The following is a 72,089-nucleotide window of genomic DNA, read 5'->3' as shown; positions in this document are numbered from 1 at the left end:
GGGTTCAATCCTCAGCCCCACATAAAAATATATGAATAAAATAAGGGTATTGTGTCCAACAAAACCAAAAAATAAATGTAAAAAAAAAAAAGAATGCTGAATCATAATGGTGATGGAGGTGGGGGGAGGGAGCATGAGTGGAATGGAGGAACTTTAGATAGTACTAAGGGAAGGGAAGGAGGATGGTGGTAGGGATGACGGTGGAATGAGTTAGACATCATTACCCTAAGTACATGTATGAAGACACGAATGATGTGAAAATACTTAGTATTCAATCAGTGACTTGAAAAATTGTTTAATATGAAATGAATTGCATTCTGCCATCATGTATAACAAATTAGAATTAAATAATTTAATTAAAAAATTCCAAGAAATAAGAAAAATCAGCTTGAAGGCAATATAGTATGTGAAAATGATGTATGTTAATAATTTAATCCTGGTTTTTCTTTTTTTTTTTTTTTTTAATCCTTATTTCTTACATTAAAACATTTAAAGTGAAATCTGTGACCAGGCTTGCAGGTTTACAGAAACATATCTAGAAAGAGTCAGTAATAATTAAACTGACATAGAAACCAGGCATGATGGTGATTGCCTGTAATCCCAGCAACTCAGGAGGCTAAGGCAAGACGGTTGAAAGTTGAGGCCAGCCTCAACCATTGTCAAGACCCTCAGCAACTGAGCAAGACCCTGTCTCAAAACTTAAAAAAAAAAAAAAAAAACTAAAAACAAACAAAAAGTCTTGAGATATAGCTTAGCTAAGGTAGAGAGCCCCTGGGGTTTGATCCTCAGTAATATGTGACTTACAGTATACAACATCCAGAAACATCATTTACGTAATATAGACTGTATCAAACAATCATAAAATGACAGTGATAACTTACCTTTGTGGGAACTAGATTTAGGATTCACATTTTGAGGAAGTTCAAATTTATCAAACAGTGCTAGATGTGGTCGCACATGCCTGTAATCCCAGCCACTCCAGAGGCTAAAGTAGGAGGATACCAAATTTAAAGCCAGCATGGCAACTTAGTGTGACCCTGTCACAGAATAAAATAAAAGAGCTGGTGATGTAGCTCAATGGTAAAGCGCCCCTGGATTCAGTCCCTGAAAAACCAGCATCTACCTCAGAGCAAAGCCTGTCCAAGGAAGGGACATCACCTTTGTCCTTGGAAAGACCCACAGAGCACTCCTAGGCACATACCCACCCTGCTAACAGGAGAGATCTGCTGGCCAGGTGTCCCTGACTCAGTCAGGCTAGGTGGGGATCCATAGCAACTCCCTAGCAGCCACCAGCATGAGACAGGGAAATACCTGGGATGCCATATGACCCTCTCAGTAGATTATGGTGGTTGATAACATGTTGGGAAACCATGTAGTTCAGCATGTACAACCCTCTTGGCTTAAACCAATCAGTTCAAACGAATCCCCCTCTTGTAGTAACCAATCACCCCTACCCAACTTGTTCCCTCCAGTGAATGTGCTAATCATGTTTTAGAGTTGTTATTTGATTTTCCCCGAGGTGTGTGATGATCTGCGAAGAGATGCTATGATGTATGTGAAGTCCCTGCCTTCCCCAAAGAGTGTATAAAACTGCTGTAAACCCTGGGCTTGGGGCCTCTCAGTGTCACCAGTTGCTGTGTGCACACGGAGGACCGAGCTAGCTCACAATAAACACCTCTTTGCTGCTTACATCGATCTTGGTCTCTGGTGGTCTTTTGGGGGTCCTGAATTCAAGCATAACACCCCCAGTACCAAAACAAACAAAGACAAAAGAATGTTTATCAGCCAGTGTCACAGCACAACTTGCTGTCATCACGGAGAGATGTGATCACAGAGAGGAGAATGGCTACTTGCAGCCAGTAAAATACTTGGATTTCATCATTGGTGAGCCAAGTGCACAAATGATCAGAAAAGGAAACAAGCAATGTCCTTGCTGAATGTCAGAATTGGTGGAAGACAGCACAAGGCTTTCCAGAAAATTCTCTTAAGCAGGTCCTGGACTTGGCTAACAACCGCTGCAGCTGAAGGGGGCTAGGGAGCCACTGAGGCCCCTCTGAAAGTTTTTTGTTGTTGTTGTTTTGTTTTAATATTTTATTTACATTTTAGTATTTGGCAGACACAACATCTTTGTTTGTATGTGGTGCTGAGGATCGAACCCGGGCCGCACGCATGCCAGGCGAGCACGCTACCGCTTGAGCCACATCTCCAACCCCGTGAAAGGTATTTTTTACAGAGAAAAGGGTGTGGGGCCGGCCCTGCACGTCTAAGACAAAGATGGAAATGTACCATGAGTCCAGGCATCACCTCTGAGTCTCGGGAGCTCTGCATGCCCCCAACCGACAGGTAACTCAGAGCTGATACTCAGGACTGGGCTCCCTTTTTGTATGGGACATGACTCCATGTAAAGGTAGGGGGCCTTAGAGGGCAGCCACAGCCTCCAGGCCTACACACCCCCTGCAACATACCAAAAGGCCACCTAGTCTCTCAGCAAAGGTCACCCCGCGAGCTGCCAGCCCTGATGGTCTAGTTGTAGACTTCTTTGGCTTGTCCCCTACTCAGCAGGTTGAGCAAAGCAGGTCTTAGTCCCTTTGAGCTGTTAGACCTCCCTACTCCGCCGGCAAGGCTCCAGGTGTGATTCAAAAAGAAGGGGCTTCGAGAAAGGCCCTGCAGGGCCCCTGGCCTTCTCGGCACTCACCATTGGTGAGTCCTGCAAGACTCCAGCAAGCACCACCTAAGATCTCATCTCTTTGGTCTCCTCACCATCTCCAGCCTCTCAGTAATTTTTTTAAATTTTATTTTTTTTGGTCCTGGGTATGTAACCCACAGGAGCTTAACCATTAAGCCACATCCCTAGCCCTTTTAGTTTTGAGACTGAGCCTCTTCCAAGGTACTGTGATCTGTCTCCAGCTTTTACGAGTAGATAACATTGTCCAACATTTCTGTGAGGATGAAATGAACTAGTAATTTGGGGAGTTTTGTTTTATTGTATGTATTTTTTGAACCCTGAATTTTGGATTGAAAACTTGATGTCATGAATTTTATTTGTAGCAATTTTGGATTGTGTTGTATTCTTAGGAAGATTTTTTTTTAATTAAAAGCACAATTTTATTGTATTTTCTTGTGAAACAATTTTACTTGAGGCAACAACTGAAATATAATTTAATTCAACCGAAAATATCACACTGGGGGGCTGGGGATGTGGCTCAAGCGGTAGCGTGCTCGCCTGGCATGCGTGCGGCCCGGGTTCGATCCTCAGCACCACATACAGACAAAGATGTTGTGTCTGCCAAATACTAAAAAATAAATATTAAAATTCTCTCTCTCGCTCCCTCTTTCTCACTCTCTCTCACTCTTTCTTTAAAAAAAAAATATCACACTGGGAGGGGAAAACAGAGAAATAAAAAAAAAAAAAAAGAAAAAACCTTAAATTAAAGCCAAACATTCTTTCCAAGGCACAGCATTAACATTTTCAGATTGACAGCAGAGTGAGTTTGTTTCCATGAAACACAATCATGAGCCCAAAGTCTGCCTTTGAAACAGTTCCCACTTCATCTCCATTGCTTAGGCTCAGGGAATGATGCTTGTGGCCTAACTTAGAGCCAGGTAGCCAGTGATGACATCAGATGGCAGCCTCCTAATATAGGAAAATTCTTCAATGGTGCTGAACCTCAGCTTTCTCTGGGGGTCTGTGTAGTTGGCCCTTTTTGTCTTGGTTGACATGCAATGTTTATATCCTTTTAAAATCCTTTGGTTCAGTTCCATGTTCCCATCAGTCACAGTTATCCAGTATTTCTTGATTGCCTTTTATATACTAATTACTGAGGATGAAGATAATGGACTGTTCTTAGTTCCTGCATTCAGGAGCCTCCAATCTCTCTGAAGAATCTTCTTGAAGTAGTCTATGTTTTCTCCGTCACAGACTAAAGTATGTGTGAGGTAAATACCTGTGGATCACAGGCTTACTTAGGAAGAGGTGGTCTTCATTGTTTTCAGAGCACTGCAGGCCCTCTGTGACAGTCTGCTGAGTTCCTCTTTAGTTAAACAATCTCCTTCTTCAAGGTGCTCAGCAACTTCGGCTGGGTCTCCGCCTCTTGGTCACAAGCTGGACTGTGCTGGGCAGCAAGCAATGATGGCGGCAGGAGCTTTCCTCCCTTGCTCCCAAGGTTTGCGCAGCATTGGTTCCGCTTGGGTCCCCTGGTGGTCGGCGGCGGCGGCGGCGGCAGCGAGATTCCTGTGCTCTGAGGGCAGTGTCAGTGGCTCCTGCTCTCTGGCTGCAGCTCCTCCACTCTGGCTGCAGCAGCTACTCCTTATGGAGATTTTTTTCTTTTTTGTTCTAGTAGGCAACTAATGTCTTCCCAGCAGTGTTCAGCTGCTGACATCTCTGCTCTGACTATGGCTTTTAAACCTGAAAACTTGCCTGGCCAACAAGATGTTACTGGTCAGCTCAGGAATTTGAGCAGAGATTATACTCAGAGTATTTTTGCTTCTGCAGTCCTGGGGGAACTGAAGGGGGTCCTTCTGCATGCTGGGCAAATGCTCTACCATTGCAATCTGCAGGCTTGTGAGATTACTTTTTCTGTAGTTTATTTTTTCCTCCCTATTTTTTGGTCAGGATTTTCCATAAATTTCTTCTTCTCCACAAACCCCCACCCCCTTCGCACCCCATCCCCCCCCCTCACTTGGGATTGAACCTAGGCCCTCATGTATGCTAGGCAAGAGCTCTACCACTGAGCTACATTCCCAGCTCTTTTCATTTTTTGGGGGGGAAGGGTACCGGGGATTGAACTCAGGGTGACCCAACCACTGAGTCACATCTTCAGCCCTATTTTGCATTTTATTTAGAGACAGGGTCTCACTGAGTTACTTAGGGCCTCTCCATTGCTGAGGCTCACTTTGAACTCAAGATCCTCCTTCCTCAGCCTCCCAAGGTGCTGGGATTACAGGTGTGAGCCACCATGCCCAGCTGACAATTAGGTTTTCAAACATATCACTTTACAAAAACTGCTGCTCATATCAAGAGGACTATTAAATAACAACTACAAAAGAAAAAAACTGTAATGATCTTTGTATTGCTAAACCCAATGGCAAAGCCAAGCATGGTGGCACACACCTGTAATAAAACAGAAAGAAAGAAACAAAGGACTAGGGAGGAGTAGTTTGGTAGAAGAGCACTCCTGAGTTCAATCCTAGTACTGCAAAATTAATTAATTAATAAAATAAATATAATGGCAAATCTTTATCTTATTTGACTGTGTAATAAAAATAACTCTAAGTCACGTATTAAAATACAAATTCAATTAGCAGAAAAGATGCTTAATGTTTAACTCACTTGGACAAACATCATAATACATTTATAGATATCAATGTTATACTCTTCTTTGTTCTTCTAAGCGTTGTTATTCCTTTTGTTTTCAAGTGTACATTTGACCATTTTTCTAGTTTAGTTTATCAGTACCCTTTTTATATGTATATTACGTATACTATTCCAATAACCTTTTTGGTGTTTGCTAATTTATGATAAGGTCCACCTTTTCCTTACTTGCTAAGTACCAAATAAATGTCTAATCTCCCATATGGAATGCCCTCCTTCTCTATTCACCATGCGATAAATATTGGAATGGGTCTTTGTATGTTCATGTGTGTAAGGAAAAACATAATATGGGTGTTTGTGAGGTACTCAGAAAGAACTCAGGGCTGGTGCATGCTAGACAAATGCTGTACCACTGAGCTACATCTCCATTTTTATTTTTCACTTTGAGATAAGTTCTCAATAAGTTGCTGAGCATCTTGTTAAATTGCTGAGGCTGGCCTTGGAAATGAGATCTTCCTGCCTCAGCCACATGAGTTGTTGGGATTACAGGTGTGTACCACCATACCTGGCTGATCTGGTAGTTTTTGAAATTAGCATGGATGTGCTTGATTTGTTCTGTAGTCCCTGTCGTAAAAGATCTTATCCAAGGTTGGCACCGTGGTGCACGCCTGTGATACAATCAACTCAGCGCTAAAGCAGGAGGATCTAGAGTTCAAAGCCAGTCTCAGCAATTTAGCAAGGCCCTAAGCAACTCAGTGAAACCTTGTCTCCAAATAAAAAATAAAAAGGGCTGGAGATGTGGATCAATGATTAAATGCCCTGGGTTCAATCCCTATTACCAAAATAAATGAATGAATGAATGAATAAAGAAGTAAATAAATAAATAAATAGGACTGGGGATGTGGCTCAGCAGTAGAGTTTGGGTTCAATCCCTGTTATCATCTCCTCACCAACACAGAGTTGTTGTTGTTGTTGTTTTAATTTTTTAAAATATATATAGTTGTAATTGGGCATTTATTTATTTATTTTTATGTGGTGCTGAGGATTGAACCCAGTGGCTCGCACATGCTCTACTGCTGAGCCATAACCCCAGCTCCTCCACAGAGTTTTAACCCTTTCTAGCTTATACCATCGAGTTTTTTCCTTGATTGACTTCATACAATCTTTGATACACTTCTTGTAGGCTTCTTTTGTGGGCTGGTTTCGTACAAGTGATAGCGCAGGACAGTATCAACACCCGTGATCACTGTTCTTTCAGTCCCTTAGCCCTTGGGGCCTGCCAATGAGCATCAGTGTTACCCTCTGTCCTACTGACTATCTCCCCCTTCACCTCCAGGCACAGTCATCTGTGATCTCCCAGATTATGTAAAATGTCAGAGAACAGTTCATCAGGGCTTGGGAGATAATCATAATGGCAGCTGGAGGAAGACACATTGGCGCTGCTCCCATCCAGTGCAGTCTTAGCAGTGCTGGCCAGGAGGAGGAGGGGGTGGAAAAGCCTACTTTTTTTTTTCTTAGAAAGAGCACAGGCTGCCAAAACAACTCCTGATGTAAGCTTTACCTTGGGCATTTGGACTATTAAGAGGCATTCTGGAGAAAGGCTGCCTTTGGTGAAATAGACTGAGCCCTGTGACATCTTTTTATTCCATGTCTGTGCCGCCTACCTTTTGGATACAAGCATTTCATTGCAAGCCTGCTCCATACTACAAATCAAGAGCTGAAGAATGACACACAGCTTACCTAGCAAAATGGCTCCCCCCAATGAAAGGAGTCTGACTCTTCTACAAATAGACACCACTTAAGGTGGAGAAAGTTTAAAAGAGAACTCGAGGTTTTTGCCAACCTATGAAAACTTTGTCCTAAAAGGGAAAATAGGGTCATCCTGTGTATGCACAGCAGACTGAGCAAAACATACAACAAAACCTCCAGGCACTGCACAGGGAACCAGAACAAGAAACCTCAGGACTGTTAGCATGCCATGGGAACTACAGGGCTAACACTGACTCTAGGATTGTCAGAATGTTGACCTTGTTCACAGTTTTCTCCATCTCCCAGGAAGGTTTTCATCCATCCCTGCTTTTCTCCTCGTCCCAATCTTTCAGCAATAAAGGACAATGGTAAAATTTGGAAAGGCAGATTTATAGCTAAATAGATGTAAAGTGTGGATTTCTATATGCTAAGAGCCACAGCCAAGTAATATGATGTTGTGGCTCTTAGCATCTATATACACAGGTAGGGAATGTAAGAAGGAAATCAGATCCTCCATAATTTAAAAAAAACTAAAACAAAAACAAAATCTGACCTGATTTCAGCTTGAAAACTTAATTAAAGAAAAAGAGCCTTAATTTGTTGTTGTTATTGCTTTTATTTTGTGGATCTAGGAATCAGATTGAGGGTTTCTTGCATGCTAGGCAAATGCTATACCACTGGGCTATATCCCCAACCCCAGTAAACTCCCCCATGCTAGGGATGAGAACATTAATATCTTGACATCATGACCTTTTTTTTTTTTTTTTTTGTATTGGGAATTGAACCCTGTGCACTTAACCACTGAGCCACATCCTGAGTTCTTTTTATTTTTTGAGATAGGGTCTTGCTGAGCTTCTTAAGGTCTCACTAAATTGCTGAGGTTGGCTTTGTGCTTGAGATCCTCCTGCCTCAGGCTTCTGAGCTGCTGTGATCATAGGCATATGCCACCAATTCCTACCTTAGGTATTTTTAGTATCCAGAATGTGTGTGTGTGGTACTAGGAATTGAACCCAGTGTGTTTTACCAGTGCACAACATCCCCACCCCTTTTTATTTTTTATTTTGAGATAAAAATCTCACTCAGTTGCTTAGGGCCTTATTTGCTAAAGCTAACCTGGAATTTGGCAATTCTCCTGCCTCAACCTGTTCTTTCAGAGTTGCTGGGATTACAGGCATGCACCACTCTGCCCTAATATGTATTTAAGGTTTATTTTGTCTTTATTTTAAAATTTATGAATTTTGGTACTTAGTATGGTTTCAGTGGCGGTCTATACCCCTGGGCCACATGCCCAGCCCTTTTTATTTTTTGAGATAGGGGTTCTCGAAATTGCAGAGGCTAGCTTCGAACTTGTGATCTTCCTTCTTCAGCCTCCCAAATTGCTAGGATTATGCCGCAGTCCGGCTGCAGCAAAATAACTGGGGGGTGACGAGCAACTTGTGTACATTGATACAGCAGGAGTTGGAGCCGTTTATTGTAGGACAGGAGGGATATATATACATTACACACAGCTAATCTTAATTAACATAAACTAGATACAGCAGTCAACCAATAAGGAATCTCCACACTTAATGGCTCGCTGGCGTTACTTCACAAACCACTCCCTCTGGCAAAATGCCAGGCGCCATCTTGACTTGTTTACAGACCCTAACAGGATTACAGGTGAGAGTACCTCACCTGGCTATTATTTATCTGTTGATGAACAATTATGTTGATTTCATTTCTTGGCTATCATAAGTAGTGCTGCAACAAATATGGGAGTGAAGATCTCCTCGACAGACACAAAGACTTAATTTCCTTTGGATTTATATTCAGCAGTAAGATTGCTAGGTCATATGGTAATTCTACTTTTAATTTTTCTGGAACCTCCATCCTGTTTTCTATAGTGCTAATTTACATTCCTATCAACAATAGGTGAGGGCTCCCTTTTCTCCACATTCTGGTCTGCTCAAGTTATCTTTTGTCATTTTAGTCATAGTCATTCTAATTAGAGTGAGGGGAGTTCATTGTTTTGATTTGCATTTTCGTGATTAGTGAAGTTGAGCCCCTTTTCATATATACCTGTTGGCCATTTGTATGTCTTCTTTTAAGAAATGTCTGTTCAGGTATTTGTCCTTTTTTCTCCCACTTTGTGTGTATGGTATTGGGGATTGAACCCAGGAGTACTTTATCACTGTGCTACTTCCCCAGGCCTTTTTATTTTTTATTTTGTGGCAGGGTCTTGCTTAGTTGTTGAGGGTGGATTTGAACTCACTATCTTCCTGCCTCAGCCTCCTGAGCAGCTGGGATTACAGGTGTGTGCCACTGTGGCTTGACATAAGTTACTTCATTTGCTTTATTTAAGTGAAAAGATCAAAGTTCCCACCTAAGGGATAAACAAGTTATATGTTGAAGTTTTTAAGATATACAGTTAAGTTATTGTTATTTTCGCTGTGCTTGTCTCTAATTTTTTAACTTATACCTAAAAACATAAAAATTGTACTTTTTTTGTGGGGCTGGTGAGTGAATTCAGAGCCTGGATTTGCTAGGCAAATGCTCTCTCACTGAGCTACATTCTTCTTCTTTTTTTTTTTAAAGAGAGAGTGAGAGAGAATTTTAATATTTATTTTTTAGTTTTCGGCGGACACAACATCTTTGTTTGTATGTGGTGCTGAGGATGGAACCCGGGCCACACACATGCCAGGCAAGCGCACTACCGCTTGAGCCACATCCCCAGCCCATCACTGAGCTACATTCTAAGCCCCCAATTTGTGCATATTAATGGAATAATATGTTGAAAAATCTTGATACAGTTATCCCTCAGTATCTGTGGGGAATAGTTCCAGGACCCCCATGGATATCAAAATCTTGGTGTTCAATTATCTTACATAATGGCATAATATTTACATATAATCTACATGCTTTAAATCATCTTTAGATTACTTATAATACCTAAAATAATCCAAGTATAATATAAATAGTTGCTATGTTGCTTTGTTTAGAAACAATGACAAGAAAAAAAATGTCTGTCCATGTTTAATACAGACTCATTTTGTTTTTCAGATACTTTCTATTTTCAGTTTGTTGAATCCAAGAATGGAGAATCCAGGGATAGGAGAGCTGACTCCTGTGTATAAGGTTTGGTACCATCTCTGGTTTCACAAATCCATTGGTAATCTTGGAAATTATCCTCAAAAGAAAAAGGGGACTGCTATGCTAGAAAGTGAATTTTGAGGACTACAGTTCAGTGTAGGTAAATTGACATACTAAAAAGTCATGAAGGGCAGGGGTTATGGCTTACTGGTAGAGTGCTTGCTTGCATGTGTGAGGCCCTGGGTTCAATCTTCAGCACCACATAAAAATAAAATAAATAAAATAAATATATTGTATCCAACTACAACTAAAAAATAAATATTAAAAATAAAGTCATCAAAGGGGCTGGGACTGTGGCTCTGGGTTCCATCCTCAGCACCACACAAAGAACACATGAATTTCTAGTTTGAGTGCCACTGTAGCTGCTTCCCACAAGATAGGTTTGTTTTGTTTTTGTAGGGAGTATTGAATTCAGGGGAACTTTACCACTGAACTATATATCCAGTCCATCCAGTCCTTTTTATTTTTTTAGGATAGGGTCTCACTAAGTTGATGAAGGTTTTGCTGAATTGCTGAGGCTGGTCTTGAACTTGGGATCTTCCTGCCTCAGTCTTCTAATTCACTGGAATTACAGGTGGGTGCCAGTGTACCTTGATTATTTTTCTTCCTTTCTTTTTTTTACCAATTAAGGAACTATTAATTTTTTTTCTAGTTTCCATTTTATCTCCTTATTTCCGCACTGGGAATTGAACCCAGGGCCTCTTCTTTCATGCTTTGCACTCTAGCACTGAGCTACACCGTGGACACTTTTTTTTTTTTAGTTGTCAATGGACCTTTTTTTTTTTTTTTGTATGCAATGCTGAGAATCAAACCAGTGCCTCACACATGCTAAGCAAGCGCTCTGTCACTGAGCCACAACCCCCAACCCCCTGGACACTTTGTTTGGAACCCAGGGTACTTTACCACTGAACTTTGTCTTCAGCTCTATTTTTTGAGACAGGTTCTTGCTAAGTTACTGAGGCCGACTTTGAACTTGTTGTCCTCCTGCCTCACTTAGCCTCCTAAGTAGTTAGGATTATAGGCGTGCGCCACTGAGTACACCCATTATTTTTTTTCAACTCATTTAAAGAATGTTTTTAAATTTCCAGGATTTTGAGCTTTTTCTTTTTATTGTTATTAATATCCTATCATAATTGCATTGTATGAAGGATCAGATATATTGTTTCTTTGGATTTTGTTGAGGCTAGATTTATGGTTTTGCACATAGTTGACTGCATTAATGTAGTGTGTGTGCAAATGTTGAATACAACATTTATATCATTATATCACACTTGCTAATTATCTCATTTGCTATTTTCTTTTTCTATGCTGGAAATTCAACCTAGGAATTTGTCCATGTTAGGCCAGGTCTCTCCCACTAGGTTATATCCCCAGCCCCTAATTATTGATTTTTAGTTTTATTTGCTTCATCTATCAATAATTGAGGTTTGTAAATATTCATTATTATGATAGATTTGCCATGTTCTCCTTGACTACTATTTTTGCTTTTTATATTTAATTGTTTTGCTAGTGAATACACGGCATATAAATTTAGAATTGTTATATTTCTTGGTGAATTAAACATTTTATCATTATGAAGTTACCCTAGTCATTACGTTTATTTATTTATTTATTTAAAGAGAGAGATAGAAAGATAGAGACAGAGAGAATTTTTAATATTTATTTTTTAGTTTTCGGCAGACACAACATCTTTATTTGTATGTGGTGCTGAGGATCGAACCCGGGCCGCACACATGCCAGGCCAACGCGATACCGCTTGAGCCACATCCCCAGCCCCTATTTTTTAATTTTTTAATTGAAATATTTATGTTAAAAGCATATACTGTTTTACCACATGGTAAGTCATTAAAAAATGGGAGCTACAGTGTTGGTTCTTCATTGCTATACTGTTTGCTTCAATAATTGCTATTTGATATGAATATAGATGACAAGCTTTCCTTTGGTTGGGACTTGCCTTTTTCTAGCCTTATATTTTCTATCTTGGTCCTTATGTTTTAGATGTAAACAACTAAAGACACATTTATTTTTTTTTAATATGTTTCAGTTGTCAATGGATCTTTATTTTATTTTTTTATTTATATATGGTGCTGAGAATTGAATTCAGTGCCTCACACATGCTAGGCAAGCGCTCTACCACTGAACCACAACCCCTAAAGACTCATTTAAAAAATCAAATCTGATACCCTTTTTCTATTAATTGTGGAGTTTATTCAGTTTATGTTTGTTGTTGCCTGTTGGGCACAGTAGCTCATGCCTAAAATCCCAGTGACTCAGAAGGCTGAAGCAGGAGGATCCAGACCAGCCTCAGCAATATATTGAGGCCTTAAGCAACTTCGCCAGATATTGTCTCAAAATAAAATATAAAAAGTGCTGGGGATGTGGCTCAGTGATTAAACATCCCTGGGTTCAATCCCCTGTACAAAAAAAAAAAAAGTTTAAAAAAATGTTTTTTGTTGTTGACTTTTTATTTGGGCTTGTTTTTATCATCTTACTATCCACTGTTTTTCATGCTTATTTTTATTCTCTTCCCAACAACTTTTCTGTTCTTTTAAAGTTGATCGGGTTTTTTCATGGTTTATTTCCCCCCTTTACTTGTTTGGAATTTATCTTGTGTAAAGCTTATTCATTTAATAGTTATCCTATTTTAAGTACATTAAACCTTGAGTTGAGTTGGGCACAGTGGTGCACTCTTATAATCCTTGTGACTCAGATTCTGAGACAGGACTGCAAATTGAAGGACCGACTCAGCGACTTAGTGAGACTGTCTCTAAATAAAATATAAAAAGGACTGAATGTATAGCTCAGTGGTAGAACATCCCAGGGTTCAATCCTCAGGACCACTCATGCACCCCCCCACACACACACACACACAAGAAACCTTGGTGACTTTTTTCCTTCTCTGCCCAGTTGCCAAGATAAAAACAAAACAGAAGGATAGCTATCTTCTTCTAAACCACAAGTTTATCTTTTATTTACTTTTGATGCAGGGATCTTTTTTTTTTTTTTTAATGCTGGGGATTGAACCCAGTGTCTCAAACATGCTAAGCAGGTGCTCTATTGCTGAGTACTCCAGTCCAAGGATTTCTTTAGACTATCTGCCCTAGACTCTATCTTGTATATACCACACTTGGTGAAGCCTGCATAGGAAAATTTGGGATCAATGATCAAGCTTATTTATTTGCTGTACTGAAGACTGAGCCTAGGATTGCTCTATGGCTGAGCTATATCCCTAGTTCCCCTTTTTTCTTTTAATTTTTTAAAAATTTTTAAAAATTTAACTGATTTTATTTTTAAATACGTGACAGAAGAATGCATCACAATTCTTATTACACATATAGAGCACAATTTTTCATATTTCTGTATATAAAGTATGTTCACTCCAATTCAGATCTTCATACATGTACTTTGTTTTTTTTTAGAGAGAATTCTTTAAATATTTATTTATTTATTTTTAATATTTTGGCGGATACAACATCTTTGTTTGTATGTTGTGCTGAGGATGGAACCCGGGCTGCACGCATGCCAGGTGAGCGCTACAGCTTGAGCCACATCCCCAGCCCCCTCCATACATGTACTTTGGATAATATGTCCATCACATTCCATCATCATTGCTAATCGTCTGCCCCCTTCCTTTCCCTCCCATGCTTCTGCCCTATCTAGAGTTCCTCTATTCCTCCCATGCTCCCCATCCCTACTCCATTATGAGTCAGTCACCTTAGAGAAAACTTTCAGCATTTGTTTTTTTGGGATTGGCTAACTTAACATTATCTTCTCCAACTCCATCCATTTACCTGCAAATGCCATGACTTTATTCTCTTTTAATGCTGAGTAATATTCCATTGTGTGTATATACCACATTTTCTTTATCCATTTCATTCATCTACTGAAGGGCATCTAGGTTGGTTCCACAGTTTAGCTATTGTGAATTGTGCTGCTATAAACATTGATGTGGCTGTGTCCCTGTAGTATGCTGTTTTTAAGTCCTTTGGGTAGAAACTGGGGAGAGGGATAGCTGGGTCCAACGGTGGTTCCATTCTCAGTTTTCTAAGGAATCTCCATACTGCTTTCCAGATTGGCTGCACCAATCTGCAGTCCCACCAGCAATGTATGAGTGTGCCTTTTCCCCCACATCCTCGCCAACACTTATTGTTGTCTTCATAATAGGCCTGGAGTGAGATGATATCTTAGAGTAGTTTTGATTTGCATTTCTCTAATTGCTAGAGATGATGAATATTTTTTTCATATATTTGTTGATTGATTGTATATCCTCTTCTGAAGTGTTTGTTCAGGTCCTTCGCCCACTTATCAATTGGGTTGTTTGTTTTTTTTCTTTGGTGTTTGGCTTTTTGAGTTCTTTATATACCCTAGAGATTAGTGCTGTATCTGATGTGTGAGGGGTAAAAATTTGCTCCCAAGATGTAGGCTCTCTATTCACCTCACAGATTGTTTCTTTTGCTGAGAAGAATCCGTTCCATTTACTGATTCTTCATTTTAATTCTTGCGCCAAGGAGTCTTAAGAAAGTTGGGTCCTGGGCTGGGGATGTGGCTCAAGCGGTAGCGTGTTTGCCTGGTATGCATGCAGCCCGGGTTCGATCCTCAGCTCCACATACAGACAAAGATGTTGTGTCCGCCGATAACTAAAAAATAAATATTAAAATTCTCTGTCTCTCTCTCTCTTAAAAAAAAAAAAAAAAGATGGCTATCTTCCAATATTGACTTCTCTCATTTCCTTCTCGCCTGACTTTTAAAAAAAAAAAAGAAAGTTGGGTCCTAACCCACATAATGGAGATTAGAGCCTACTTTTTCTTCTATTAGAGGCAGAGTCTCTGATTTAATTCCTAGGTCCTTGATCCACTTTGAGTTTTGTGCATGGTGAGAGATAGGGGTTTAATTTCATTTTGTTGCATATGGATTTCCAGTTTTCCCAACACCATTTGTTGAAGATGCTATCTTTTCTCCAGTGCATGTTTTTGGCACCTTTGTCTAATATAATTGTAATTTTGTAGGTTAATGTCTGTGTCCTCTATTCTGTACCATTGGTCTACCAGTCTGTTTTGGTGCCAATACCAAGCTGTTTTTCTTACTATTGCTCTATAGTATAGTTTAAGTAAGGTCTGGTATAGTGATGCCACCTGCTTCACTCTTCCTGCTAGGAATTGCTTTAGCTATTCTGGGTCTCTTATTTTTCCAGATGAATTTCATGATTGCTTTTTCTATTTCTATAGGAATGTCATTGGGATTTTGATCGGAATTGCATTAAATCTGTATAGTGCTTTTGGTAGTATGGTCATTTTGATAATATTAATTCTGCCTATCCAAGAGCAAGGAAGACCTTTCCATCTTCTAAGGTCTTCTTTAGAATCATATGATCATCTCAATAGATGCAAAAAAAGCATTTGACAAAATACAGCACCCCTTAATGTTCAAAACACTTGGGGCTGGGGATATGGCTCAAGTGGTAGAGCGCTCGCCTGGCCTGCGTGTGACCCGGGTTTGATCCTCAGCACCACATACAAACAAAAGATGTTGTGTTCGCCGAAAACTGAAAAATAAATATTAAAATGATTCTCTCTCTCTCTCTTTAAAAAAACAAACAAACAAAAAAAACACAACAGTGCTCACTTCGGCAAAAATTGGAATGATACAGAGAAAATTAGCATGGCCCCTGCGCAAGGATGACACACAAATTCGTGAAGCATTCTATATTTTTGAATTGTAATGTAAAAAAATTATGAATGTAATGCACTACACTATTGTCATGTATGTAAGAAATAATAAAAAAATAAAAAATAAAACAAAATAAACAAAAAAAACACTAGAAAAACTAGGGATAACAGGAACATATCTCAACATCGTAAAGGCTATCTACGCTAAGCCCCAGGCCAACATCACTCTAAATGGAGAAAAATTAAAATCAATTCCTCTAAAAACTGGAACAAGGCAGGGATGCCCTCTTTCACCACTTCTATTTAACATAGTTTTTGAAACACTGGCCAGAGCAATTAGACAGATGAAAGAAATTAAAGGGATACTTATGGGAAAATAAATTAGCACTATTTTCTGATGATATGATTCTATACCTAGAAGCTTCCACAAATTAAAAGTGAACTTGGCACATTTGAAGAAGAAGAGAAAGTAACCACAATGGATTGGGAGCCTATCATGGACTAGAAACTCTGTGAACAATGTGAAATGCACTGTAAGAGGAGGAGAATTTTATCCAGACTTTCTGGCTCTGAATATGCCTTCATCTAAACTCTAACAACTATATGATTTAAGACACATCCTTCCACCTATTTGCCTCTGTTCCATTAGCTGTAAAATGGGATTTCCGTAAAGCTGATGAAGCCAGCCAGCACATACAAGGGCAGTGCCTGACATGGAATCCTCACCCTAGGAGGGAATACTTATCATTTCTAATTACATATGTATGTCTGAGGAAACCAAGGATTAAGGAGTTTAAATAACCTTCCAAGATAAACTAACTTGTGTGATTAAGAGGAGAGGGTGGGGGCTGTGTGTGGTGGTGACTCAGGAGGCTGAGGCAGCGGGTCACAACTTCAAGGCCAGCTTCAGAAAAATTGCAAGGCCACAAGCACCTTAGTGAGACCCTGTCTTAAAAAAATAAAAATAAAAATGCTGGGGATGGAGCTCAGTGGTAGAGTGACTCTGGTTCCAGTATCCACCACCGCATCCCCCCACCCCAGCTTCCCCCACAAAAAAAAAAAAAAAAAAAAAACAAGAAAAGAAGACAATGACAACAATGAACAACAAGAGGCAACAAGAGGGTGGAATTCAGACTGGAAATTCCTTAATTTCCAAATCTGTTTGTCACTCTCCAATATGCCCTGAAGACACAAAATGGATAGACTCAAGCCAGCTAATTCCTTTTACCTCTTATCAAAATGAAACTTCTATTTTATTTTTTGATCTGCCTAATGTTGTACTATTAAAAAGGGTTATAAACGCCTGATATGATAATAATTGAATGCCAGCCGCGAGGCCTCAGCCCACATTGGAGGCATGAAAACTCTGCAGAGGCAGCAGTGACTGCAGCATGCCCCTGGAAATGTTGGCATGGACTAGCCACAGATGGAGCCCATCCCTGTGTGCAAGGCAAGCAGTGACCCCAGGGTCAGGGACCCTGAGCCTCTGGACCCACGAACCGCCGCCAGGGGCGCTGTCCCGCGCAGCAGCCTGCAGCCCTGAGAGGGGCCTGCGCTGGGGGCAGAGAAGCAGTTGCTTGGGGTGAATCAGAGGGCGGTGGCCGCCTTAGGGAAGGGCGCAACTGGCACCTTCCATGGCGCCCTTTGACATAGCGCACGACTCAGCAGAAGGGAGGACACACCGATGGCGCACAAAGCACTGGAGCGCGTGCCCCCCAGTGGCCAACAGACTCCGGGTTCTGAGCACCTGAAGATCCTAAGTCCCTGAGAACTCACAGGTCCTGGGGTCCTGTCAGGGATCTGTCCACAAGTTATCACAGGCCAAGACTACCCCATTTATGATTCTGGGTTCCAATGCCTGCCAATGCATGCAGGCATGCTGTCTCAGCTGCTTGGAAATGGTTGATTCCAATATTGTGCTTTTCATTCCTTATAATTCCTGCCAGACCCACAAATGCTTTTCTCTAGGGGATCCAAAAGCCTTTTAAAATTCCTATGAAAGAAGGATGTTTCAGGGAGAACCTAGGAGCCATTCCCGTGCCTATGTAAGTTGTTCTTCATTTCATTCAGTAATTCGTGTTTTGGGGCAATACTAGTGAATGACCCCGGGACCTGATGCTCTCATCCAAGTTAAGGGTTCCTCCACTGAGCTATGACCCTTTGCATATCTGCCTCTCCCTCACTCATTCCTCTCTCCCTCTGCCCCTGCCCCTCCCCCCCAGGGCAAAGAGATTGAATTCAGAGATGCTCTACCACTTAAATAATTTCCGTTTCTTGTATGTGTTTACATCCGCATGTACTTTTTACTTTTGCAGTAGCTTTCCATTATTTGGCCAGGCTGGCCTTGAACTTGCCATTCTAAGGCTCATTTCCCCTGAGTGACAGTAGAGCTGGGTGCCACCTCTCCTAAGTACACACGGTAAAGCTGAGCCCAGCAACATGCCATTGTTTATGAAGGACCCACTCTGGGTGTGCATTGTGCATGCTGGATATTTGATAGTCAACTAAACACATGAGATATTAATGCTTTGCCATGCAGGCTGATGCCCATCTTCCATTCTAATGACCGGGTTAGCTGTGGAAGTAGCATCATGAGTCCCTGGCCAGTCTGGGCCAATGCACAACCCTGTCTCAAAGTGAAATGAAAAAGTGGTGGGAAATAGAGCTCATTGCTTACCTATCCTGTGTGACAACGTGGGATCCATCCTCACTAATATGAAAAAAGCCAAAAACAAACAAACAAACAAAACACATCCAACAAAGGAATAAAGAATTGGAAAAGACATAGAATTGGAGAGATGGACAGATTTAGGGAAGCCTGTACAGTGGCTGTGGGTTAGCCAAAGCATGCATTTAGGTTAAAATTTATAGCAAGTGCCCAAGAAGAAAAGGAAGGGGAGAGAGGACCCGGGGACACAGCACAGCAGGTGAGCATGGAGCCTTTCTGAAGGAGGTGAGAGGCACTAGAGCAGAAGGGGCACCACAAGGTGAGTTCAGGGCAGCAGTAAAGGGAGGACCAAGGGCAAGAAGAGTTCCAGTTAGCAGGGTGGGGCATCTCTTCCAGGGCTTACTCTGTGCAAGAGAAATCCTGGGATTCTACTGAAGGAAAAGGGCCTGGACAGGAGGTAGGGGAGCATGCTTCATGGCTACAAGGTGGCAGAGGTGGGACACAGGCCTGTTGTGACTGCAGAGCCTCTTCCTAGGGGCTCCAAAGGTGGACGATGTTAGATGGTGTGCAGGCATAGAAAGCTGGCAGCCATCAAGGCTGCTGTGGGTTTCATTCCTTGGTGGCCCAGAGTGAGGCGAGCCAGGGCATGGCTGGCCCTTTTGGGGGAAGCTGAGGAATCTTTGCAATGCAGAGGGCTGCTTCTGGAGCCCAGCTGCTGTTCACTCAGGCCATTCATGGACCCAAGGCCAGAACTGGCCCTAAACTCTTCAGAGCATGGCTTCACCTGAGTGGACTCAATGCTCAGGGCCATGCCTGGGGTATATGGCCATGAGAGCAGGAGGCCTGTTTCCGAAGAAGAATCCTCTGCTTCATGGGCAGGACTAGCAGGGGATGAGGGTGTTCCACAGAGGCATTGTCTGAATCCACTGTGTGGATGGATCGCTGTCTTCAGCTCCACATTCAGACTCTGAAAGTGAAGGCTAAGTCCTCCAAGTCCTGCCAGGCTCTCTCCCAAGTCTGGGATGGGAATGTATTTCAGCATGGGGCCAGGACTGGTGAAACACCTGTGGGCTCCTTTCCGGAGCATTAGCCTGTGTGTCACAACAAAGCAGGTAGGGAGACCTTGGGTGACCCTCGTGGATGAGCTGAGAAATGTGTGGACTTTTCAGTGAGGCAGTTGAACCTAGGCCAGCAATCCTTCTCTCCCCAGACAGAAATCGGTGCCATGAGATACATTTATTCCCCACAGTCCAACAGTAGCTTTCACAAGAGGATTGGAAATGGAGTCAGGGCCTGCTTGCCTCTCAGAGGAAGTTGGTTGTGATGTAGGAAACTGGAACTGAAGTCTCTGTCCACAGCAGGGGGATGAAATTCTACAGGTGTAAATCCTTGAAGAAAGTGTAGACTCCTTCTTGTGTTTGGGAGGGTTCCGTGAAGATCAGAGCCATTTTGAGTCACTTCCCCAGAAGTGGCCACCAAAGACAAAAAATCCCCAGCTGCCCTTGTCAGCTTCAGGGTTGTATTTAGTGACAGGGTTCCTGACTGGACTTCCTCCTATCACAGGTCCCAAAGGGGCATGAGAGGCTGGTCCAGGTCACTTTCTCCTTCCCAAAGAAACAAAGAGGCCTAGGACATGTAATCACCTGAGGCCAAGAACTGAATGCCTGTAGCTTCAGGACACAAGAGGGCAGGATTTTCCATTCCTCTAACCTCAATGGGGCTTCAAACTCAGGGGCCATTTCCTGTTTGCCAGTGGAATGAAGCCTCAGGGTGGGCCAAGCCCATCTCCCTTCTGAGTGGCTGCTGGTCTTTCTTGTGGCCTTCCCTGCCCAAATGCCACTCTACAGCATCTATCTATCCAAGAGCACAGAGGCAGCCAGGGATGCCCTGTGCTAGGAGCCTCCCTCAGGGGTGATTTGGCATATGAGGAGTGATCTTCCAGTCTTTCCTGGCCAGTGGTCTATGCTGTGCCTCTGACCTTGGCTGGCAGCAGCATGAGCAGCCGCTTAGCTCTGTGTGCACCAGGAAAGTGGACCTGAGGCTCCTGGCATGGGGGGCAAATTCTTGAAGTTCCTTGGGAGCAGGGAAAGGCCTCAGCCTCTTGGGTTGCCCTAAACGGTGAGCACAGGGTGCTCAGTCAACACGCATTTGGTGAGGGAGTGCCCCTGCCAGGAGTGGCCTCCTGTTCCCTTTCCATTCCTCCACACTGAGTTGTCTGTCCTTGGGCCTGCTCAGAAGCCTTGGTTATTGTATGGATATTGCCTTCTGGGAGGCTTCTTTGCTCCTAATACTGGGGCATGGTTTCCTCTGTGTTGAAAGAATGGGAGACAACAGTCTTGCCTTCCACTGTGCACCAAACAAACCAAAGTGGCTTGCTGCCACCCTGAAAGAAGCAATGTTGCCTCTCCCTGGAGATGTGGAGGAGGGGGCACCTACGCCCATGCTTGAGACCATGATACTGGACAGACTCTTAACCACTTGACACCATCCACACTTCTTGATATATTTTGTGCTTGAGTGAATTTTGAAACCCCAATATTTTCACCTATGTGGGGCACTAGGAAATAGAAGCAGAGAAAGGCCAGCTGCTGGTTATTTCCTGGGGCCCCTGGGTCTCTGCCTGCTGCCACTTCACCTATTTTTGTCACACAGCTCGAGAATCCCAGCAGTCCCTCCTGGCTGGGGGGCAATAAACCCACAGAGTCCTGAGACTTCTCATGAGACCATGTTGCAAGGGATACCCCATGATCCTGGCTGTTGCCTCTTTCTCAGAATCCAGGTAGAAGTGATGTGGACCCCCTAGAGTGTAGGGAGCTACAGGACTTGGGCACAGGGCTGCTTTGGAGATTGGGAGCCTTCGTAGTGCACCCACATGATACCATGGAAAGAGACATGGGTGCTATTCAAAATCTCCCAGAAGCCACTGGCAGTTCTGGGGTAAATGAAGGCTCTCTCTGAAAATCAGTCCCTACACACTTCAAGTCATGCACAGTCAGGCACAATCAGAGCCAAGAGAGGAGTCCACTCTCCCTCTCTCACTGTAGGACTCAGGGTGGGGTAGAATTGCATGTCATCCCTGGTTCCCCCCCTTCCTGTGTTGTGTCACCTCTGTGTTTGTGTATGACAGACACATGACTCCAGCATGAGGGTTGCCCAGGTGGTTCACACATGCATGGGCACATACAGGTGATGACCATCTCCAAAGCAGAGGGTGGAAGGATCCCGAGGATATATTAGGAAGCTCTGGAGAGCCTGTGAGGCCCCCTGGATTCTTGAGACTCACACCCATGGTCAGAAGGAGGAGATGGGTCTGAACCCAGCTCTGTCTCCCCCAACCAGGGCAGCTTCTGGCAAGACCTAGATCTTCCTGGGGAAGAGATCCAGGCTGTGTTGGCAGAACTCTGTCCACTTGTGCATAGGCCATGGGAAGATGGCAGCAGCCAGCACCCCAGGTGGCCTTTGGAACCATCATGTGTGAAAAAGGGACTCAGGTAAGGAGTCACAGAGGAAGTGACCTCACTTCCTTGGCGATGGAACATACAGAACTTGGAACCCTCCTAGCTAGGTCCCAACAGTCCACCTCCAGCCCCTGTCCGTTCACTTGAGTTGACAAGACAAGCAGAGAGCCATGAGCTGTTGTGGTCCAGTCCTCAGTGGACACACTGGCCTCAGGAAAGCCCTTCATAGTGGCCTTTCACGTGTGTGGAGGCGCTGGGTCAGCCGTGGGTCCAGAACACTCGGGCGACTTTTCACAAGGACACTGGAGGTGAGACAAGACAGACAGTTGCAGGTGACCAGAGTCTAACCCGCTTCTGCGACTCCCCTTGGGACAGCCTCAGAGCCTCACCAAATGCGAGTGGGTGTGGGTGCCTGTGTTTCCCTCATTTCAACTGAGAATTAGAAGGGAAGGAAAGCGTTTTGTTTGGTTTTTCACTTGAATGTATGACAGTGAGACATTTTGCAGATGATACTGTTTCCTGGTTGAAATGTCCCTCTTTGATCCCTGAAACTAGGGAGGTGACAAGCGTTCGTCCCTGGCTGTGTCCCGTCTGGTGGACAGCTTCACCTCACTGGTCCGCCAGGAGTTGGAGAAGGACCTCGTGAATGTCCTGCAGAGGGGGCACTCTTCTTGGCTGGAAGGATTGTTGTGCAGACGCCCAAAGGTGCTCAGCATCCAGAAAGTGCTGGAGCTCCTCAGTCAAAAGTGTGTATGACCTCCAGGCCCCGGGACATGGCCATCTCTTGGGTGGATGGGATGCCGGGCACCACTCTGGACCTCTGGCCACTCTGTGGGATGTAGGATATTCACAGGAGAACCCCACTGGGGTGTCGAGCCAACCAAGTAGGATGAGCCCTAGGAGTGTAGGTCTCAGGCCTTATCCACTGGGCCAGGCTTCCAAGGCCTCAGGACTTCCCCCGGGGTGCCTGTCCTGCCCCTGTGGGGAACTCTTCTGCCTCAGCCCAACTGGACAGAGGCCTCAGGAAGAGCAGTTTGCACGCTGGGGAAGGAGCATGTGGCTTGCATGTGGAAGGGCCGCTGACCTGCCTGGAGGCAGAGCGGGGACAGCTAGGGTGGATGGAGGGGGACCTGGTTGGGTTCATTCATGGGCCCAATAGATGTGAAGCACCTGCCCTTGGCAGGCACATGGCTTATCCATTAGGAAGCAGTGCACACACACCTCCCAGCTCTCCTGAGCTTTCAGTATTGGCAGAAAGTTAGTCAAAGCCACCAGGCGTCTTGGCACATGCAGGGCACAGGATATACGAGGTGACATTCTCCTGGCCTTCTCTAGGTATGAGGACCAGCAACAATGCATGGAGGAAGTCTTCCTACCAGGACAGATGTGAGTGGTTTGGGGGCCACGAGAGTGGGCTTCTGACTCCAGGGTCACTTGGGGAACCTTGGCAGTGGATGGGTGGGCAAAAACGCAGGCGTCCACCTTCTATGATTTGTGGCCCATGGATGTGGTCTGTTGATTTCCCTCTGGAGTGGGCACAGGTAGCTGTGGTGGGACTCTGGGTAGCTAAGGACCGCAGGTGGGGCTGGCGTCTCAGAGCCTGGCCCTGTGAGCTTCCCTCCCCTCCACAGCCAATCCCAGCCATAATGGCCCTCACTTTTCTCTATTGAGGCAAATGTGGGGAGCCCCCGATGCACAGGAGATGGGAGCCTCTTACCCACACATGGCCCTCACAGGATGTCCCCCTTCTCGCCCTGCTGCATGGGACACGCTTGGCCACTCTATGGGAAGCCCATCATCCGGGTGGTCCAAAGGGGCTTCCAGCTCAAGGAGATGCCCAGTCGCTCATGGCTCCCTGCCCCACTCCTATGTCCCCAGGGCCTTCTGCTCCACTGTCCAATTGTGGCTCTACCTATACCCAGAAGATTTTGTGGGGTCCATGGACAGCCTGAGGAGCCTCAGGACCTTCTTGCTCCACACCATGCCGGAGTCAGGGCTGACAGTCCAGGTGGAGAGCCTCCTGACAGGGCTGGAGAACACAGATCCCAGTGAGTCCCAGGCTTGTGATGAGGGGGCCTCGGGTGGGTGACTGCATGTGTGTGTCCGGGAAACTCTGCCGCTCCTGCTGGGAACTGGCCTGTGGTCCCCAACCAAATACTCCTGACCCCACCTGCAGCTGGAGGGCCCTCGTCCGGGAAGAAGTCCTGGTGCCAGGATAGGGGCTGGGCTCTTCTCACAGCCAGGGTTCTTCTGAGAATCGGGAAAGACCCAGGGAAAGGCAGTCATGTTGGGGCTCTTTTCTCTTGCAGCTGCCTCTCCAGGAAAAACCTTCAATTAAACACGGCCAAACACCAGAGGCACCAGGTCACCCATCTCTCAGGCCAGCACCCACTCCACGTGTGCTGGAAAGTTGACACTGCCCTAGAGCTCATGTCTCCTCTGGCCCCTCTACCTTTGTGAGCTCTTGAGGACTACTGAGATCCAGATCCCCACCATGCCTCTCCTCTTCCTCTCCTCCAGAATTTTTTGGATTTCTAAAACTTATTTATTTACTTCCTTATTTATTTATTTATTTATTACCTTGTTTGGTTTAAGGTTTGTTTTGTTGTTTTGGGGTTCTTTCATTGTTGTTATGGTTATTTCGCTATAAGTTTTCATTGTTGAGATAGGTGTGTTAAAAAGTATGTTAATAAACTTTTACATTGTGTGATATCAAGTTGCCTGCTCAATCCATTCCCAAGGCTGTGCCACCACCAACACTGTGTAGCTTCCATGGGAGAGACCCCAGAAGAGCACATGTGTCTTGTGGGGGGGAACACACAGGTCATTCTAGAGGAGGTGAGATAGAGGCCCCTGAGTATGGGGGAAAGGTGACTGCCTAAAAGGTTGAGGATTCCATGCCACCAGAAGGGGCTGCTTTTCTGGGGGCAATGTCCCTTAGGACCATGGACATGGAATGTAGAATCCGAGAGAAGATGTGTCTTTGCCAGTGTGGTCACACTTAGGTCTCCTGCTCTCCAATGTGGAGTGGAACCACCACCCCCTACCTGGGTGGTGTAAACCCAAATGGAAATGTGATGGCACCTGGAATTACCCTGCCAACTCTGGGTCTCAGGCTTTGGGCACATGTCATTGAATCTATGCCAAGACACCATGTAGAATTGGAAGAGCACATGAGTTCGTGTTTAGGAGCCACATTTTCCTCATGCATAGCACTGAAAGCGTCATGGTTGACCTATTTCAAACAACATCTTTCTTCTTTCTTCCTTTTTTTGTTTTGTAAAGTCCTTAATAGTTGAGATATGTGAATATATTTCCTATCTTGAAAGCTTCATCATATATTATTATCTAATCTGTGCCTGACAGTGACTGTTAGTTTCCAAGAGGAAATGGGTGTATCCACAACTCAATTTTTCACAAATACTTTCTCCCCTACTTTAAAGGAATGAATTTTTCTTCTGGAAGCTCAGTATCACTTTACTTTTTTTTATTTTTAATATAAAGCCTGAAGGAATAGAAAAGGAAGAAACTTATAACACACTGTCATGTGCATCAGGCAATTATACAAGTAGATAAAATTCTCATGTTAAGCCATTTACAAAGTATATAGATGTGGAATAAATGTCCATTGGTCCATTCCTCCCTCTGAAAAACTCTCCTGTGAATAACTCTAAAGACATTTGACAAAGGACATCCTTTTTCTGACAAAAATCACTTAGTATTAGGCTCTATTTTCTCAGGGGAGTGAAAAAGAAATATTATTAGGGTATTAATTTTTATTTATTTATTTATTTATTTTAATTAGGTATATATGACAACAGAATGTATTTTGGTTCATTGTACATAATTGTAGCACAACTTCCCATTTCTCTGATTGTACACCATGTAGTATTGTACCATATGTGCAGTTAGTCATACATGTACCTAGGGTAATAATGTCTATCTCATTCCACCATCTTTCCTGCACCCATATCTCCTCCTCTTCCCTCACTCTCCTCTACCCAATCAAAATTGCTCCATTTTTCCCATGCCCCCCCATTATGGATCAGCCTCCACTCATGAGAGAGAACATTTGGAGGGTGTTATTATTATTGCCAAGAGGGATGCCCTCTTTCATCACTTCTATTTAACATAGTTTTTGAAACACTGGCCAGAGCAATTAGACAGATGAAAGAAATTAAAGGGATACTTATGGGAAAATAAATTAGCACTATTTTCTGATGATATGATTCTATACCTAGAAGACTCAAAGAGCTCCACCAGAAAACTTCTAGAAGTAGTGAGTTCAGCAAAGGAGCAGGATATAAAATCAACACCCATAAATCAAAGGCATTTCTGTATATCAGTAACAAATCCTCTGAGGGAAATGAGGAAAACTATATCCCATTTACAATAGCCTCAAAAAAAAAAAAAAAAGACTTGGGAATCAACGAAAGAGGTGAAAAATCTATACAATGAAAACTATAGGGCTGGGGATGTGGCTCAAGCGGTAACGCACTCGCCTGGCATGCATGGGGTGCTGGGTTCGATCCTCAGCACCACGTAAAAATAAAATAAAGATGTTGTGTCCACCGAAAACTGAAAAATAAATATTAAAAAATTCTTAAAAAAAAAACACAAAACTATAGAACCCTAAAGAAAGAAATCAAAGAAGACCTTAGAAGATGGAAAGATCTACTCAGTCCCTTTTTATTTTTATGTGGTGCTGAGGATCGAACCCAGGGCCTTACCCCAGCCTCTAATTCTGTTATTTTGAGACAGGATTGATAAATTGCCTGAGCTGGCATTGAAGTTGAGATCCTCCTGCCTCAGCCTCTGGAGTTGTTGGGATTACAGGTGTGCTGTTATCTAGTCCAGTCTATAAATTTGTTTTTCACTCACTGATGTGGTAAATCAAAATTGAAAAGGTAACAGGAACTTTGACCTGGAGGGCTTGTGTGATCCACTATGGGGCTTTAATTTTTATTGTAATTTATTGGAAGTGACTGGATTTTAAATAGGATAGTGACTTATGGATCACCTGAGAGAAGTGTAGGATGAGTTTTTGAGTGCAAAGACTGGAGGAAGAAAGTAGAAGCATGAGAAAAGCAGAAGCCAACAGATAATTTTCACTGAAGAAAGCAACTTAATTTATTAAGTATAAAAAGTAATGCAGGGAAGCTTTTTAATTTAACCTGCATAATAAACAAGTATGGCTATTTTTATATATGATATTCAAAGAAACTAGCTCAAGTCACAACAGGTATCCAGTAAGCAAAGCCAGGATTTAAAGCTAACTTTATTGTTATAGTTAGAACAACAACAACAAAAAAATGAGCTTGTGATGTCATATGTACATTCAGAATTTTTATTTCAAAACAAAGAACCACAATAACATTAATAGAAAATCCATATGGAAATATTCACAACCTGGTCATTGAAAAGTGGGAGAAGTTCTACGCTGCTTAACTGCCAACTCACTGAGAAGCCAGAAGAGGTAAAGTCAGGTAAGTCCCCTTTTCCAACAAAGCATTGCTCCATAGCTATGTGAGTTTTCTTCCAAAGGCTCAATGACCAGAGGGAATGATGAGAACTGAAGAGTAAAATACTGTTATATGCAAGGGTTTGGCTAAAGGGTCTGACATGAGTAAGCACCAAAGAGGGAAGGGAGATCAGGCAACCTATGAAAAAGGGAAGAGGCTGAGTGTCGTCAGGGCCAATCTCCACTTACAAATATACTGGGGAATTTGGAGATGATTGTGGAGGTGTCCAGGACCTCTATGGGGCAGGAGTAAATCTCACCATCTCTAACCCTCTGAAACACTCCAGTCTTCCTTTGTTTCTCTTAAGAGAATGCCTCCTTCTTCCCATATCCAACATCCCCAAGAGCCACATGCCCTGATCTTACACTCTTTCCTATTCCCATTTTCCCTCCCATCTGTAGTAAGGCTGAACCCTCCTCCACCCTCAACCTCAAGATGTAGAAGCTCTCCCCCACTCCAATAGGGAAAGGTAGCCAGATGAACCAGAAATCTAAAGTTCCACCCAGCAGAGGCAGTGTTACCTATGTACATATGGATGAGTTTTAATACAGTAGATCCAAAAGAAGACTATAGGAACAAAGGAACAATAAACTACTTTCAACCAGAGCAAAGTGACAGTGCACATACATTCATATTCTCTCAAGTGTGGGCTACACTGTACATTTACTCATACTATTTCAAATGTGTCTATCAGAAAGATTCAAGTCCCCTAAGGGCACCTGATATAGTATCAGGGCAACATGGTAATAAGGATAATTTTGACACGTAACAGACACAGACAGGCATGCCATGACCTTAGAGCAAAACTACTAAAACTAGATAATTGTTCAAAAAAAAAATAAAAATAAAAAACCCTCTCCCAGAGCTGAGGTTACAAATTCCAATTTAGCTATAAACATTTTCCTTTGAATCCCTTTAAAACAAGTTAAAACATAAAATCTTAAAGAACAAAGTGAAGAAATACCGAACACCTAAGCAGTAACCAATTTTTTTTTTTTTTCGGTTTCTCATTTGGAGGGCTCTGCCACCAGATAGGTGATGGAATTACTTAAAGCATATGAGTCCACTATCAGGGGAAGGAGTTGTTTGGACTAGGAAGGCTTTCTGCAAATAAACATCCTTCCCTTCTCTGGGCTCCATCCAAAATTAAAACCCATCAACCACCATTAACTATAACACCCATCTTAATAAACATTAGATTTCAAGTAATACTATAAACTATAATCTTAAAGAAAAATCCCAAAGGAAACCAGTAGCTTTTTTATACAGGCACATGACTGAGAAATCAAACTAAATTTCTGTCTGAAACACATTGTCATTAGGCAACATGCAGACTTCAGGCACCATATCACATACCCTCCACCAACAGATATTTCTTCCTCAATTCTTCCTTCTTCTTGTACCTCTCCAGTATCAAATCATCTTTGCCCTAGAACCTCTTTAAACACCTCTCTCTAACCTTTATTTCCTTATATTTTCATTATTTGGTAAAATTACTTTACACTTAAAAAAATAAATATTTATGCAATAAAACCAGAAGATAAAATAAATAAAACTCAAGTTACTTTGCTGTGCAGAGCTGTGTGAAAGTGAGGAAGTTGCTCTTATTTAATTCCCCATAACCCTCCACACTATGTATATCTGCTTCCTGACAAGTCTGAGGTTGGGGGAACTGCACCCTAACTCTTTACTCCCCTATGTGCCCCAGTGAGGCAATTAGAACCTAAGGGAAGAAGAGCTGGCAACGTTGTCATACGCCAAGCAGCCAATCTCTCCTGAAATGAAGAAGGTCGGTTCACTTGATCTCTCCTAAACAGGAGAGAATGTCCAAGAAATGAAATATTTAAAAAGCATTGAAGATCTGACTAACCCCAACACTGGGTTCATCTGAGTGTTCAGAAGTGTGTGGGATGAGAAGGGAATCAAGTAGCAGCATTCGGAAGCAGTCCTGGGTTCATCCTGATGAAGTCTCTCTGTTCAGGGAGAGGTTGCTTTCCATGTTGGGAGAGAGGTGGAAGGAGGTCTGATTAGACATTGGTGGTGTTCTCCTTAGCAGGCTGGCTGCTGTTCATCTCCCCCACAGAGCCTTTCCCAGCTCTATTATTGGACTCATTACCATGCCCTTCAAAGGCCCGTGTGATATCCTCAAAAGTCCTGCCTCGGGTCTCAGGGACTTTGAAGAACGTGAAGACCAGGAAGATAATGAGGAAAGTGGCGAAGACAAGAAAAACGTAGGCTCCCAAATAGGCCTAGAAAAAGGAAAAAAAAAAAAAAAGGAAGGTTCACGTAAAAATCTGGTCACTGATGATTTCCTTCACATCTATGTCTCTAATAGGCCTCAAGCCCCTCTATATTTAATGGTTAATTTAATGCAAGGTTTCTTCAGAGATTCCTTCACGATGCCATTGCTAACTTCCTATGTTTCTCTGCGATTTTTTTTTTAATATTTATTTCTTTTTTTTTTTTAAGTTATTGGCGGGCACAACATCTTTGTTTGTATGTGGTGCTGAGGATCGAACCCGGGCCGCACGCATGCCAGGCGAGCGTGCTACCGCTTGAGCCACATCCCCAGCCCCAACTCTGCAATTTTTTATTGTTCATTTTCTATTCACTAAAGTTAGCTGCTTTCCAATACCTCCAAACCATTTGATTTATTCGTTTATTAATATATATAGTACTGGGGATTGAACCTGGGGTTCTTTACCCCTGAGCTACACCACTAGCTCTTTTTATTTTTTGAGACAAGGTCTTACTAAATTAATTGCCCAGGCAGGTCTTTCTATCCTGTCTCAGCCTCCAGAGATTCTGGGATTATAGGTGTGTGTACTGCTTAGCTTGGCCTCCTACTAAGCATTTTAAAATCATGAAGTCATTAATGCTAATTCAAATTATGAATTAAGAATGGATTTGGAATCCTTTGAGGCTCAGTATCATTCTGATTTTAGGCAAACAAACATCATCTCAGGATAGTGGTCTTTAAAATTTTCCATATTAAGCCTGAAATTAGAGGCCAGCCTCAGCAGTTTAGTGAGACCCTATCTCAAAATAAACACAAGGGGCCGAGGATGTAGTTTAGTGGTAGAGTGTCCCTGGGATCAATCCCTAGTACTGCAAAAACAAAGTTCCCAGTTTTGCCCTCCTGCTTTAATCTTGTCTGTTATTTATTTTTCTATATTTCATGAAAATGAGAAAAAAAACTGATTTAAAGCACTTGAGATCTAATCCTTCACGGGTCAGTAATAATTATTAAGATGTAACTTAAACATATTGACCTAAGTGGGTTGGTTAAGACAAGCTGTTTTGTTTGAATTTACTTACTGCAGCTGAGGGAAAGAGCAGTCCAACCAAAAAGTTGGAGGTCCAGTTAGAACAACCAGCCACTGCCATGGCCGCTGGGCGTGGTCCCTGTCCAAAGAGTTCAGCCACAATAAACCATGGAATAGGGCCTGGTCCAATCTCAAAGAAGGCCACATAGATCAAGATAGCTGTGATACAGACAAAGCTCATTGCATTATAGTTATCCTGTAAGAGGAAGAAATGGAAGAAATTTGATATTAAAGAAGTGTGATCCAGGGGTCTAGTTTCACTTAGATGAGAGCTGATTAAATGGCAAGTTCCTTCTATCCTGTGGCACAGTGCAATTACTGGATTTGGAATCCAGAACCTTAGGTTTCTGAAATCTCAATTCTGTGATCTCACTTATAAGCCATATCATATACAGGTTAAGGATAATATGAAGTTAAAAGCTCTGATGATCTTAAAAATTCTGGGTTATCTTGCACCTCTTAAATTTAACTTTATCAATGAACTTCAACCTCGACAACCCATCCCTTGAAGGGGAGTCAAATGTAACCTCCATACCATCCCCCTTTCCTTCACTCAAAGAACACTCACCTTCAATAACAAAGAAATAGTCATGATGATGGAACATATAGCCATTCCTCCAAGGCCTATCATATGTAAAGTCCTTCTTCCTGCCCTTTCCACCAGAAACAGCTGAAAGAAGAACATAACATGAAACTTCTGGTTTCCATTTCATGAAAACCCAGTTAAGAGCTACTAGAATTCTGCCTTACCAACAGCAGGATATTTGCTATAGCCACAACTATCTTTCTCCAGTTGCATATATAATCCTTCTATACCTCCCCCTTTCCTGTCATTCCATCTTTGCTTGAAGAGTGAAGACGACTACAATATTCTTTTTCCCAAAGAGGAATGCAACAAAAGACAGCTAACTGATGGTATGGTAGTTGAAGGACACGCAATTCGCCTTTGAACAGATTTCCTCTTTTCTCCCCCCCTTCAAAATCATCCAAGTGTTCAACTTACAGAAACTACAGTGAAAATAGTATTAACAACACCGGCTCCAATGGTAGCATATATTGGCTCATCAACACCTGCTTCCTTAAAGATTCCTGTTGAGTAATAGAACACCTAGAAACAAACAAAACACACACCTTTGATATGATTATGTGTAATAGTTAAATAAAACTCTCAAAAACTAAACTCAAGTTCCAGGAGGTAAGATGTCTTTTCTAGAGTCTTTGTGCACAGTATTCTTCTGCAAATGAATTGTCTTCTCTATCTTATTCCATTCTCTTAATTCTGCTCCATTCCAGCTACTTAATTCATTTCTAAGACTAAGGACAATAAAATTTTCATTCTATTTTCCTCCTTGTGAAATATAGATATAATTTTAAAAAACAAAAATAAAACTCAGTCAAAAATCAGTATTTTCTGAGTGCCTTAAGAGCTACAGCTAAAACCACTCATTCCTTATTGTTTTTTTTTTTAATATTTTTTTGTTGTAGATGGACATAATATCTTTATTTTATTTATTTTTTTAATGTGGTGCTAGGATCATACCCAGTGCCTCACTTGTGCTAGGCAAGCGCTTTACCACTGAGCCACAACCTCAGCGTCTTAATGTTTTTGAGGTGGGAGTCTTTCAATCCTGTTCACCAGGCATTCTTGAACTCCTGCATTCAAGCGATGCTCCTGCCTCAGTCTCCAGAGTAGCTGGGAACACAGGATCATACCACCATGCCTGGCTGATCAGGTTTTAAGTGAAATACTGTAGGATTCCTTTGACCCAAAAGTAGATACTCACAGCATTGATCCCAGAGAGCTGCTGGGAGAGCTGGAGCACAATGGAAATGAGGAGGGGTTGTTGGTAGTTGGGTGATTTAAAGAGCTGCAGCACAGAGACTTGCTTTTCTTGTGACATTCTAACACTCTCTTCTTTCATTTCCAGGATATCCTGGTTCACATCTGGTGTGCCCCATAACCGTTGGAGGACTGGTAAAAAGAAAGAAATGGAAAGGATAAAGACATTGTGCTGCCCCCAATTCCTTTCACACAGCTAGGAGAAGCCATTTCAAATGAAGGGACTGTTGTAGTTTGGATTTGGTGTGTCCCCCAGAGGCTCATGAGTCCCCAAGGAGCCATGTTCAAGTGATTAGCTCATAAGGGCTCTAACCTCAAAGGATTGATCAATTGGTGTATTTACAGCTGAATGGGCTATTAGGAGGTAGTGGGAACTGTACAAGGCAGGACCTAGTTGAAGGGAGTATCATTCTTATCATGAAGTCTGAAAGATACTTACTCCTCTTAGCATTCTCCTCTTCTTTTCTGTTAATGAGCAAGAATCTAGGACTTTCAGGGCAAAATGGAAGGGCTATACTTTGTAGGACAGCTGGAATAATTGTTAAGCCCAACAGCACAGGCCACAGATCTTCAGATCCCAGGATAAATTTCAGACCAAATATCTAGAAACCAAAGATAATGTTATAAACCCCATACTTCCTAGGCCACAAGTTCATTTTTAAAAGTTTAAAAATCATCATTCTTTTACCACAGAAAAAAGATAAATTGTGTTTCTTACCCTTTTTTGTCCTGCTTGCTTCAAGAGCTACAATCTACGAGCTATAGTAACATTAACTGAAACTATGTGTACACACACATATACCATATACAATTGAATGTGTGCCAGTCATCCTTTTGAGTTCTTAATCTATGTTACTTCATTCAGAACATGAAACTAACACTCATTAAGTAAGAAATTATAGGGTACCTGAGCCACCAGAATCCCAATGACGATCCCCAGCTGGTTGAGAGTGCCAAAGGCACCCCGCAGAGCAGTAGGAGATACTTCGCCAATGTACATGGGCACAAAACCTGTACAGAGTCCACAGAAAAGTCCAATAATCAAGCGGCCCAGGATTAACATCTCAATGGACTCAGCAATCTTGCAGAACCCCATGAGGCAGCCACCAGCAACAGCCAACAGGTTGACTATAAGCATTGAATTGCGCCTATCAGGTGAACCAGAGACAAAAGTATTAGTAAAGTGAGAAGATCCTAATCTCTACTCTTCTTTCCTCAAATGTTTTGCCCTTCTGCAGGCTCTTATTTTCTCCTGTGGCTTAAATTTTCTTTTCCATTTTCTATTCTTGGAACATTTCTAGTTGGAACAATGGTTTTTAAACTTCTTCATACATAAAACTCAAAGAACATTTAAGACTTTGTGCAAGTCCCAGCTGTAACCTAGAATTTCAGTAAGCATCCTACCAAGTAGTTCTCAAAAAGTGATCTAACCAGTTAACAACATCAGTTAGAAATCTCCTAGAAATTAACTCTTCCACTTCATCTAGATTTAATCATTAGATCTGACTCTGGGGACATGTCCCAGCCGTGTTCTGAAAAGCCCTCCAGGTGATGTGATGCAAGATGAACTTTGAGAACAATTGCCCTTGGCCAGCAATTCTGACATAGCTGGTCTACCAACACACAAGACATTTTTGGATCAGTGCTAATCATTTTATACCTTTATTTTATTTGATTGCTGGCGATCAAACTCAGGTCCTTGGGCATGTTAGGTAAATGCTCTACCACTGAGCTATACCCCCAACCCCATTAAATGATTTCTTTTCCTGTGTTGGGGATTGAACCTAGGGCCTCATGCATATTAGGCAAGCACCCTACCACCAAGCTACATTCCCAGTCGCCATTAAGTGCTTTTTAATGCCTTTTATGCAATGTATAGATATCACTGATACATAATGATAGCAAATTAATTCAGGCAAAAGTTTTTCTATATCACAGAAAATTATACTCAAAATAGTCTCTAGGCTATACTGTGGTAATGATATTAACAATGAATATTGAGAGTTGGCGCAATGATCAATTTGAGGCCAACCTCTGCAACTCAGCACGACCCTGTCTCAAAAATAAAAAGGACTGGGAATGTAGCTCAGATAGTGGAGTCAACACCCTCTACCAAAACAGTAAAACAAAAATGAGGACTTAGGTAGCACAGGGATTGAACCAGGGTGCTCTACCACTGAGCAACTTCACTGGCCTTTTTTGTTTGTTTTGAGACAGGACCTCATTAAATTGTAGAAGCTAGCCTTGAACTGTGATCTTCCTGCCTCAACCCTGAGTTTCTGGGTTTACAGGTATGTGCCAACACACCAAACATCTGGAGAGTGTTCAAAAATACTAATACATATATCTCATTCCCAGACATGCTCATAATTGACTTTGTATGACCTGTCACTGGGACTTTCAAAAGCTCTGCCAGAAAATTCTAAGTGTACAGTCTCCCTGGCCCCCATCTATTAGTATTTTTGTTTTTGTTTTTGCTAATCAATAACGGGCATAAGTTAAAATTTTAATGACTTTAGAAACTGGGAGTATAGGTCAATGGTAGAGTGGGTGCCTAGCACGTATGTGACCCTGGGTATGATCCCTAGCACATAAAAAAACAAAACAAAACAAAAAAAAAAAAACTGATGACATTAATAACATGTAGCTATCCTCTCCAAATGAAAAAAGACCACTGGGCACGTGGCACATTCCTGTAATCCCAGCCACTTGGGAGGCCAAGGCAGAAGGATCTTGGGTTCAAGGCCAACATGAGGACTTAATGAGTTGTCTCAAAATCAAATTTAAAAGAGGTTGGGAGCCGGGCGTGGTTACATACGCCTGTAACCCCAGGGGCTTGGGAGGCTGAGACTGAGATTGAGTCCAAAGCCAGCCTCAGCAATGGTGAAGCTGCTAATCAACTCAGTGAGATGCTGTCTCTAAATAAAATACAAAATAGGGGTGGGGATGTATCTCAGTGGTGGAATGCCCCTGAGCTCAATTCCCACACCCATCCACCCCCCAAAAAAGGGCTGGGGTGTAGCTCACTGGTAGAGCACTTGCCTAGCATGCACAAGGCCTGGTTTGATCTCTAGTACCACAAAAAACAAATACATGAATAAATAACATAAGAATTAAACATCATCACATTAAATAGGTTGTTTCATTTGCAAACTTAAATTCCATTTGTATCTCTAGAACATCTAATTGACAAACTAAATTGTTCCTTCAGTCATTACTGACAATATCCTACCCTCTAAAACGTTTTATTAAGCTACGGTTAAGTGAGAATATTCATTTTTCTCTTTTAGGGAGAAATTCAATTACTTGGTCATTATCCACATTTGCCAGAAAGCAAGGATTTCAAATATATTTTTTGAAATATTTCAAATATATAAAATAATGAAAAGATTTGCATGAAACCCCAACTATTTAGAAAAGCAAACAACTTCTAACTTTTTAAATAAAAACACTCTGGGAAACTTTAGAGTTGAAGTTACTAGGAATAATTCCAAATTAACATAAGCCAGACTGCAAAGGCCCATCACTCACATGGCCCATCTCTTGAAGGCTGAGTGGGAGTTCAAGGCAGGAGAAATTCAAGCAAGAGCAGTCATATTCAGAGCCAGGTGGACCACATATTTATGGACTGGAATTTGATGAGTCTCATTAAGATGGATCATCACCTCCCTGATCTAATTTTCTATGCTTATCCTCAAAGCAACCTGTATAGCCCACTTCCAATTTCTGGTCAATACCTGCCAAAGCGGTTGACAAAGAGTCCAACAGAAAAGGAGCCCATCATGCCACCAACAGAGAAGATGGCCACAGACAAGGACCAGAGGGTTGTAAGCAATGTTTTACTGGGAGGGTCTTCTAACCTCTCTTCCAAAGTATAGTTGAGAAACTCTTTTATGATCTGCAAATAAAATGGTTGGAGGAAGAGCAGACTTGTTACAGTTGGATGAGAACAAGAGACAAATATTAGGGATTGTTTCCTCCTTAAAAGGACAGCATTGCTATGGCTTTATAGGTAGGGAATCACGGGATGTCTGAAAAATCCCAGTAGGTGGCAGCAGTGATATTGTCTGCCCCAGCCCTCTCTTAAGAGTCCCCCCTCCCCCTACCTCCACCTCCGCACCCTCCTCCACCACTTCTTTGTTACTAACCCCTAAGGGATAATACAGGAAGTGTTATCACCAAAGGGTAAGAGGAAGGACCAGCCCAGGGTATAGGGGAACAAATGAGCTTTTGGCTTTCTTTAAGTGACTCACCTAGACATTTCCAATACATTCCCCCTCTTCTGTCTTAGCCAGGCAAGACAAAAAATTTGTCTTAAATTCTGAATTTTGAAACCCTTCTTAAAATAAAAGAATACTTCCCTTATTCCATAGTCAGAATCTAAATGACTGGTACTCACAGTCTCAGGAGCATTGATGACTCCAGTGTTGTAGCCAAACTGGAAAGAGCCAATTGTAGCAACAGAGACAGCAAAAATCAGAGATGGGGTCACCTGAGGAGTAGAGAAGACAGGGAGGAAACAATTTTTTTTTTACTGATGATTGTCTCTTACTAATTATAGAAATGGACCAGGAGAACCTGTCCTATGAGTGATAGGAAGAGGACAAAAATACAAGATTTAGAAAAAATTGGAAAACAGGTTCAAAGGACCTGGGGTTAGTTGGTTTGGGAGCATTTTAAAAACTGCACCACGAAAAGGCAAGCATAGAACTGAAGTCCAGGATTGGAAGGGCAGAGGAAAAGATATCCTTGGGATTCCTAAGAACTGATTATTTTGCAAACAGATCCAGTGTATTCTTAGCAGTACCCTAGAATAAATACACAGAAGTGGTGGTGGGTTCATCACTGGGCTGCTCTTACCTCTGGATCTTGTAACCTACTATAGACATGTGCTACATGCTGGCCCCAAGTTGGCCTGGTTACTAAATACTATACTGCTACAGTATAGCAGGGGAGGATACTTGCTTACTTCCAACATTAGGAAACATCTCCTAGAGGGAGAATCAACCAATCATCTCTCACCTAGCTGGGAAATTATTCAAGAGAGCAAGTGGGTAGCTCAAATCTTACATGTGAGGCCATTCTCCAAGGCTCCCTCACAATGTCTTCAATCTTTTCTTATTTTAAACTCCTTTTCACTTAGGTCAGACAAGGTGACAGGCTGGGAGCTTCTGTAGGCGAGATGACCTTCCCCATGACTGGTGGCAGCCACCTCAGGCCCACTCAGAAGAAGCACCCCTCAGGACTCTGCTGCTACAAAGCTCTTTCTGTTAAATCCTTTTCCTTTTAGTAAAACCCCATGGTTCCCCTCTCACCATCATGAGGGCCTTTTTTTTTTTTTGGTCCCATCTCCTTTCAACCCTTTTCCCTAATTTCCTTTATTTTCAAATAATTTTATCTTAGTGCAAATGCTTTTCTCCCCTACAAATTCTGCATACACCACCCAGAATAATATATTAATATATCCTGCACTCACAATCACAATGATGACAACTGGAATTCTCTCTTATTATCCAAGGAATTCCATAAGGTTACAGAGGGCTGGACACATGACCTGTACCCCCAAACCAACCAGAGTCTTCTTGCTGGATCTGAGACCCACACTTTAAGCCACACAATCAGCAGCCCTAATCCTCTGACTACTCAACCATCTCATGGCATACTTATGTAAAATAAAATTGAGAAGCAAACAAAACTTCTGCAGTGACTTTGCTATGAGAGAAAGGTGAATGGAAGCAGGATATTCTCTTTATCATGTGTGACATTCAGAGAGAACTGGTTAAACTGTTGCTTCACAGGCTGAAGGAGAAATGAAAAAAGGCCTTAAGATGGCTCAGTGAGTTAAAATAAAACAGAACACGGTAATCGGCATCTAGATTTGCCGTCCTCCGAGTACCACAAACAAGCCAAAATAACAGTATCATCCTTACCTTCTGTGTCCCCATGGTCCTAATTATTTTTCTTCAAATCCTGAAGAAAGATCTGGGATGGAATTCCAGAGACGCCTCTTCCAGCCAACAAAACCTTCAAAATGTCCTCGGCAGCAAGTTCTCTTCAGGTCTTCAGCTGCGATCGGTACCCACTCTCACCAATACAGCATCTCTAGCTCTGGTTTGGAGCAAGTCTATTTATAATCTCTGCAAAAGGTGGAGCTGGTAAACCTTTCTCCGCCCCTAACCCCATCCCCGACCCACAAACTACCCCGCCCCCAAATAATCGGACCTCAGGAATTTAGCGAACTGTGTTATCAGAATTTCGGAGCTCCTCTCCACACCCTCAGCCCCCTCCCCCTTCCAGGCAATTACCCCATCCCTTTTAAAACCACATCCTGTCACTCTCCACCTCCTCTTTTCTTTCTCTTTTTAAAGCTCATCCAGATCTCTTCCTTTTTCTAATAGCAGTTACAGCCTCTTAGTTTCACAGACAAAATGCTACCAGAAAAGCCTGGAGGGAGGGCAAATACATGACTTTTAGCTCTTGAATCTGCTCGGAATTGAATCAATCTACAAAGAGAAAATAAATTTATCTATATAAGGCAAAACTGAATGGACGCTTCTATCAGATTTAAAACGGTTTGAAGGACTGTAAGCAGAAAGAATTCATAATCCTATAATTTATCAGCTGCTTTTTAAATTATAGGTTGGATGTACAAATCTTGAAAAGAAAGTAAGGTCAATCTGGCCAAAAAAAAATTGTGAGAATTTTGACCAGTTTTTAGCTCTAGGTGTCCTCTGATTAGCATAATTTCACCTAGGATGGATGAAACCTGAATTTCTAGGAGTCAGACTAACTCTGTTGGGTTGTAGGAAGGAGAGATTAACTGTTTATAATACAATCCAAATTCCTTAATACCATTTGCCACAACACCCCTTCTTAATTCTGCAATGATTTGCCTCTAGTCTAGGGTTTATAGCATCTAGAAATGCAATAAATATCACATTGGATTAAACAGATATTTGCTGTTTAAGGTACTTTCCAAGAAGGTGGTGATTCTTCAGTGAATAGGATCAGAAAGTTCTGCTCTCAAGGAATTTAGTGTTTCCTTTCTTCCATTTTAAAAAAAGCGGGGGTTGGGGATATAGCTCAGTTGAAAGAGTGCCTTCCCTGCATCCTGGGTTCAATCCCCAGCAAAACACACACACACACACACACACACACACACAAGTGTTATTTAAAAAATAAATAAATAAAATAAAAAAGGGGGGCTGGGGTCATAGCTCAGTGGTAGAGTACTTGCCTTGTACATGTGAGGCACTGGGTTCCATCAGCACCACATAAAAATAAATCAATAAAAAAATAAAGGTATTGTGTCCATCTACATCTAAAAATATATAAATTAAAAAATTTTTAAACTAAAAAAGGGGGACAAGGGTTAATGATTCTCACACACCTGGAAAGGATTATTAATATCTTATTAGTTATGGGCTGTGAATTTCTTGAAAGAAAAGTTTGAGATAAATATCTGATTACTGCATTATACACACAAAAAACGAACAAGATGAATAGGAAAAAATGAGAAAAATGAGAATTGAAGAAGATGAAGGATAATGAATAGGAGAGAAGAGTGGCTCCAGTATGCAAGTAAACAAAGCAAACAATTTAGTTTGTGGTTAAACAGTTGTGTAAGTGAGAGATAATATCAAGGCTTTGCTGGAGGGGAAACATCAATGGTCAAATTCCTGTGCCCATTAATTTGTAGCCAAGCAACCTTCAGTACCCGGAGACTGGGGTGAGAGGTGGGAGGAAGCAAGTTGGTAAAATAGTTAAAATTTTTCTAGATGGTGAGATGGGGAAAGTTCATCTTCCTTCAGAGTTTTGGTCCTGGGCTACAATCCAAAATGATACCACTGGACCTAAAGCCAATCAGATTATATTTTCTGTTTTCCTTAAATAAGGATACTTCATAAATTCGATCCTTAGCTGAGAAAGAATTGAAGATGAGTGAAATATGACATCAAAGAAAACTGTCCCTGAGATCACACTTCTCCTCCCCCATTTCATCCTTTCCAGGAAACAGGCAGCCAGAAGCTCCATTAATTACCACAGCAACTAAACTTAGAAGCCAAAGAAAAAAAAGAATATCCCTATATGGCAGTGCTGTCCAACAGAAATATAATGCAAGCCATTGTACATACTATATTTTCTAGTAGGCATATTAAAAATTTTAAAAGAAATTAATTGTAATAATTATTGAACCAAATATAACAGAAATATTATATTTTTAGAATGTAATCAATGAAAAAATGGCTAGAGTTTACTTTCTTTGTTTTGGATGTTTTTGAAACCCTGTGTATACTTTAAAAGTTAGAGTGATATTGTAACAGAGGTTCACTTGATGCTTTGACTATATCTCTTGTGGCTTTGAAACTTACATGTTTTTTTTCTTTTTCCCAATCTTCTTTTCCCTAAACTTCTCCTCCCTGATCTTCTTTCCCTCCCCTCCCCCTCTCCTCCCTAATCTCATTTTCTCTGAATTACCTCTGTAAAAGCCCCCATTCTTGTGGATGGGCAGAATCACAGCCTTTGGGACAGGAGTCCCCTGTGTTTCTCCTTTGCTAGCAAAGCAATACACTTTCTTTTTCCTTTTTCTCATAGCCTTGTCCTCATTATTGGATTGGCATCAAGGACAAGGACCGCACTTTCAGCAGCAATATGTAGTCCTATCAGAACAACAAAGTTGTGTTTAGTAGAAATTTTTTTTAGTTGTTGTTGGACCTTTATTTTTTGTGTATTTATATGTGGTGCTGAGAATTGATACCAGTGCCTCACACATGCTAAGCAAGCACTCTACCACTGAGCTACTACCCCAGCCCTAGTAGAACAATATTTAAAACTGCTTCAACTTTAAAATTAAACTTAGCCACACATAAATGCGTAATATAACATGAATCACAGTGCAGCTTATAGTAGGAAAACCATGATGCCCTCTTTACCTCTAGATGATGATGATGATTCTTCTTCTTCTTCTTCTTTTTAAATCTTTGACTTTTATTTATTATTTTTTGTCACAAAATGTCTCCCCCCCCCACCTCCCAATACTGGGGATTGAATCTAGGCAAGTGCTCCTCCATTAAACTATATCTCCAGACCTTGAGAAACCAGCTAGCTCACAATAAACACCTCTTTGCTGCTTACATGGATCTTGGTCTCTGGTGGTCTTTTGGGGGTCCTGAATTCAAGCATAACAACCTCTCCACTTTTATTCTTGGTTCTAAATCATTTTGTCTTTTCTTTCTCCCTCTTTTTAGTCTTAAATTTAATTTTTAATGTTTTTGTAGTACTGGGGACTGAACCCAGGAATGCTCTACCACTGAGCCACATCCCCAGCCCTTTTTATTTTTTATTTTGAGACAGTGTCTTCCTAAATTGCCAGCTTGACCTCAGATTTGTAATCCTTCTGTAGCTGGGATTACAGGCACACACCACAGGGTGCAGCAAACTGGCATTTTTAAACATTTTGCAAGAGTAAGAAAGTAAAAGATAGGTCTGAACCACTCCATTCAGTTATACAGAGCAGGCTCTAAAGCAAGTCAGAACACAATATTTGCCTCAGTAGTTATTTTCCCAACAGTTATTGAATGGGAACAAATGAAATCATTGTGAAGGCCCAGGATTATACTTATTTTCCCAAATTTGTGTAAAATTGCTATGGAGAAAGATAATACTGAAGATTTGAGTCTTAGATGTTTGAAATCTGTAACAAAATCTTCTATTTTCTTCTTGGTGAGAAAGAAGGGAGGTGAAAGGGGGACAGATCTGAGAATTTTTGTTGTTTGTTTGAACTCAATTTGAGATTATCTTTTTTTTTTTTTATTTTTTAGTTCTCGGCGGACACAACCTCTTTGTTTGTATGTGGTGCTGAGGATCGAACCCAGGTCGCACGCATGCCAGGCGAGCGCACTACTGCTTGAGCCACATGCCCAGCCCCAATTTGAGATTATCTTGAGGAACCAGGTGGGCTGGGTGAAAGGAAAGTGACCACAACACTCGGAGCAACCAAAAGATCTTTATTGCAGCAGTGCAACAAAGAGAAAGGAAAGAAGGAAAGAAAGAGATAAAAAAAAGAGAAGAGATGAACAGGGAGAGAGCAAGAACAAGAGAGAGAGAGCGCGCGAAAGAAAGATAAAGAGCAAGAGAGAGAGAGCAAGAGAGAGGGGGGCCTGGCAGGAGGGAGTTTTTATAGCCCAAATCTAATGGGGCCTCTGGGTCTGCAAGCTGCCTTGTTGGCCCAAGGGGGGGTTAAGTGTTCAGTCTTAAGCAGGGTTGAATGTTCAGACTTGAGGCAAACAGGTGATAAAGGACCAGATAGAGGGGGGTTTGAGTGTGTGGGCTATCTTGCAGCCAACATCTGTTCAGCCTGCCCAGCAGACAACACAGTTCAGCCTGCTCTGCACCCAACACTGGGAATGTAGCTCAGTGATAAAGTGCTTATATTGTCATGCATGAGACCTTGAGTTAGATTCTCTGTGCCACACTAAGGAAGAAAAGAAAGAAAAAGCTAAATGGCTTGGTAATGAAAGAGCGGGTTCTACTTCTAGCAATATGCCTATCTTAAAGGTTACTACTGGAATTCAGCTGAATCTCAAGAATCTAAATGTGTGCTGAACAAATACTCTTTTGAACAAGTGGGGGACCTAAGAAGCTCAAAGATCAGTTTAGTATTGACCTTAGCTTCACATAACAGAGTTCAAGTTAGATAAATCCTCACCTTGGGCAACAGATAACTGTTGCTCAATTAAATATTTGGGGGAGATTAATTGGTTGACTAAGGTTGTGTCCTTTTGGAGGAGGCCCCACTAGATTCCAAGGCCCTCCCAATCCGTCACAGAACTTATGACCAATCATAAGGGAGAGAGTATGCTAGGGCAGGCCACTAAATCTAGATGCCAAACACTTATTCTGTGTCATTTGATTCCTTGTGAGATCTTCTGTCTTTAAGAGAAATTAAAAAGGAAGCAATGGGCTGAGGTTGTGGCTCAGCAGTAGAACGATCACCTTGCACATGTGAGACCTGAGACCTGGGTTCTATCCTCAGCACCACATAAAAATAAATAAGTGAAATAAAGGTATTGTGTCCAATTATAACTAAAAAAATATTTTTTAAGGGAAGAAATGGGGGGCTGGGGCTGAGTGGTAGAGCATTCACCTAGCAAATGTGAGGTACCAAGTTTGATCCTCAGCACCACATAGAAATAAATAAAATAAAGTTAAATATATATATATATATATATATATATATATATATATATATATACACACACACACACACACATATGGAAATGTGTACATTTCGAAATGGAATAGGTTTGGGAACTAATGTAGGTTAATTTAGAAAAAATATATATATTTTTTTTGTGGTGCTGGGAATTGAACCCAGGGTCTTGTGCATGCTAGGCAAGCACTCTACCAACTGAGCTATATCCCTAGCCCAGAACAAAGAAAATTCTTGTCTGGGATTTCTTTGTTCTAAATGCAGATACCTGGGGAATGTAAATCTCAATCCTAGCCACTGTTATTTTGTGATAAACAGGCTGGAAAACAAATAATCTTAAAATCAGAGAATCCAAAGCTTTAAACACCTTAAAAAGTTTCTTCTATAGAACAACATAAATGGCATTTCAAGACACACAGAAAACCTACTGACTTGACTTCTCTAAAGACTGCCAAAATGAATTCTACTCTTTGCTTACATTATAATATTATTCATAAAAATAACTTGTGTCATAGTGTGTTACTTTTAAAGCTTCCTTTATCAGGTTAGGTGTCAGCAGAGGTCACTTTGAATCTGAAAACACTAGGAAACAAACCCTCTGGGGCGAAGAAAAAAAAATTTGAGAAATGTTGATTTTCCTGTCTGGTTTAGGTTTAAACCATTCATTACTTCCATTGATCCTGAAGGACCTAATTCCAACTCTTATGCCCTTATCAGCTTCTAAGGGATCTTCCCTCCTATAATTTCTTCTTCAGAAATTAATCCATTCCATAGCAGTGCAAGATGAAATTCTCTTAATCAAATATCTTCAATGATTCCTAAATAAAGTTTAGACCAGCACTGTCCAGTGGAAATATAATGTAATATATAATGTATATTTTTTAAAAATATATATGATATAATTTAACAATTTCTAGTAACTACATAAAAAGATTGTTATTAGAATCAAAAATCAAAAAATGGGATGGGTTCAAACTAAAAAGCTTCTTCTCAGCAAAAGAAATAATCAGTGAGATGAATAGAGAGCCAACAGAATGGGAGCAAATTTTTACCACATGCACATCAGATAAAGCACTAATCTCTAGGATACATAAAGAACTCAAAAATCTTAACACCAAAAAACCAAATAACCCAATCAATAAATGGGCTAAGGAACTGAACAGACACATCTCAGAAAATGATATACAATCAATCAACAAATACATGAAAAAAAATTTCAACATCTCTAGTAATTAGAGAAATGCAAATCAAAAGTATGCTGCTGGATGTGGAGGTGCATGCGCCTGTTATCCCAGCAGCTTGGGAGGCTGCGATAGAAAGATCCAAAGTTCAAAGCCAGCCTCAGCAATGGCAAGGTGCTTAGCAACTCAGTGAGACCCTATCTCTAGAATATAAAATAAGGATATGACTCAGGGTATGATTCGGTGGTTGAGTGTCCTTGAGTTCAATCCCTGTTACAAAAAGAAAAGAAAAAAAAAAAAGAAAAAGAAAAAGAAAAAAAAAAGATCCCACATCCAATAAGTGACATTCATTTAAAAACAAAAAACAAAAAAACTACTCTAAGATTTCATCTCACTCCAGGCAGAATGGCAGCTATCAAGAACACAAACAACAATAAGTGTTGGTGGGGATGTGGGAGAAAAAGGCACACTCTACATTGCTGGTGGGACTGCAAATTGGTGCAGCCAATCTGGAAAGCAGTATGGAGATTCCTTGGAAAACTGGGAATGGAACCATCATTTGACCCAGCTGTCCCATTCCTCAGTCTATACCCAAAGGACTTAAAAACAGCATACTACAGGGACACAGCCACTTCAATGTTTATTGATGCACTGATGCACAATTCACAATAGCTAAACTGTGGAACCAACCTAGATGCCCCTCAGTAAATGAATGGATAAAGAAAATGTGGTATATATATACAATGGAATATTACTCAGAAATAAAAGATAATAAAATCATGGCAGGTAAATGGATGGAGTTGGAGACTATAATGAATATAATTGCAAATCCAATAAATGACATTCATAAATAATATGATAGTGAATCCCAAAAACCAAATGCTGAATATTTTCTCTGATTTAAGGACTCTGATTCATAACAGGGTTGGGGATGGGGCAAGGGAGGAATAGATGATCTCTAGATTGGATAATGGGGAGGAAGGGAAAGAGTGGGGCCATGGGGGTAGGAAAGATGGTGGAATGAGATAGACATACTCTAAGTACATGTATGAAGACATTAATGGTGTGACTTTACTTTGTGTACAGCCAAAGATATGAAAAATTGTGCTCTAAATGTGTAATATGAATTATAATGCATTATGCTGTAATATATAATAAAATTTAAAACAAAGAAAGTTGTTCATTTAAAATTTTAATACCTAGATTAAGATATACTAGACATTATTATTATTAATACTAGGGAATTGAACCCAAGAGTACTTTGCCACTGAGCTACACCCCCAAACCTTTTTTTTTTTTTTTGGTATTGGGGATTGAACTCAGGGGCATTCAACCACTGAGCCATATTGCCAGCCCTATTTTGTATTTGATTTATAGACAGAGTCTCACTGAGTTGTTTAGTGCCTCGCTATTACTGAGGCTAGCTTTGAACTCGAGATTCTCCTACCACAGCCACCTGAGCTACTGGGATTAGAGGTGTATGCCATTGTACCCCAGCCCTTTTTTCAACTTTTGCTCCTTTTTTAGTACTGGGGATTGAACCCAGGGGTCCTCAACCACTGAGCCACATCCCCAGCCCATCCGTGTATATATATATTATATATATATTTTTTAATTTTATTTTTTAAGTTGTAATGTGGTGATGATGATCGAACACAGGTCCCCACACATAGTAGGCCAGCTCTCTACAGCTGAGCCACAACCCCAGCCACCTTTTTAAATATTTTACTTAGAGATAGGGTCTTACTGAGTTGCCTAGGGCCTCCCTAAGTTGCTGAGGCTGGCTTTGAACTCGTTATCTCCCTGCCTCAGCCTCCCGAGCTGCTAGGATTATAGGTGAGTGCCTGCCTGGCTTTTTAAACTTTTTTATTTTGAGACAAGTTCTCTTTGAATTGCTGAGGGTCTGGCTAATTTTCTGAGACTGGTCTTGAACTTGCAATCCTCTTGCTTCAGCCTCTGGCATGTGCCCCTATGCCCAGCAATACAAAAATTATTAATGAGCATTTTACTTTTTTGTAAGGCCTTCAAAATTTTGTCAGGTCTTTAAAATTCAATGTGTATTTGACATAGCACATTTCAATTGGAACACTAAGTTTTCAATGACCAAGGTGAAATGTACTCCTTTTAAAACAATAACTGTGTTACAAAAGTATTTTAAACAGTTTCACGTGTATGAGTGGTACTGGGAATTGAACCCAGGGCCTCACACATGCTAGAGAATCACTCCACCATTGAGCTACATCCCCAGCCTGGCTTCCAGGTTTTACACTGCTTCAGTATCCCCCACCACACTCTGCTTCGTATTCTCTTTTTTCTCTCTCCCCTGGTGCTGAGGATGGAACCGAGGGTCTCACTCATGCCAGTCAAGTGCTCTACCTCTGATCTACATTCCCAGCTTCACTTTTTAAATATAAACTTAAGTGGATTAATATGGAATGAAATTAGCAATTAAGTCCCTCAGTTTTACAAGCCATATTTCATGTGGTTAAGATCACATGTGGGCTGGAGTTGTGGCTCAGTGGTGGAGCACTTGCCCAGCTTGTGTGAGGCACTGGGTTCGATTCTCAGCACCACATATAAGTAATTAAATAAATAGAGGTCTGTCAATAACTAATAAAAATTTAAAAAAAAATAAGATCACACGTGACTAGTGGCTATGACATTTGACAGTGTAGATCTCAACTCTTTGCATAATTCTAATCTATTAACCCAGTCTTATCTGGAATTTAGAATATGTACCAAAGGAAAAAAAATTAAGAGTATATCTATCCTATGTTCCAGCCAAACCAAACTATTTCTCACATTTAAAACAAGCCCTGTTTTCTACCTTATAGTTTTGTCTTACTCTGCCTTAAAAATAATATCTTTCACTCTTGTGTAAAAATCTTTTCTAATTTAATTGCAAATTCTCCCGGCCAAAAGAATGACATTTGAAGGTTACATATATCTTATGATGCTCCATTTTATCTCTAACTTGGAACTCCAAGGGAATATGATCTACCTTGGTTGTTTCTGTTGGTCCCCAAATAGAATAGGGTACCAATACATGTTTGTTAAATCAATGTTTATATATACAAGTTGTAGAAATGTGTGGAAGTTGCAGTGTGATGGAAAACCCCCCTTCCCAGGGGGATGCAAAGGAACAGCAGTAGGAACATCTTCAAGTTTTCTTTTCTTTTCTCCTTCTTTCTTAATACAGATTTATTGGTGAGTGTGTGTAAGGATGGCCTTAGGCCTCAACCGAAGCAACTCCATTTTAAAACTCCAGTTTGAAATCTGCAGTCTTACCAGGCACACCTACAGAGCCCTCCAGTAAGGCCCTTGGGCACAAACAAGTCACTTCTCTTCACCCTGACAAACTCAGAGTGAAGTCTGGCATATTGCCCTCACCCTGATAAGAGAAGCAAGAAAATCAAGGTGGGAACCACCAGACCAGATGCTTTAACCTCAGGATGAATGACATCACTGAGAAATCTGGTAGCAGCTGACAGGGATTGAAAGGGTGGTAGAAGCCCCCAAATTTAGTATAAGTGATGGAGCAAATGAACATGACATTCAGCCAGCTGACACTGATGCGCACAGCCTGAGAGCCTGATGAGGACCTAGACTGACATCCCAACTCTTCTCATTTGCCTGACCCTCTGTGTTGTTCTCACCACTATCAAACTCTACAGCAGCCTCTTAACTGTGGTGAGAAAAGAAACTTGTCCCTCCTCAGCCAGCTGTCAGCTCCACCCCAGGAGAAGCCTGCCTTGGTTCCTGATCTGATCACGACCATCTGAGTGAGTGTGCATCTCCTGGACTTAGAGCCTAAGGCTTGAGACTTTAGATTTGGCACTTGAGCTTAGCATGTAGAGGGAATGTCTGTCATGAGCCTGTCATGATTAAGTGTGTTTTCAGTACTTAGAATTAATCTAGAATTGTTTGCTGTAAATTGATTATATCTATTGCAGTGCCTGGCATTAAGGTTTGTTGTTTTCTTGATTAAGAATCTATAGAGATGGGCTGGGGCTGGGGCTCAGCGGGAGCACACTTGCCTGGCATATGTGAGGCACTGGGTTCAATTCTCAGCACCATGTATAACTAAATAAAGGTCTATCAACAACTAAAAAATATATAGAGAGAGCTCTAGGGTTGTAGCTCAGTGGTAGAGCACTTGCCTAGTGTGAGACCCTAGGTATGATCCTCAGCACCACATAAAAATAAATTCATAAAATAAAAGGTATTGTGTCCATCTACAACTAAAAAAAACAAAAAACAAAAACCTATAGAGTGAAATTGTTTGAGTGATTTGAGTGAATAGAGCATTGAAAAGGGAGGAAGCGTGTGGACATTCTTTATTTCTCACCCTCAACTGCATAAATCGCACCTTTTGCCCAATGAGACAGTGCGATTAAGATGGGGACAATACAGAGGAAGCCCTCACAAGTCCAGGACCCACCACTGTCCAGGTAACCACAACTGGGGATATATTTGACCCCAAGCCAACAGGAATGAGCCTGTTTTCAGCTGCCAAGTCTTCAAATTCATCAGCATTAAACTTGGGAAAGCCCCACTTCTTTGAGATGCAGATTTTCTGGAAGCTGGGGGACTTGAACTTGATCCTGCATAGGTCCTCAATATCATGTTCATTGCTCTGCAGCTTCATGAAGATGGCTGTGATGACTTGGCCAATGTGACCCCTAGCCACAGTGCTCTCAGGTTTCCCAAAGGCACCCCACATACCTGTCTGACGCCTAGATTAGGGACATCATGAGATGAGAAATATGAAGATCCACTCAAAAGTATTGTCTCCAAGGTCCCTAAGGACAACCCATACAAGCAATAGGCTGTATATGCTACAAAAGAGATGGCTATTTGTAGCCATCACACACTAGTGTTTGTATTTTTTGAGATAGGGTTTTGCTATATGGCTCAGGCTGGCCTTGACTCTTGAGCTCAAATGTTTGTCCTGCCTTGGCCTCCTTCTGGGTAGCTGGGACAGCAACCATAGGAGCCATTACACCTGGCTGGAAAGCCTTCTAGTTTTGACTGAAGCATGTCCTCCTGTAAGAAATGCATTTTCCACATTGTTCCTGTGTTTTTAAATTTTCTTGTCTGTTTCTCTAACTCACAAATGAATCCCTTAGAGGCAAGGATTTTGTGCCTTTCCTCTATCCCCAAGTACTTCACATTAGTGCTGGGCATATGAATGAATGAATGAACGAACTAAATTATTTAATAGGTTCCACTAAAGCATTCAGCTTAGGAAAGTTATGTAGTCATGCTACTAAGCCACACAAACAGGACAAGGCTGGTAGTGGGAGCAAGGTTATTATATATATTAACCCATAATGAAGGTTTTCTTTTACTTTACATGTCTATAGAGCTATCATATAATAGCTGCTAGAAGATTCAAGGGCACAATGAACTTGTAAATTAACTGAGATATTAAGATCATCCTGCATGGCAGGCATAATGGTACAAGCCTGTAATCCCAATGGCTCTAGAATTTGAGGCAGGAAAATTGCAAGTTCAAAGGCAGCCTTAGCAAGGCTCTGTCTCAAAAAAAAAATTTTTTTTTTCTTTTTTTAAGAGCTGGGGATATAGTTCAGTGGTTAAGCAGCCCTGAGTTTGGTTCCTGGTACAAAAAAAAAAAAAAAGAAAGAAAAAAAAATCCTACATTGTCTGAAACTGGAACAAAACATTGAAATCAGAATTGGCTTGAAAATCTGAGCATTTGGTCATTGTTTACCATGGTTTGGATATGATTTAAATGTGTCTCCCAATGGCCCCTGTGTTAGAAGCTTGGTTCCAGTGTGACAATGTGATGGGACTGTTAAGAAATGGAGCCTACTAGGAGATTATTAAGTCATTGGGAGGTGTACTCTCAGAAGAGATTAATATTCTTTCAGAGCGATGGATCCCTCTTGGCTTCCTGTCTTGCTATCTGAACTCTTTCTTGGATGTCATCTACCATGAAGTGATATCACTAGAGGCGCCTTCACCAGAGCCAGCACTAAGCTCTTTGGAATTCAGCCTCCAAAACTATAAACTAAATAAACTTTTTAATAAGTACTCATCCTTAGATATTATAGTAACAGAAAATGGACAAATAACAGCCAGATAGTGTTTTTATCAACATGTCTGTATAATTTTGAAACTTTCAAAGTTTGTAAGTGCTTTCTAAGTTAGTACAATCACTATGCAAATCAGTATGGAGGTTCCTCAAAACACTAGGAATGAAAAGCCTTGAGACCCAGCTAGACCACTCCTTGGTTTATTCAAAAGAATTAACATACTATAGCAATACAGGCATACCCATGTTTATAATGACACAATTCACAAGAGTCAGTTATGGAAGCAGCCTGGTGTCCATCAATAGATGAACAGATAAAGAAATTGTGGTTTAAAAAAACAAAAAAGAAAAAGAAAAGAAAGAAAGAAAATGTGGTAATGCATTCCTGTAATCCCAGTGACTCAGGAGGCTGAGGCAGGAAGATTGCAAGTTGGAGGCCAGCCACAGCAATTTAGTGAGGCCCTAAGCAACTTAGCCAGACCCTGTCTCAAAATTAAAAAAAAAAAAAAGGCTGGGTTGGGGGGGGCGGGTGACTGGGGACTTAGATCAGTAGCAAAGCACTCCTACTAGTGAAAAACAACAAACTTTTATAAAAGATCATTTTTAATTGGTGCATTATAATTGCACATAATAATGGGCTTTATTGTTACATATTTATACATGGTCAATTTTATTCCCTAGTATAAAATTTTCTTTTTTTCCCTTCTTCCTCCCTGTGGTAACCTTCCTCTGTACTGGTCTCCCTTCTATTTTCATGAGATATCTCCCACTCCACTCCCCTAGCGGCTGGGATTACAGGAATGCACCACCTCATGGGCTCTCTTGTCAGTTATATTCATCTTCTAAACTCTGCCTAAACAGTCAACTAGTCTTGCCTCTCACCTAGCATGGGATGACTCTGTTTATAGGAATAAACAGCAGAAAGACAATAACCAAGCAAATTTATCTCCTTAGAACCTTCATTTTATATTTGTTTGTTTTTGTTCTTGTTGTTCATCCTTTGGTTGCTTTGTGGTGCTAGGGATTGAGGACCAGATACTTTTTAATACTTGTACTTGACAGAAACTAAATTGATTCTACTGTACTACAGCATCATACATACTGTCCTTATTTTTAATAATCAATAATATGTCAGAGTATGCTCTAAACAAAGATAACAAAGATAGGGCTGGGGATGTGGCTCAAGCAGTAGCGCGCTCGCCTGGCGTGCGTGCGGCCCGGGGTTCGATCCTCAGCACTACATACAAACAAAGATGTTGTGTCTGCCAAAAACTAAAAAATAAATATTAAAAAAAATTCTAAAAAAAAGATAACAAAGATATCTATAAAGATAAGTTGGTCATTATTGTTGACAAAGGAAGATTTGAGGAAAAAGGAAGAAGAGGTTACTAAAGAGGAAGTGGATGTCTATGTCAAAATTCAAATCCATGAAACCACTAGGTTATACAACAGCTACCAGTAATTTAGCTCCAAACTCTCACCAATCCCCATATGCCAAACTAATCCAGAAAGATAAACAGGGCTAAGAACAATCTTTTGTGTTTATATTTATAGACTCCCTCAAGTGTTTTCCTAGCTGATTTGTTTCCATGATTAGAAAGCATCTCTTTGCAGAGTACCTTGGTGCTTCCCTGAAATGAGGATATGCCCTAAAGCAGAAGTTTTCTCTGACACCTCCCCTTAGAGATCATAGCTGCCGCTACCTTGGGTGGAGCTGGTGCAAATATCCTCCTTACTCATTGTATATTGTTTCACACCCAGCAGGATGGAAAGATAAATGACAACCTGTGACTTGGCATTATTACTTTATCTACTTCCTCTAATGGTCAACACCAAGAAGAATAGGTAGGAGAGAGAATTATTTCAGTTTGATGTAGTTAACTGGACACAAAGTAGAAAGTCAAAAAAGAAATATCAGTTTTGGAACATGAAGTAGACTTCAGGCATTTAAAAAAAGTCATTTAATTTCTATATATCTGAATTCCAGCATTAAATTGGCGGTCATGTTATCCATCTTGTAGAATTATTGAAAAAATTAAAACAATGCAAATAAAAAATATTTGATAAACTTTTTTTTTCTTTTCTTTTTCCTGATACTGAGGTTGAACTTAGGGTGTTTTACCACTGAACTACATCCAGCCCTTTTGATTTTTTATTTTCAGGAGCAGTCTCGCTAAGTTACCCAGGCTAGCCTCAAATTTGTGATCCCTCTGCCTTAGCCTCCCCAGTCACTGGGATTACAGATGTGATCAATTATGGGTTGTTTTCACTTTTGTTTTTGTTTTTGCAGTGCTGAGGATCAAATCCAGGGCCTCATGCATTCTAGGTGAACACTCTACCAGGTAGAACACACCTGTAGTCCCAGTTACTGTGCAAGCTGAAGCATGAGGACTTAATAGACATGTGCAAGGCCCTGAATTTGATTCCCAATAATGCAAAATGCATACACACACACACACACACAGACACACACACACAGACAGTACAAGATAGGGTAGTCTAGGTTGCTTGCTCAATAGAGATGACATGTGAACAGAAACCCGAATCACATGAGAAAGTGAGCCTCAGGAGTTTGTGAGAACAACACTTCAAACAGAAGGCATTCCAAATGCAAAGACACTGATTCGTGCTTGGAATGAAGTCAAAAGGCTGATTCATCAGGAATGGAATGAAGAAGGGGGCAGAGTGGTAGGAGAACGTATGTTGAGAGATGGCTAGAAGTCTGATCCTGCAGGGCATTGTAAACCTTGGTGAAGGTTCTGGATTATATTTCAAATGTGACAAAAATTCAGGAAACTACAATGCCATTTTAGGGATTTGAGCAAAGGAAAGCCATTAAAGCCCTAAAAATCCCAGGCTTTATCCTCCTTTCTCTCTTCCCCAAGCCCTTAGCAAACACAGCTTTCTTCACCATCTTCATTAGTTTTCCTTTTCTGGCATGTCATATAGTTGAACTTGTGAGGCAGTCTGTGTGTGTTGGTTTCTTTCACTTAGTCATACATGCACTAAAGTTTCTTCAATGTCTTTTTGTGGATAGCTCATTTACTGATGAATAATATTCCGTTACATAGATGTACTCCAGTTTATCCATTTCTCTACTTAAGAACATCTTGGTTGCTTCCAAGTTTTAGCAATTATGAATAAAGTTGCTATAAATATTTTATGGATGGAGGATTTCAACTTATTTGGGTAAATATCAAAAGGGTGATCACAAATAATTTTTTTTTTGTACTGGGAATTGAATCCATAGGGGTGCTTAACCACTGAACCACATCCCCAGCCCTTTTTATTTTTTATTTTGAGACAAAGTCTCACTAAGTTGTTTAGGGCCGGCTAAGTTGCTGAGGCTGGCTTTGAACTTGCCATCTTCCTGCCTCAGCCTCCTGAGCAGCTAGGATTACAGGTGTATACCACATGCTTAGCCACAAACAAGTATTTTATTTATTATTTTTGCTGTGTTGGGGATTGAACCCAGGGCCTCACACATACTAAGCAAGCATTCTACCACTGAGCTACATCCTCAGCCCCATAAGCAGTATTTTAAATGTCAACTTCTATACAAGTGTTAATAGAGAATATGGACTATTACTTACATGAATTAAAGAGGGTTTTTGAAATTTACCTTAACAATTCTCTAAAACTATGAATGTCCTTCCTTCTCTATGTAGCTATTCTATCAGCAGGATACCCCTGCCTGGGTAACTTACGGGAAAATAGCTACATGATAACTAAAGTACTCATGCTGACTCATATCCACCCTTTAAAAAAAAAACATAACCACATGCCAGTCTGTGGGCACTTTTCAATGCAATGTTTCATAATTAAAAGGCCTGTGTTCTTTTAGCAGGGTTCTTCCCTAATTTTATTGGCCCTCCAGCCCCATAAAGCATAACCCCCCAGGAGAAATTTATCAAGTTCTCTAGAGGGAAAAAGACTATTGAAGCTCCAAGGTGGTATTTATTAATGTGGAGTTCCAAAATGGACAAGGCAAGTACAACAAAAGTAAATGCAAATGTTATATTTCAGTCTACTTTTCTGAGGGCATGGGGCCACAATGTCTTATCACAGTCTCTAGAAAAGTAGTATAGTATAACACCTAAGAAACAACTGGAGAGACTGCCAAACATTGAGAGTTGTAGAGGAACGGGGAGAAAAATCTGCCTCTCCTTGGGTGCTCAGGAGAACTACAGGGTGGAAACTGCAGGCATTGTTTCCTACTATTCCCACCCTTCGGGATGGTCTGGCCTCCTCTCCACATGGAATTAAAAAGTACAAGTTCAGTGTAAATCACAGACTTCAATTCCTTCCTAGCAAGGGGGAGCTTAAGAGTAAACATCTTCAGAGTTTTGGTTTAGTGCCCAAATGGGATTAGGGTATTTTAGCAAAATGTACACATCCTCAGAACAGGCCATAGTCAGAAGAAACTAAAATTTTCACCTTCACTTGTCCAAAAGCAGTCATTATAATACTTTAGCATTTGCCTTTAGTAATTCTAGGAGGAAGAGATGTGAAACAGTGGAGGCAAAGTTCTCTTAAGCTAAATTAAGAACTGGTTTTCTCTTCTTATCAAAACCTTCCATATTATGTGTATTATGGGTGTGACTACTGGGGATTGAATCCAGATGTGCTTTACCATAGCTTATCCCCATCCTTTTTTATTTTTCACTTTCAGACAGGGTCTTGCTAAGTTGTCCAGGCTGGCCTTGAAACTGTGATCATTCTGCCTCAGTGTCCCAAGTAGCTGGGATTATAGTCATGAGCCACTGTTCTGGAATACTACGTGCATTGATCAAGTTTTTGTGGTTATTGTTATCGTTGTCATTTTCTTTGAGTACTTATTGCCTATTACACAGTATCCCAGCCACTGTGTTTGGATTAAGTGTATGATTTGGTGCTATTCTACTGCATATGCTTAATGTAATTTTTCTGTGTTGCAAAAAATCACTCTCCCAAATACACCTCTTTTTCAGAAAGAACCCATGCTGTTGACCTTCTTTTGTTGTTGTTTTTGCATTCTTTTTTTTTAACCTTTATTTATTTATTTCTATGTGGTGCTGAGGATTGAACCCAGTGCCTCATATGTGCTAGGCAAGCACTGTACCACTGAGCTACATCCCCAACCCTGACCTTCTTACTTTTGAACCTCTAGCTGAGACAGTCACAGAAGTATTTGGATGAGGCGGGCCCAGAAACCAAAGAATCTCTTCACTGTCTCCCCTTGGTTAGCACCGCCTGCCTATGGTTTTTTTTTTTTTTTTTTTTAAGAGGCTGCGTAAGCCAGTGCAGACGTGCACTGAAGACCGTCAGCAGGTCAGCTGAATCTCCACAGCAACCAGCTCCATCACTCAGAGCTGACCACATGCTCCTGTCCCTTCTTTTTCTACTTTTCCCCTCCTCCTATGGAATTTATTTTTGTGTTGCTGCTGCCTAGAGATGCAGCCAGTATCTCCCTCATCATTCTGTTTTACTTCATCCTTTGGCTTTCTGTCATTACTTGGCATGAATCTGCAAAATCTCATGGGTGTGCAAAATCTTTCGTATTTCTTGTATGGTGGGATACAAATTTATTGGATGAAATGTACCTATTTTTAAAATGTATGGAAGTGTTGATGTCAATGGCTTGATCCTAGAATTCTGTAACTATTTAGATGTTAGATTGTGGGGAAATTATTTTAATTGCAATATGTAATCACATTTTATACTTTTTTTCCACCATGTTACTGGGGATTGAACCCAGGGGCACTTTACCACTGAGATAATTCCTCAGCACTTTTTAATTTTTGAGACAGGGTCTCGCTAAACTGCTGAGGGCTGGCTAAATTGCTAAGGCTAGGCTTGAGCTTGCCGTCCTTCTGCCTTAGTCTTAGTTGCTGGGATGACAGGTGTGTGGCCCAGTGCCTGATATATTTTATATTCTTTAAATACTCAGTTCAAGGCTGGGGTTGTACTCAGTGGTAGAGTGCTTGCCTAGAAGGGGTGAGGCCCTGGGTTCGTTTTTTCAGCACCACATATAAATAAATGAAATAAAGGTCTATCAACAACTTAAAAAAAAAAAAAAACAACCTAGGTTCAGGGCAGACTTTTAAATCCAGTTTAATTTCTATTATATATAAGTGGAATGCTTTAAGCTAATTGGGAATAAGCAAGTTTATAACCTACAACTAAAAAAAATTAAAATAAACAAATAAATACAACTAAGGTATCATGTCCAACTACAATTAAAATAAAATAAAGTTAAAAAGATAAATGTTTTTTCAAAATTCAGAGGAGAGAGATAATCCATTAAATCCTCTAACCTAACTTTTCTTTTAAATATTTATGTTTTAGTTGTAGATGGACACAATACCTTTATTTTATTTATTTATTTTTATGTGGTGCTGACCATCGAACCTAGGACCTCGCACGTGCTAGGGGGAGCGCTCGACCACTGAGCCACAATCCCAGTCCTTGTTCCCTTTCAATACTATTAAAAAGCAGCAATAGATCAGTGTATTGGCAACAAGAATGAATAAAAACAAATGGTCTAAAAAATCTGCAAGAGGGCCAGGCAGGGTGGCGCACATCTATAATTCCAGCAGCTTGGGAGGTTGAGTCAGGAGAATCTTGAGTTCAAAGCCAGCCTCAACAAAAAGCAAGGTGCTAAACAACTCACTGAGACCTTGTCTCTAAATAAAATACAAAAAACTGGGCTGGGGATGTGGCCCAGTCATGGAGTGCCCTGAGTTCAATTCCCGGTATCCCCACTACGCAAAAAAAAAAAAAAAAATCTGCAAGAGGATATAGGTATGATTCATTCATAGATACGCTATGTTGCCAGGCCTAGTTTTAGCCATTGGCATACTGTGGTGGATGTGGTTGGGGAACTCCATTCCTTAATTGCATGGATCTTAAATTGTGGCTGGGTTTGCATTTTATTTTCTTGTGTTCACCCTCCTCACCCACTTATTTCAATTTTTAAAATATTACTACTACTACTACTACTACTACTACTACTTCTACTACTACTACTTCTACTACTACAGCAATGGGGATTGAACCCAGGGAACTCTACCAATGAGCTGCATCCCAAGCCTCTTTCATTTTTTATTTTAAGAAAACTCTTGCTGGCCTGGGGTTGTAGCTCGTGGTAGAGCACTTGCCTAGCATGCGTGAGGCATTGGGTTTGCTTCTCAGCACCACATATAAATAAACAAATAAAATAAAGGTCCATGGACGAATTAAAAAAATATTAAAAAAGAAAGAAAGAAAACATGTGGATGTTTCCAGGAGCTATGCTCCTGCTTCAGCCTCTTGAGTAGTTAGGATTAGTACCACACCCATCCTGGCTAACAATAAATTTGATATTATCAACTTGATTTACTACAAGAAATCTTAAAGTACTTGGCTATAGAGTTTGAGGCAGAACAAATTGTCTAACTGTATTACATTTTATTTCTGTAGGTTAAGAGAAAGAGGGCTGGGGATGTGGCTCAAGTGGTAGCGCACTCTCCTGGCATGCGGCCAGGGTTCGATCCTCAGCACCACATACAAACAAAGATGTTGTGTCCGCCGATAACTAAAAAATAAATATTAAAATTCTCTCTCTCTTTCAAAAAAGAAAGAAAGAAAGAAAGAAAGAAAGATGTAGCCAATGAAAGTTAAGAAAAAAATACCTCAGACAACCAGCATATCTTCATCCCTATTCCCGCCCCTTCTTAAGAAGGTTGTCATAAACAGGAAGTATGGCCTGGGTACAAGAAATCTAGAGGCAGATGATAGTGGCTGTTCAGAGGTTGTAGGAAAAGGGAGACATCTTTTTCTAGTATTTCAGTGAAGATTTTATTCTCAGGTTATTAGAGAAGATCCTCATAGATGGAGGGAAGATGAGGATGGCAGGAAGAGGGAGGGAAAGCTCTTGAAATTTATCAGTGTTTTCTTTGCTTACAGAAAAACACAAGGGGAAAAGTGGAGTCTTCCTCAGGAATAATGAATGGCTTTAGAAAGATAATTACCTTTCTGTTCAGTTAGACTAGGGGTCTGTAAACTGTGACAATAGGGCCAAATCCAATTTAACACCTGTTTTTTTCTTTTTCTTTTTAGTGCCAAAGATGGACTAGGGCCTTGCACATGTTAGTCAAGTCCTCTACCATTGAACTACATCATAGCCACCCCCCCCCCAATATCTGATTTTTACCACCATAAACCAATTTTTTTTTTTACATGTTAGATGGTTGGTAGAGAGTCAAAAAAAGAGTAATATTTTGTGATTATGAAATTATATAAAATTCAAATTTCAATGTCCAAAAATAAAATTTTATTGGAACACAGCCAGGCTCACTCATTTACAAATTCACAATGGCTGCTTTTTCATGATAGCAGCAGAAGTAGGTAGTTATAACAAAGACTGTATGGCCCATAAATCCTAACATATTTATTATCTGACCCTTTACAGCAAAATTTTTGCCAACTCCTGATTTAGACAATAGATGAATCAAATGAAATGATATGATAAAGTTCTGAGATGATAGGGTCATATTAGCCCCAAGTCAGGGGAAGAAATGGGAATGGGCACTGTGGTAGCAAAGGGTGAATGAAGAAAGAAAGAATGGGTGGGAAGTACACTTTTTTTTCCCCCTCTAGTGCCAGGGATGGAACCCAGGATTTTATGCACTGAGCTACAGTGTGGTAGCTCATGCCTGTAATTCCCAGCTGGAGGCTGAAACAGGAGGATTGCAAGTTCAAAGCCAGCCTCAGCAAAAGCGAGAAGCTAAGCAACTCAGTGAGACCCTGTCTCTAAATAAAATACAAAATAGGGCTGGGGATATGGCTCAGTGGTTGAGTGTCCCTCAGTTCAATCCCCGGTACCCATCGAAAAGATTTTTTTTTCTTTATTTATTTAGTGGTACTGGGGTTGAACCTAGAGGTGCTAAACCACTAAACTACATCCCCAAACATTTTTATTTAATTTTGAGACAGAGTCTTGCTAAATTGCCCAGTCTGATCTTGAACTTGCAATTCTCCTGCTTCAGAATTCCAAGTTATTGGGACTACAGGTATGCACTACTGCACTCAGCTTAAATTTTGAGATGGGGTCTGGTTAAATTGCCCAGGCTGGCCTCCAACTTGGAATCCTCTGTCTCAGCCTTCCCAGTAACTGGGATTCCAGATGTGTGTGCCACCACACCAAGCTGGGATATTTTGAGTTGTAAAAATCCAAAAAAGTGTGCCTACCAAAATGAAGATGCCAAAAGCCCGAGATTAGGAAATAGAGGGTTTTTTTCCTCCAAATTTCTCTCATTTCATATAACAGGGAATGGGAGAAACACCAGTGTTGAGGGTGCCTTCTACTTCAGGACATTGGCTGAATAAACTGGTTTCCTAGTTCACTGAGAGATGATAGACTCTTGGTTCTTTTTACTTATTTAGAAGCACAGTGTAGATATTCTATCACTTAAATCCCTAGTGGTTATTCTGAACATAGTGCTGCCCTTCATGTTATTAGAAGAGGAGAACTTAGGACTGGATTAGAGAATGGTTAAAGAAAGACATCTTCAATTCCAATTTCCCTGTCTATCTACCTTAGCTACATGGGAATATTCTGTGACCCTTCAAAAGGTGGGAAGCATACTTCATTTTTATATAATGACCGAAGATGATATAGGCAGGGGGGCTGTAAGGATGACTGAAGCTCATAGTAATGTACTAATAAGACTGTTACCAGGGATTTTTTTATCGTCTAAAAAATAATATTTCTTTTTCAAATTGCAGAAATGGAAGTCTCCATTTCCAACTTTGGAGAAAAGTTGGAAAATGAAAACTGGAGGGAGCCCCAGAGTTACCATCACATCCCCCCATCTACCAAATGATGTGATAAAAGGAATGGGATGTGGGTAACAGCATAGCAATAAGGACCTCAGTGGAATTAGTCCTTGAATAAATCAGTATAAATGGAATACTAAACATAAGTTAGTCATTTGTTTATTCTATACTTAACTGATTATATTATCGATACTAGATGCTGAGTCATATTTTTAAATACACTCTGGGATCCTGTTATAAAACTCAAGCCCTACATGACTTTTGAAGCCCCGAATAATTCTATAATATAAATAAATGATTGTTTTAATGAATTTGTTTGCAAATTCATACTGGGAAGAGGATAATAGGGTAGTTTAAAGCACAACATGCTTGAGTTTCCTAATATTGACTTACACTATGCCACATGCTTTTCCAAAGAAAAGAATCATGTGTTGAGGGTGACTTCTACTTCAGGACATTGGCTCTATAAACTAGTTTCCTCATTCACTGAGAGGAGAGAGAGAGAGAGAGAGAGAGAAGAGACTCCAATACATCTATCTAAATTCCTCAAATGCTTATAGTAAGTGACATGAAGGGCACTATTAAGTGCATAACTGTAATGCACAAATAGGAGGTCATGATACATAAATCACCTCATTTTTTAAATGTGGCAGGCTTCCATGTTTTTCAGCATAATGTGAAAAGGACAAGAAAGATAAATAACAACAGAGAAATTTGTTTATATCTCAACAGTAAGGAAAATGAGGCAGGTACTTGATTTTGCATTCCCCTGCTTTCCTAGTTTCCCCTCTCAGGAACTTCTGCAATGGCAGGCTGGGTACAAACAACTCCAATTAGCCAGCAAGTTGCTTTTTCTCCATTTCCTCATACAATTCTCTTCTTTGACTCCCTTATTCTTACTGTTCCTCCATCCACCTCAATCCTTTGGTGTTATTTTGCTCTCCCCTATGCTGGGGATCTAACCCAGGGTCTCACACACGCTAGATAAGCCCGCTACCACTGAGCTACATCCTCATTCATCATTTCCAGTCTCCTATCTTTCTCAACGTTTTGATTACTTCAAAATAGCCCTTTCTCCGTCTTTTCTCGGTCCATCCCTACACTAAGAAGATACTTTCCCCGTGTCCTGTGTTCCATTCACTCTTTTTCTTTCTTTTTTAAAGAGAGATTAATATTTATTTATTTATTTATTTATTTTTAGTTTTTGGCGCACACAACATCTTTGTTTGTATGTGGTGCTGAGGATCGAACCCGGGCCGCACGCATGCCAGGAGAGTGCGCTACCGCTAGAGCCACATCCCAGCCCCCATTCACTCTTTTTCTTCTAAACTCTCGGCATGCCTTTCCACATTTCCATGCTTTTCATTTTGATCTCTCCCGCCTTAGCCAACTGATCCCAAATTGGCCCGAGGTAGAAATCAAACGCAGAAACAGAAAATCGTGCGCGTGCGTCAGTGAATCGAGAATGAGAAGAGAGAACACAGCTCCGCGCCCCTCTCTGGGGACTACTAGGGCGGGGAAGTGATGCTAGCCTGCGGCGGGCGCCGTGCCACCCTGCACGTCCTCTGCAGTCACAGGAAGGCGCTGATCACGCGGAGCTCGCCGACCCGCCCTGGCCACATGCTGTGAGGAATCGCAGGAGCGTCCACCCGATTGGCCAGAGCAAGTCGCAATTTTCAGGAATCCTAGGCATCTCAAGGGAGCTGCAAAAGAGTCTTGCCTTAAGGGCAGATGGTTCTGTTCAAGGCAACTGACTCTCCAACATCATTTTAGCATCACTCAGCAGGGTCAATCTCTGCTTCCTTACTCCATCTTACTATGACAGCACTGCCTCTTCAGCGCAGGTCTCCTCCCGCCCCCACACACATTCCACATTTCGGGCTTCCTCGTTGCCTCGTATTTTTACCAAATCTTTCTCTGCATAATGCCCTACAACATACTGATTCGTTTCCTGAAAGTTAATTTTATTTATGTATAAAATGTATACAGTAACTACGTCCATACATTTTAGGTGTACAAGTCGATGACTTTTGACGGATACTTAATCTTTTATTCCTGTAACCATTGCCTCAATAAGCACATAGATTCGCATCTTATAAAATTCCCTTTGCACCTGATTCTTGCTGCAGTTACTAGGTCATTTTTCAATCACATATTAAATAAATACTTTGTATGAACTAAACACTAGAACTACCAAAAGAAGAAATTACAGCAACTCAGTTTAAAAGGGAAGACACATATATTAAGAGGTATTCTCCTCCACCCCGCCCCGTTTTCTCTCCCGAGATCGAACCCACAGGCGCTTTACCGGTGACCCACATCTCTAGTCATTATATTTTTTTGAGATGGTCTCCCACGTCACTGAGGATGGCCTCCAACTTGCGATCCTAGTGCCTCAGCCTCTGGAGTGGCTGGAATTACCGGTGTGAGTCGCCACCGTGCCCTGCGAGGTATAGGTATTTTGTTTTGTTGGTCATAACCTATGTACAATATTTCTGATAACTGATTACCCCCACCCCAACACCACACTTATTAGACCCTTAGACAACTTGGTTGGCTGACTAATCCTTCCGGAAAAACACATTGTTTTATTTTTTCCTTCTTCCTCAGGAAGGCTGAGGGTGAAAGAAACACATTAGACTTAGAATAGCTGCTAAAAAGAAAGCAGGATGGGAATGTGGGAAGAATTTCCTGGAGGCTTGGGAGGGGGCCTGCCCTGATGAGAGTGGGACTATCACAGGCAGTTTCAAGAACAAGTGGATACAGGTCTGGGAATGTAGCTGTAAAGGCTACTGGAAGACTCCTTGGGCAGGGGGACAGGATGTAAGCGCCTGGAATAGACTGTAAAAGAAAATGTCATCACCGACCATTGAGTTTAATGAGACACATTAGGCTACTGAGAAAAGTTAAAAGACAGTAGAAGTCCTCTCCTCCCCAAAGGGTGTGTTGTGTGTGGCAGGGTGAAAAAATCAATCTAAGACAAACAGTAGGCACAAGGACACAAAGATGAAAAATAAGAACAAAAGGAAGGAAGGAAGCACATAAAGAAGAAAAAAGAACAATTAGAAAAAGAAAGAAAAAAAAAAAAAAACTCAGATTTCTCGAAATGTTGATGTAAACCTGGCCCTCTTCCTGAACCAGTGACACAGGGTTTCCACTTCCTTTTACTGTCATATTGCTAAAGTGTAGAAACCCAGACATCTTGATCATCAACTTGGAACTAGGGGATAACCTCTAGATCTACTCATTAAATGTTCAACTTACTAAAGATTTTCTTTTTAAACAGTACCAGAATTGAACCATTTCAAAAGAAAGAATTTGTCTTCCTTTTAAACTTAAGTATAAAATATATACTTCAGTTAAAATGCAGGTAAAAAAATAAACTTAAGTATAGATGTAGGTGAATATTTGTATCTGTATTCACCTATAAAATACCTACCCAGATCTGGATTCTAGAACATTTCTACCTCCCAGAGGCTTTCCTTATGCCAGATTATAGACTATAGCCTCCATCCCAAGAGAAACCACTATACTGATTTCTAACTTCAATTAATTTTGTTGTTCTTGATCTTTATATGGAATCATAGAATACATACTATTTTGTTATAGGTGGATGCAATATCTTTATTTTATTTTTATGTGGTGCTGAGGATTGAACCTAGTGCCTCAAGCATACTAGGCAAGTGCTCTACCACTGAGTCACAACACCAGCCCTGTACTATTTTTTAAATATTTTTTAAATGTATAGACCTTTATTTTATTCATTTATTTATATGTGGTGCTGAGAATCGAACCCAGTGCCTCACACATGCTAGGCAAGCGCTCTACCACTGAGCCACAGCCTCAGCCTCCAGCCTTGTACTATTTTGTGCTAGAATTTTTTTTTTAATTGAACATAATGTCTGAATATTATTGGAATGTATCAGTAGTTTGTTGCTTGTTGTTGAGTAGTACTCATTAATATGTCAAAATTTATTGTCCATTCTTCCTTTGATGAACATATAATTTCTTCTATTTTTGAGCTATTAAACACATTCCTGTCATTTGTCAATTGTATGAATGCTTTTCTTTTGATATACTTAGGAATGAGATACTGAGTTTTTATTGTTTGGCAATAAACAATAAATTCTAAACAAAAATAAGTGTGCTACATCTTTGTCTTTATATGGGTATGGCATTTAAAAAAAAATCTTTTAGGGCTGGGGTGTAGCTCCATGGTAGAGCACTTCCTTATGCGTGAGGCCCTGGGTTTGATCTCCAGCAGTGAAAACAGCAAAACTCAAACAAAACACAAAACTTTTTGTATATATTATTTTAGTTAATCTGCAAAACACTTTTGTGCAGTAAGTAGAGTAGGTATTATCATCTCCATTTTATAGATATAGAAAGTGAACTCAGAGAGTTCAAATGCCCAATATTAAGTCACAGAATTAATAAGTTGTAAATTAGGACTAAAAAATCATATTTCCCGATTCTTTAAAGTTTATTTTTCCTTATGTATTCCTTTTATTTTTATTGGCCTCATGTGAATGGACAGGTCACCCAGCCATCTAGTTTGCCCAGAACTATCATGGCTTTAGTACTAAAAGGCCCTGGGCCAACCTGGATGGTTAATCACTCTACAAAGTGATGCAAGGAGTAAAATGGTTATCAAAGCTTGCAAATGGGCAGATAAAAAACAAAACCTACCTGATTTATTTAATTTAAGATCCTTCATTCCCAGAGCAAAAAAAAAAAAAAAAAAAAAAAAAAGGATTTTAAATTTTTTTTTTTAGAGAGAGAGAGAGAGAATTTTAATATTTATTTTTTTTAGCTTTCGGCAGACACAACGTTTTTGTTTGTATGTGGTGCTGAGGAACGTTTTTGTTTGTATGTGGCGCTGAGGATCGAACCCGGGCCGCACTCATGCCAGGCAAGCGCACTACCGCTTGAGCCACATCCCCAGCCCAGGATTTTTAATTTTCAATCAAAGGAACAATGCAATAGTAATACATTTATGTACTACATATATCAATTGTACCCCTTGACTCTACTCAAAGTGTGGTCCATGGGCCAGCAGCATTTAGTATTTCCTGAGAGCCTATTAGAAGTGCAAATCCAGGCCCTACCACACATCCATCCCCCTAAACTTACAGAATCAGGATCCCTAACAATGGAGCTCATGAATTTGTGTCTAATGAATTCTGTAAGTTGGGTCAAAGAAAGCACTGAGAAATAAGAGCCGAAGTTTGAGAACAACTGTTCTAGTCAATTTCCTTTACAAATATAAAGAAGCTCATATGGTTTTAAAGATATCTGGGCAGGTTAAGCTCGGTGGTGCACACCTATAATCCTGGCTACTCAGGAGACTAAGGCAGGAGGATCCCAAGTTGAGGCCAGTCTGGGCAACTTAGAGAGACCCTGTCTCAAAATAAAAAGTAAAAAGGGCTGGGGATGTAGAGCACCTGGGTTGAATCCCCTGTACTGCAAAAGATCTTTGGCAGAATGATTCCATTACTTCACTGAGTAAGCTTTCACTATATGAAATGTTGTTTTTCTGAAATTTTTTATTTATTAAATTTCTTTCTTTATTCCTCCTCCTCCCACCACCCCCGCCTCTTATTCTTTTGGTACTAGGGATTGAACTTAACCACTGAGCCACATCCTCAGCCTTTTTTTAATTTTTATTTTTGAGGCTTTAGAGCCTCACTAAGTTGCTGAGGCTGGCCTTGAACTTGCAATCCTCCTGCTTCAGTCTCTGAAACCACTGGTATTACAGGTGTGCATCATCGTGGCTGGCTTATTATTTATGAAAATTTTCATCTAACATTCTGTTCCTAAATGAGAGTTAAATATCATTTCAGGTTTTTTTTCTTTCATTTTCTAAAGTCATTCGTGTACTTCTTAAATTATGGTGTCCAGAACTAATTTTGGTTAAAAACAAAACAAAACTGTAGAAAATAAAAAGAAAGACCTTGTAGTTACAATGTGACTATTAACAAATCTTAATAATTATTTTTCAAGGTACATTAGAAACTGTACAGGTATAAGAATCAATAAACCTAGAAATAGAAAGAGTACTTCATCTAGATCACAGGGAGAGGAAACAGATAACAAATCAATACATAACAGATAGGATTTGCTGAATGAGTTCTGCCAGCAGGACCTAGCCTTGAGTTCCTTTTGGGTCCTAGGGTTTTTGTATAACATGACTGATCTCAATCGACATAGTTTATACTCTGTTCTAGAACTCAATTCAAATACTCACCCTCCAACTCCAATCTATCTTTTCTTTGCCCATCTAATTTAGCCCTCTCTTCTTGTTTTTCCCCTCATGTTTTCCACCTAGAGTAAGGGTTGCAATGGGGAGAGTATTGTCATAGTAGGATACCTGGTAAAGAAAAGCAATGACAGCAGCATAATAGGAAAGAGTACAGAAAGAAAAGAAAAAGAAAAAGACTAGGGCAAAAGGAATAGGCACTAACATAGATGAGATAGAGATAATCAAGAGAGAAACTACACAAGTGATACAGTGATATAAATAAACATCCTTATAGAAATGGATAAAGGCATTGTCCACAGTTAGAGGAACAAACGTAGAGGAACCAAGAAAACAAACCTAAGGAAACTCAGAAACCTAAATATATGTAGAGACACAGGAGAGGAGAACACAGTCAGATGATGAACCAGATTATTCATGATTCTGCAGAAAGCAGCTGCAGAAAGATTTTGGCAAAGAGCAGACAGTTCCTAGGAAATGTGTATTTGTTCTCATCTGCCTCCGTGAGTCATTATTATTTCCAAGGAAGGAACCAATGGGAGGTTATAAAGAGGGTACCTTCACTTCTGTGCTTCCACTTCCTTTCCTTGCTAGTGGTCTTCTGACATACATAGAAAGAAACCTCCCTAAGACAACCAAATTCTAGGAATACTTCCCTTAGATATAACCATAACCTTTGTCTTTATTATTCTTTTATCTCTTCAATATGTGTATCTTAAAATTTTCACAATTCCTTCTTTCTTCTCTTTCCCCTCCATTTCCCAAGGTGTTATAAGCCACTAACTTAGTGTTCCTTATGTCTATTCCATTCTCTTTTTCATGTCTCCTTTTATCTAATGGCATCTTTGTCCCTACCCTCTCCCATCCTAGCTGTAAATTTTGTTTCTTTTAATTCTACTCTCTATTTTCACTGATTAGTCAAGCTCATACTTGCACATCTTAACCTTTGAATGAGATAACATCTTAATAATAATAATAATAATAATAATAATAATAATAATAATAGATAACAACAATGTTCCAAGACTATGGAGATTTGAATGAGGTTTTTTATAAAAGTGATGATGAAAAAATAAAACATACACTTGTATATATCAAGAAAGCCTGGGCTGGAGTTGTAGCTCAGTGGTAGAGCATTTGTCTTGCAAGTATGAGGCACTGGGTTCGATCCTAGCACCATATAAAAACAAATAAAGGGGGGCTGGGTTTGTGGTTCAGTGGCAGAGCACTTGCCTCGAACATGTGAGACCCTGGGTTCAATCCTCAGCACCACATCAAAAATAAATAAATAAAATAAAGGTTAAAAAAAAAGGCATTGAGTCTATATACAACTAAAAAAAGAAAAAAAAGAAAGCCTACAAAATGCAGAGTGCTCTGCTAAATGATACAGAAAATTAAGTCCCTGCCCTTAAGTTATAAACTGGTTATGGAGAGAAGATAAAGTGTGAATAAAGATAGAGTCAAGAAATATTTTGCATGTGGGAACAATCTAGAAAGGCATCTTGCAGTTAAACCACAGTGGATGCCCAAAACTGTGGATAGTACTAAACCCTATATATTTTTCCTATACATACATAGTTATGTCATGCTTTCCCCTTTTCACTTAAAAAACAATACTTTACAGTTTCTCTTTGTTTTGTTTAATTTGAGACGAAGTGTCTCGAAGTGTCTCACTACATTCCAGGCTGGTCTCTAACTCATGAGCTCAAGGGATCATCCTGCCTTAGCCTCCTAAGTAGCTGGGACTACAGGTATGTGCCATCAAGCTTGGTTGACAAATCACTACTCTTGTACTTTAGAAGTCACTGTTAAATAGTAAAGTTAGGATTACTGGAACACAAACACCTTGTTCACAGTCAATTTCATAATGGAGATCTTTGGATGAGAAAACATCTTAATAATAATAAAAAAAAGTTCTGAGACCATGAAGATTTGAATGAGGTTTTTTTATAAAGGTGATGATGAAAAAATAAAATATATACACTTGTATATATCAAGAAAGCCTATAATTGTCTATAGTGGGTAGCATTTACAGTGCGATAGGCTGGACAAAGTGATAATTCATATTCCTAGTGGGATGGAATGGGACATTGTGAGACTTCATCACACTAATCAGAATGGCATGCAATTTAAAGCTTGTAAATTATTTATTTCTGGAATTTTCCACTTAATGTTTTAGGACCACAGGAGACTGTGGGTAACTGAAACAGTGGAAAAGAAAACCACTGGCAAAATGGGACTACTATATTTGGAATAGACCTTGGAATGTTAGATTAATCCATTTTGTCCATCATCCCAGATGTGGAACACCTATAAAAACTTAAATATAGTATGTAATGTAATATATAACTATATAATAAATAACTATAAGTATCATATATATACATATATGCTCTGTATTATGATTTCCAACCTATTTTAATGCACCTGTGTCAATCTCATTGAAAGATTTGCAGAATTGAAAACTTGGGATTTAACTGATTAAGAGATAAGAGACAGAGAGAAGGGAATTTTCATAACATGAAATGGCCTGGGGAAATGTATACGGTAGAAAGTTTGTAGGGAAGACTGAGGAATAGCTTAGTCCATTTTAGCAAAGGAGTTGGCTACTTATGGGAGTCTAGTAAGAAGTAATCCTGGTAAAACAAGTTTGGGCTATGCTGCAACAGTCTTTAAATATGAGTGGTGTTCTTTTGTAAGCTCATTCACTGGTGGAGAATGAAGTAATGTAGTAGGGATTGAATCCAGGGGCACTTTACCACTAAGCTACATTCCCATCCCTTTGCCCAGGATGGTCTCAAACTTCCAATTCTCCTGCCTCAGCCTCCTAAATAGCTGGGATTATATACCTGCCCCATTGTGCCAGATTTTTTTTTGGTCACAGAAACCACATCTTACTTGTACTCCAGATGTGAAATGCATCACTTCTATCTCATATGCTCTGCCCCAATTAAAAAGTCTTCTTGCCATGTGTGTTGGTGTACACCTGTAAACCCAGCTACTTGGGAAGCTAAGGCAGGAATCTCAAATTTAAGGCCAGCTGCACAGCTTAGAAAAACCCTGTTTCAAAATAAAAAATAAAAAGGGTTGGAGATATTGCTCAGGTGGTAGAGCATCCCAGTACCACAAAACACACACACACACACACACACACCCCTCATCCTTTTCTATGTCTACCCACCCCATCCTCTGCAGTGCTAAGGATGGAATTCAGGGTCTTACATTTGCTAGGCAAGTGCTCTACCACTTAGCTATACCCCCAGCCCATATGCATTTTCTGATTTTGCCTTTCCATTGATTCCCTTACCCCCCACCTTGAACTCCAACTTGGTTGTTTCACTTCACTATTAACTGTCCATTGTTTCAGTTAGAAGTCTTTCTGGATAGAAACCAAATTGGTACCATGATGGAAATCGTTTTCTGCAAACAACTGGCTCTCACTTCTAGTTCTAGAACAGACAAGTTGAAAGTTAGAAAACCCAGGCATCAGCACAGACTATGAGAATTGACTTGCTATGCTACAGACTATATTAAAACTTGTTGAGCCATTAAACCTGTCTCAGTTCTCTAATTCTAAAAGGTGATCTTACTGTCAAAGGAGAAGGACTCTAGCCATTTTATTCTTTGCAATCTCAATAGTCCTATAATACAACTTCTACATAGATACTTCATGATTCATGCATGTAAAGCAATGGAAAAAAGATGACAAATTATAAATATTTCAATTACTGAACAAGTATTTGATTATCATTCTTCTTGTAAATACATACTTGAAACTTCCAAATTTTTGGAAGATTTCCTTGGTACTTACATTCAATAAATATCTGAATGAATGAATCTTTAGCTATAAACATAAAGGTACTGGGGAAAGATTATTTTTACCTTTAAATTCTGAGTGGTAACAGCTGGAACTTGAAGAATTAGAAGCATTTGAAAGGATCTACTTAGCTGCTTCTGGGTACAGCTGAGAAAGAATTTATTTCTCCCCTTTCACCTTTTAAACTCTATCATAACTTGTTCATTTCAGGTACCCTGAGAATGAAGCTCTTAGTTGTTTCTCTTTGATCTTGACAGCTGCAGTCAATATGAAGAACTACTAAAATAGCCCCAGGAAAAGACTCAAACAATCCCACCATGGAGGACGTGCAAGAAAGAGCATTCCTCTTTGTCTCCCACACCATTACCTCTAGATACAATCAGTGGCAGGACAGTGACTTCTGCTCCACTTATCTTACCAATAACTAACGAGTCAACATGATTAGTACAGTCACATCCTAAAATAACCACATGCCTGGTTGTGGCTCCTGAAAGAACAGAGCTCCTAGTTTACGCTGTATTTACCTAATATTAAAATATGATAGAAAAATAGTAGGTTTATTCACCTGCTCAAGAAAAATGACCTTTCAACTGGAAAGAATGTAAAACACGAGGAAAGAAGCTAAAGGCCAGGGGGGCAAGACAGTATAATTTTGCTTTCAGTAACCATATAGAAAGAATGTCCAAATTTAATTGATGGGCACTGTTAATAATCTGAAAAACATAAGAACTGGGAGAGGTAACAGAAAAATGAAGACTTTTGGGGGGGTTGGAGGTACCCGGGATTGAATCCAGGGGTGTTTTATCACTGAGCTGAGTCCCTAGTCCTTATTTATTTATTTTTAAATTTCACATGGTCTAGCTAAATTGCTCAGGCTGGCTTTGAATTTGCGACCCTTCTCAGAGCTCCCTCAGATCCTCCTCAGACTGCTGAGTCACTGGGATTACAGGGATATACCACCTTACCTGGCTTGAAAATTTTTCAAGTGGAAAAAAGTAATGCTTCATTATTTTTCCACCAAATTCTAGAGGAATTACTAACATATAGTTGGCATGTAATAAAATGAGAAAGCAGTGATTATCTGGAAGTAGAATT

At 40.6% G+C, this 72,089-nt stretch overlaps 1 protein-coding gene and 2 pseudogenes across 1 annotated transcript; 1 reads left to right on the top strand and 2 right to left on the bottom strand.

The window, feature by feature from the left end:
- Window positions 1–15,803: 15,803 nt before the first annotated feature.
- Window positions 15,804–15,899, top strand: LOC124089817 (U6 spliceosomal RNA; annotated as a pseudogene).
- Window positions 15,900–27,241: 11,342 nt separating this feature from the next.
- Slc2a3 (solute carrier family 2 member 3) lies at window positions 27,242–38,788 on the bottom strand. Its single transcript, XM_046440022.2, has 10 exons — window positions 38,600–38,788; window positions 37,069–37,161; window positions 36,407–36,567; window positions 33,577–33,817; window positions 33,109–33,271; window positions 32,614–32,801; window positions 31,833–31,937; window positions 31,398–31,499; window positions 30,822–31,025; window positions 27,242–29,752 (listed from the first exon to the last, which is right to left on the bottom strand). The coding sequence occupies exons 1-10, from the start codon at window positions 38,612–38,614 to the stop codon at window positions 29,531–29,533; spliced, it is 1,494 nt and encodes a 497-aa protein (XP_046295978.1). The 5' UTR covers window positions 38,615–38,788; the 3' UTR covers window positions 27,242–29,530.
- An 11,059-nt stretch (window positions 38,789–49,847) lies between these two features.
- Window positions 49,848–49,957, bottom strand: LOC124089818 (small nucleolar RNA SNORA70; annotated as a pseudogene).
- Between the last annotated feature and the right edge of the window lie 22,132 nt (window positions 49,958–72,089).

Source organism: Marmota monax, unplaced genomic scaffold (assembly GCF_021218885.2).
Source record: "Marmota monax isolate L192 unplaced genomic scaffold, Marmota_monax_Labrador192_F-V1.1 WCK01_AAM20220418_F8-fsc00449, whole genome shotgun sequence".
NCBI classification, from domain to species: Eukaryota; Metazoa; Chordata; class Mammalia; order Rodentia; family Sciuridae; genus Marmota; species Marmota monax.
Note: the sequence above shows the minus strand (reverse complement) of the source record. Positions and strands in the feature narration are given on the sequence as shown.

Excerpts from the sequence above, each read along its gene's own strand:
- Slc2a3 (XM_046440022.2), bottom strand. Across the intron at positions 36,568-37,068 it reads TCATCAATGCTCCTGAGACT|ATCATAAAAGAGTTTCTCAA; the intron begins GTGAGTACCAGT and ends TTTTATTTGCAG. Across the intron at positions 33,272-33,576 it reads TTGGGATTCTGGTGGCTCAG|ATATTTGGTCTGAAATTTAT; the intron begins GTACCCTATAAT and ends TTTGGTTTCTAG.